The sequence below is a fragment of the Cajanus cajan genome, chromosome 8, assembly GCF_000230855.2.
Source record: "Cajanus cajan strain Asha chromosome 8, NIPB_CcT2T_4, whole genome shotgun sequence".
Taxonomy (NCBI): domain Eukaryota; kingdom Viridiplantae; phylum Streptophyta; class Magnoliopsida; order Fabales; family Fabaceae; genus Cajanus; species Cajanus cajan.
Genome location: NC_138524.1, coordinates 2,324,973 through 2,397,061, shown reverse-complemented (window position 1 = coordinate 2,397,061; position 72,089 = coordinate 2,324,973). Strand labels below are relative to the sequence as shown.

The following is a 72,089-nucleotide window of genomic DNA, read 5'->3' as shown; positions in this document are numbered from 1 at the left end:
AATGATAGATATGAGATTTATATATACATAAAGTTTTTATAGGTAAAAAAAGTTTTTTGTGAGATGAACAAAAGTAAAATTATGATAGTTTAAATCCAAAGTGGATATTATCATATAAATGTAGAGATATATGTGTATGAGTCATGGGTGACAGTATCAGCATCGATTGTAATCGGTTAGACGAGTATGATAATTGACAAATGGATCTAATTATGGTAACATGTGGGGGTTAAGAGATGTGTTACGTTACTGTAAGTTAATGATGAAGCGATGGTGCAAATACTTATTGGAGTACAAACAAAGTCTCACATCATTAGATAATGAGAAGAAAGGAAGGTTTACAAAGCATACATAATCTCTATTAGTATGAGACTTTTTTGGAAATGACCAAAAGTAAAATCATGAGGGTTTAGTGCTAAAATAAATAATATTATACTATTGTAGAGACATGTGTGTGTGAACCTTGAGTATCCAACAGTGGTATCAAAGTTCATGGTTTATGCAGTCTGGTGACCTGATTGAAAATGATTGTGATAAGCATTTGTGCATGAATCAAATCTCTAAGATACTCTTTAGATTTTGAAAAATATTGATTCTTTTAAGATATTATTTAGAATTGAAATATATTATATTTATTTTAAAGATTTGTTTTCTTTTTAAGATTAGAATGTTAGATTAATAAATAAAAGCTTTTGAAATGAGGAATTACCCGACATATGAAAGGGGTCACTGTCTTAAACAAGAGAAGTCATATAAAAAGGTTTTCCAAATTTCGCTAAAATTATGAAAATTTAGATTCAAAGTGAATAATATTATGTAAATGTGGAGACATATATTTATATGAATTTTGGATGACCAATAATATCAATATAATTTTGTTAGTATAAATGAATAATATTTATACTAAAATAAATTTTTTTTTATATTATTAAGACGGTAAAAAAATATTAGTGGAAGCGAATTCAACATCGATCTAATCATTAATACAACATATATATTTTTTCTAATACATGATTAAATTAATAAATTATTAAAGAAATAAAATTTAGTCATAATTTCTCAAGTATAGTTCCTTAAATTATTAAGTTGTATTTTTTTAACGTGTGTAAGAAAGAATCTTTTGGGAGTTGTGATTGACAAATCACAATTAACTAGTGATAAAATGGGCACGGTCTATTTGATTAACCCATTTAACTCAAGTTGTAATAGAGTAAGGTGAGCCAACCTATCATGTTAAATTAAAAAATAGGTAAGAATTTTTTTTTCGATAAATGAAGTATCTCCAGAACACTTGAAAAAAGAATCTCTTAAACAAAGCTAAAGACAAATTATTTGAGATACTAAGATTTTTATTTAAAGGAATAGTTTTTTTTTGGCTAAAGGTTCTTTATTTTTTTTTAATAAGCAAAAGAGATTTAGGGGGTGTATTGGTTTAGGATTTCGTAGGATTTTAAAAGACTTTTTTTGAGTAAAAAAATCTATTGGTATTCAATCAGGATTTTATGTCACTTAAAAATAATCCAGTGGTATTCAATCAGGATTTTCAAGATTTTTTAAAGAGTCCATTAAAATCCATTGGTATTCATTTGAGATTTTTTACAACTTAAAAACAATCCATTGGTATTCAAGAATATAAGGATTTTAAAGGATTGTTGTGTGAGAGGGATTTTGAAGAACTTTCTAGTGTTATCTATAAATACCAAATTCATAAAACAATCCCATCCAAACCCATCGGATTTCGAAGGATTGTTTGAAGTGACTTTTCAAGTGAGTTTTTTATTTTTTTTTCTATGCTCCTGTCTTCTCCATTTTTTCTTTGCTAATAATATTGTAATATATAATATTGTAATATTGTTCTCATCTCATTCTCCTATTTTGTGAAACTCTAATATATAAATGATAGTGTCATTGATTTGTTCTATTTTTCTGTTCGTTCTCTTTAATTGACTTGCTTTATTTTATTCTATGTAGTTGAATTTGTTCCTTTATATAACACAAAAAAATGCTTAAAATTTTAACTTTTAAGTGGTAATTTTTTTTATAACACACATCAAGAAAAGAAAAAAGTGAAAGATGAAATTGATATTATAATCTCTACAATATATATATATATATATATATATATATATATAAAAGATGAATTTGTTAGGGTTTCTGTGAGTAAAATGAGATGAAAATTGATCTTAATTGGGGGAAGAACCCTCTTAGCATAAAAATTGCGATTTATCTTCTTCCCTTAAGTTTGTTACTCTTATTCTCCTCCTTTTATGACTCAACAATTATTTTATTTTTTTTACTATGAATTTTTCTTTTTCTTTTTATATTGTGAAATTAGGACTTTTTTATATTTTAAAAGAGAAAATTAACATAAAACGTTGCAGTATCTAATTTTTTAGGGTTTAGAATTTATGTCTTCATTAGCTTATTTTTTAAAAGAGGAAATATTGTTAAAATATTTGTTAGAATAATTTATATTTATAAATATCGTTAAAAATTATCATATAATATATAACTAAAATAATATATATATATATATATATATATATTCCTTATATCTAAATGCTTATTCTTTAAATAATAATAATAATAATAATTATTATTATTATTATTATACTAATATTATATATATTGCATATGTAATTAGGTAACTATTTTTTTTGTGGATTGTGGATTTCCTAATCGACGCCAATTTTTAGCTCCATTTCGAGGTGTAAGGTATCATCTACAAGATTTTGCAGGTCAGGGTAATCACCCTGAAAATGAGAAAGAATTGTTCAATCTTTGTCAAGCGTCTTTAAGGAATGTGATCGAGAAAATATTTGGTATTTTTAAATCAAGGTTCACAATTTTTAAGTCAGCATCTCCATTTTTATTTAAGACACGAGTAGAACTTGTGTTAGTATGTGTAACACTACATAATTTTCTACGTAAAGAATGTCGTTCTGATGAATTTCCAATTGAAGCGGTGGATGAACCTTCATCTTCAACGTTACCAATTAATGAAGATCATACTTTTGAACCTATTATTCAAATTCAGGAACAAGAGCGAAAATACGCTAATGCTTGGAGGACTAGTATAGATATGGATATGTGAGTGAATGCTATTTAAGAGGACAAGATATTATGGAGAATTATTATTATTATTATTATTATTATTATTAATTCTCTAGACATTATTTTTTTTTTATTATTTTTGTCTTTGACTCTTTAAATTTGAATGTATGAAATTTTTTTTGAAATCTTATCAAATGTCAAAAATCCATGAAAATTCTACAAAATCCCACAGAATCCATTAAAATCCTGATTTAAAAGTCTTGTAGAATCCATTAAAATCCTGATTTTAAGTCTTGTAGAATCCTGCAAAATCTTAAAAGTCATGAAAATCCTGCAAAATCTTTTAAAATCCGTAGGATTTTTTTTAACTAAAAAAGTCCTTTAAAATCCTAATCCAATACACCCCCCTTAAATTAAAGGGAGTACAAAGGGTACTCCAACCTGTTACAAGAGACACAGAGACATAATTAGAATCAAAGCTAGAATAGAAACTATGAGAAATACAAACGCGAGTTATAATACTAACTTGTGTAACTAAAAGAACAACCAGAGACATAACTACTAATTCACTTCCATGAACGCAATTTAATATTGTCCAACACTTCCTTGCAATCTGTAGTACCTTGCTGAAAGATAATAATATTTCGATCGAGCCATAGTGACCAGATAACAAAAACCCAGACCACCCGTAAAAAGTGAAAATATTTTTTATATATACCAAAATTCGTCTAATATAAAAAAAGAAAAATTAAAGAATTAAGAAAGACTACTGCAACCTCCAACCAATTAGCATCAGCAAAAGGTTCTTCTATACACACATAGAAGTGATTAAATCCTTGATCATACTTATAAAAAAAAACAATATTGTTTATCAACTATGTTATATCTTATTAATAAATTACGTTAAGGGTGAAAACGTACTAATATGGTATAGAGTTTTAGATTTTCAATTATTTCAATTTGGTATGAAAGTGATGTTGATCAAGCCGTATAGGTCCAATATTTTATGTTAAGAGATGATCGATAAACACTAATAAATTTTTTTAACTATTAAGGATTTATTTATTAGTAATATATACTATAAAGATTAGGATAATATAAAGAACAAGAGCATCATAAATCTTAATTATATCCAATAATTGATGTATATCATGACAACAAATTAAATAATATTATTATATTATGTTTTGTATTTAACATAAACTAATAGGATATGATATAAATTATATTTAAATAAAAATATATTTCATTAAAATTAAATATACATTTTTTTAAGAAATAAGCTTTAAATTATTTTTTAAAATTTAAATTAAAAAGATATAACTTGAACTATATTATATAAAATTATATTTTATTTACGTAGTTACTTTTCTTTCAATATAATATAATATATATCAATGTGTTATAAAACTAGCTTATAAATTGACCGAAAGTTTACAAGATAATTGAAAATTTTTAAGTTATAAATTAGAAGTTAAAAGGTTAAAAACTTATAAATAAACTGACTAAATTGAAAGTATATAGTAAAATTAATTGATCAAAGTAAAATAATATATTTATTTATATTTTTTGATAATAAGAGCGAGAGAATAACATGTAAGAAAATGATTTCTAAATTAAAAGGATAAATAATGATTTTTTTTTGAATAATTATGTTATTATATTAAGTATTTATCAATTTTATTGATAACTAATCTCTATTAAAAAAATCTGATTAATTATTTTTAGTGAAGTTTTTCTTTTCAAACATATTTTTTTTTCTTATACAAGACTTGAACTTGAAACCTTACAAAAATAAAAAATAAGTAAAAAAATTAAGAATTTATAAGTTATAAATTAACTATTTCACTTAAATTATGAAAATAAGTCATAAGTTCCTAAAATAAGTTATTATACTAAACAAACTTATTCTAGTCAAAGTAACTTATTAATTAGTCAAAAACTCGTAAATTTAACAAATATATTGTCAAACACACTGCAAATTTCACTCGATATAAAGAAATTCAATTTCTTTTTCTTCAAGCCACAATCCTGTATCACATTAAAAAGCTTTAAAATTTATTAACTTTTTACTAAATTTACAATTTTATTTTTCATTTTTAATTTTTATTAAATTTGTGTAAAATTGTGAATTTTAAAAATTCATTTTTATCCCAATTTCATCGAAAAACTGTCTAAATATTTAAAAGGAAAATATCAATATAAGAATATAAATTAAAATAGTATTAAATTTACTTAATTTAAAAAAAAAACTTAATTAATTATAGGAATATTTAATTTGAAAATAAAATCACGCAGAATTCAAGCTAAACAAACCAGAGTTTTATACTACGTACGCCATCATCCAGGTATAAGTTCCTTTGTTTATAAAGAGAATTTAAAAAGGAAAAAGTTATAATTTGACAAGATAAAACAGATGAATGACATAGTGAATCCATAAGAAAAAACTGGATTCTGGGAATCCATTTTTGGAATTGATTGGCAGGAAATTTCCTTCCCATTACGAATTTAATTTAGTTGGTGGTGGTATATATGGGTATGGTATAAAAATTAAAATGGAGTAGCAAGCACATTGAAAGCACGTGTATTTGGATTTCCGTTGTAATTTCTCAGGAGCAGATACATTCAGTATAGTAGCGTAACAGTGTCTGTCACTGTGTTGTTTTCTTTATTAGTTACAATTCAATCTGCATGCATGTGACAAATCTTAATTTTATCTTTTTGGCAAAACAAGAAAAAGTAGCACAGAGTCGAGAAAATTCGAGGAAAGAGCATAGGAAGTTGCTTTTGATATGTTACGTACAAATTACAAAACAACAATTTTGTTAGACTTTGATTCGGTAATAGGTACTACTACTAGAAGAAATTAGAAAGTGTTTGGTACCATTGAGTTACGAGGCTCATCATCATTTACTTGAGTTCGAAAGACCCCATCGAGTCTTTGCAGAAGACTTCCAAGTCAAAGCCAAAATCATTTCCTTTTTTTTTTTAATAAATTTTTTAAGCTTTCAAGAGAGAGAAAGTGTGTGTGATTTCAAACGAATATAGTGGAAAAGAATACATGAAAATAATGTTGCAAACGCGCAAATGCTTTTGAATTGACAATCATATCTTTGGAAAATCAAATAAAATAAGTACTTTGTATTCTTTGCCATGTAATCACTCCAGAAGACTTCGGCCATATAAAAAAATTGACTTCACAAACAAATTAACATGCTACCTTTCTTTTTTCCATAAAAATCTTAACAATAAAAAAAGTAAAGTGTCTTTCCTAAAGTTCAATTACTTATCATGGGTGTGGTTTTCGTTATTTGTTTTTATGTTTATTTTTCTATTATGACGAAATCGCATCCATTAGTTGCGACAACCTGCATATAATTATGATTGAAACTAATTTGTCTCTTGCTTCGAATTATACTTTAGATGCTTTAATGTAAATTACCTAACTCTCTATTATTAGGTAGAGCGTACTTCTTCCATATATATATAATTACTGTATTAAGTCGCTCCACGTGATATATACATGTACAAATGTGAATGTATCTCCCAAAATTTTAAATCTGGTTTATATAATATTTTCCTTCTATGTGCATACACAATTGTAATCGATAATTCAATCCATAGGTTTCCATTAAAAACAATCCCAAATTAGTATTTTCTGGTTTTTTATAAATATTTTTGTACATAACCTCTATACAAGCTTATTGTTATTTCTGATTATTGTGTAACGGGTCTTGTAATTGGTCTTTTAAATTTCAAGGTTTTGAGTTCAAATATTAGATTTAATGAAGAAAAATAACACTAGAAATAGGAATAACAAGTAAATTTGTAATTATGGTAATACTCAAATTCATTCCGATCTTAATGGGAAATATCTAATTTGACTGGATATAAATATTATAATATTTAATTTATTAAATCGAGTACGAGGACGGGATGTATATGTATTTACCCATCTTGTACGTACCCATACTCACTTTAAATTTATAGTAACTTAATTTGTTTTTTTTTTAATATTTGATATTTATGTAATTTTTACTCTATTATAAATTTATGTCAAACTTAATTAATGTAATTTTATAATTACTACTCTATGTTGAAATTCTTTTTCATAAGTATATTTTTGCAAAAAAAAAATTATAGGTAATTACATGACAAATACGAGTATATCCAATATCTGACAGAGACAAGGATAAGATATCAATTTCATACACCTATGGAGATGAGATGGTTATAAGGTATAGGAATGGAGACGTGGATAGAGATAATAAAACTCATTCCTACCTCATCCAGTTGTCATCCCTAACTAGGAGGGATAGTTTTAATGTCCTAAAAGGGTGATCATTGTATCGGATCAATCCAACGAACATAGTAATCTTAACCGAACCAATTAAATTAAATAATTTTTTATTTTGGATCTAACCTTGAATCAAATCAATTAAACCTAATATTAAAATCAACTCAATCAATATTTGATGGGTTTAATTTGGGTTAAATAAAAAAATTTATGAAATTAAAATCAATCTAAATCAGTTAAATTTAATTGGTTTAGACTTTTTTTTTTTAAACATGAACCAATCGAACCCATGAACACCATTACCTCAAGATTTTGAAAAAAAAACTAGGCTCCGACAAAATCAAAGAATACTCTCACCAATACTATTGATAAATAAAAAAAAGCTTTATAATTTATTTGAGTTTGTTTTTGGATACAATGTGAAATGGATTTATGTTTTCCATTTAATTAATTCATGGTGATGTATGAAATGCCACGCTTTGTCAATTTCAGTTAGAAAAATATTTCTCGAGAATGGAATTGGGACAGTAGACGGTTGTCCTTTAATTTTGTGGTATATAGAAAATATTTAGATGGGTTAATGTAAAAAAGAGAAAATATAATTTTTCATGTTATTATTCAATCATATTTTATCATGTATAATTAGTTCGTTAATTTTAATAATTATTTTTTAAAAATTATATTTTAAGTTCCTTATAATTCTAATGTTCTAATCAATAGTTTTGTTCCTGTTTAGAATAAAGTATTATATAAAAGTCAACATGTCACGTAATTATCATTAATGGATAAGACTAAAAACATATAATTAAAAAAAATTAAAATATTATCAATTAAAAATTATAAAAAAATTAAGTGCAAAATTTAAACTAAAAAATTATATATGGTATCACGTTGGATAAATAAGATTACAATAATTATAAACACTAAGGGGATTTAGTAATAAGAGTTAGAGTTATATGCATAAAGTCTTAAATTTCTAATTATATATTCTCTTTATAATTTAAGCGGATAAAAAATTATAAATTATCTATAATATTCTTTTTAAAAGAATTATTTAAAAAAACAGATTCTCAACAAATTCAACAATTAACTATTGTTTAATCTAATTAAATATATAAATTATTAAATATTAGGGATCGAGTCAAGACATTTCATATCTTTAATAATTATACAGAAATAAATATTAAATATTATAAAAGATATAAAAGAATTTTTTTTATTCAAAGGGTATAAAAGTCTACTAAAAAATAGAAATCAAAAGAGTAATTATTAAAATATATCTTAGGTATAAAAGATTAGGTATAAAAGATTAGAGAGATTGAGACACTTAGACTCTAATAATTACATACAAATAAATATTAAAAGTTAATATAAGAATTTTTTTTTCTTTTACATTTAAAGGTATAAAGATCTACTAAAAAATAAAAACTAAAAGATGATTACTGAAATATATAGATATAGATTACATTTACCTGTTGAAACACCAAAAAGGAAGAAAAAAAATTAACAAATCGAAAAAATGACTTTCATAAAAGAAAAAATAACAATAGACTTTTGACTTGGTCTCTGCGATATATTCTTTCCTCCAGCTGGCAGCACAGATTATGGGTTATTGCCTATGGTTCTGGGTTTTCTATATTTGGTAAAATTAAATGTGGATTGAGACCGATGATTAAAAACAACTTTAGAGATATTTTAATCTTTAATATTATAAAATAGTGAAATTATATACATTAAGGGCAGTTTATTTAAGTTTTTAAAAAAGTTATTTTAAATTATATATATCAATTAAGTCGATAGATATATCACATTTACTAATTAAGGATAAGAAATAAGCCTTGACATATACAAACTGTGTACTCATATTTTTCTTTTATTTTGATAATTAAGAAAATATTGTATATCATTAGATAGGTTATTATTTCTGATAACAAGATATCAACTCTAATATACTAAAAAGAAACGATCGATTTTTGGAAAAATATTTTCAGAAATTATTATTTGACAACAGTATTTGTATAAATTTTTTAAACCTTTATCTAATTCATTTTTTTTATTTATCATATTTATTTATGAATTAAATTTTAATATTTTAAAAATAAAATATAATAATTAATTTTTTTATATCACTATAAATTTTGTTTATCTTGAATCTAAAATATCATTTATATACTTAAAGATATTTATTAATACATATTCTAAGTATAATTTATATATTTAAACATAACATTTATTTGTTTATATTTTATTATTTTATTTTAGTTATATATATATAGTCTATGTAATATATATGTTAAAATATTTTTTTTATTTAAATTAGAACAAAACATGACTTCATGTAAAACAAAAATCCATCACTAATTTCTTTAAAAATTTTCGGTAGAGTAACAAATTGTCCACTTCATCCCTAATATAAATCCATATTAAAGGATGTAAAATACAAGTAAAATTGAATTCAATTTGATAACCAGATATTATTAGATAATAATATTGGATGTGATCAATCATCGATAATTAATATCCAATATGATTAAATTTATCTTAAAGTTTATTTTTTTCCTGAATGCAAAGTAATTTTTTTATTTGATTTTCTTAATTTTTATGAAATTTAATTTTATTATTGGTTATATTTGATTCTTATTGAAATTTTCAATTATTTTTCTTTACATAATATTTTTCATATTTTATTTTTCTCTCTCAAATATTAAATATTTAAACACGGACTTTTTATTTTGAATTTAAAACTAAACTAATTATTTTTTATTTATTTGCTGGAATTAATTATTCAAATTTTTTTAGTTTTAAATATTGTTCTTGTTTTTAATGATTTATTTGAACTAATTTCATGTTCTTTATTAACTTTAAGTATGTTTTATTTTCATTTTAGTTTTAAAACATTTCCTCAACTAAAAAAAAGGTTGTCTATTTAGTACACTAAATATTATATATTCTTTTAATTTCTTATTCAATTTAAAATTTTATTTATGATATTTATTTATGAATTAATCATGTGACACATCAACCTTATCACCATTTTCAGATATTTTTCTTCAATAAAAATATTTTTAAGAATTATTTTAATTTTTTATCTAATTCAATTTTTATTTATTATATTTATTTATAAATTAATTTTTCAATAATTAAAAATAATCTTGTGCTACATCAATTTCTATCTTGTGTGAGAATGTTTTTAAAAACTTCTTTCACATAAGTGTTTTTAGAGTTTTTTTAACTCTAAAATTTAGACAATATGAAGGTATGAAAAAAATATATATATATATATATATATATATATATATATATATATATATTCTTAAAAATAAAATATTAAATAGATTTCTGTATTTTGATGATAAAATTTGGAATCTTTTATTGTGCCTTGAGCATATACTGTGTCAATGTATTAAATAATTCAAATATACTAAAAAAAAACTTTTATGTATTTGAATACAATAATTTTCTTTTAAAATAAAATATCACATTTTGAACTTTTTTTTATTGAAACACAATATTTTGACCTGTTAGCATATTATATTTTTTTTTTTCTTTTTTACTTCTTATCATCTATACATGTAAAACTAATTTCATTAATAAGAGAGATGTCTAAACAAGGAATAATTTGCTATTTCATTATTCAAGTAGGTCCAGCAGATATTTAAACTAAAGCAGAAAGCTTTATAGGACGTGACGTTTAATAAAAAAGAAAACATCATTACACGTCATACCTTGTGCTTTTCTTTTTCTTTTTATATAATTACGACAACACTAATAAAGCCTAAACTTATAATTATTTATATATTATTTCAATCTCTCATTACTAACTCAATCTTAATAATTTACGTGTCATTTCTTTTAATATTAATATTTTGTTATATATAATAAATATTTTAAAAAATAATGAAAATTGAACATTTCTCCTTCTCAATTATTAAACTAGTTCTAGTTATTCAAACATGAGACATTAACTTATACATCGGCAATATAAATTTATTAATGTATAAATATGTATTTAGAGATATAATTTTTATTATAATTTATAATAAATAATTTAAATGGTGATCTTTTTTATTTAATGATATATTAAAAGATATTATAATTTAAATTACAATTAGAGATAAAAATAAAGTAGTTTGGATGGTGATATTTAAAAATCTAAAGAATTTAAAATTCTTATATTTTAAATTATTTTCATTTTAATTTTTTTTGGATAAATTATTTTAAAATTTTGAAATTTTAAATTATTAATTTGGATAAAATATTTTAATTTAAACTATAAAAAATTGATTTTAAATAAATAAATAAATATATATATATATATATATATATATTAACATTTAAAATTAAAATTTATAAAATAAACAATGGATAATTTTAAATATTTAATAATTTTAAGAAATATTAAAAAATTCTTAATAATTTAAAAATTGAATATTTAATAATTTAAAAATGATTGATATTTTTATATCAACATTGAAAGAGATGAGAGAGAGAGAGAATTAGCATTTTTGTTTTTAAATTATAAAAATGACACGTGAACTATAAATAAAATATAATAAAAATATGGTTTAAATATATTCTTAATTTCACAAATTTAAAAATTTAAGATAAATTTATTTTTGGCCATTCAACTTTAAAATTATTATTTTTAATCATGTAAGTTTCAAAAATCTCGTTTTAACTCTTTAAGTTACTAATAATATGGTTGAAAGTGACAAATTGACACAATGATATGATATTAGTTGAATTTAATGTGATGTTTTTATTAACAAAAACATTAGTATGTAAATTTTATATAATAATATTTTATAGTTTTCTTAACAAAATTTGAATATAATAATTAAAACAAGAGTTTTTGAAATTACACGATTAAAAAATTACTTTTAAATTTAGAAAATTAAAAATAAATTTAAAGTTTAAATATATTTTTAGTCCTTCATATTTAAGGTAAATTTGTTTTTAATTTCTTAAATTTAAATTTATTATTTTTAATCCTTGTAATTTTTAAAAATCTCATTTTAATCTCTCATGTCACTGATAAAATATTTAAAACTAAAAATTGAAACAGTTATACAAAAATACTAATAAATAGTTTTCATACAATAATATTTTACAGATTTTTTAACAAAATTTAAATATAAAAATTAAAATAAAGTTTTTTAAAATTACAAAAACTAAAAAAAGTAATTTTTAATTTAAAAGATTAAAAATAAATTTATCTTAAACTTAAGTGTTAAGCTTGAAAATATTTAATTAAAAAATGTACTGTTGACCTTGATCGTGAATGTCGTCCATATTTTAAGAGAAATTGGCAAATGCAGTCTCCTTATATTTCTTTTAATTACTACTTCGCAGGCAAATCAAACTGAAAGAAGAGAGTCGTTATTCTTCCCTCCAAATTTGGAATCTAGGCCTGGACTTCGTTTCATCTTTCAACCCATCCAAAGATAACTTGAATTTTGAATCGCACCAAAGAATCAAAATTTTGACATCATTTCCAAATATTGAACTCCTTTGAATATTTGAGATTATTACACAGTATTTTCCCAAGTGCGTAATTTGACAGAAGTTATGAGTCAAATTATGTAATCACCATTAACTTTAATTTACCCATATTATTGGTACGTTTATTAGCTTTCTTCATCACCAAATTTTTGTCCATTATTTTTACTGAAATCTTTTTTCTCAATTATATATTTTTTCTATCTATAATACTTGAATTCAAAACTTATTTAAAAAAAATCAAATCAATTCTACTCGATTTGTTAACGTTAACGATTTGTTTTGAGTTTACATAAATATTGGCATCCTTAAAATAATAAATAAGACTCTAATTCTTTTATAAAATATATTTATAGCTTTTCTTTTGTCTATGATTAATAGTGACAATACAATTTAAACTTGAAATAATACTTCGTATAAATTTTTTATAAGGAAGTTTAATTATTTCTCACCAGATCTTTCTGTATAAAAGTAAAGTAGTACCTCATAATCATAATTTTCCTAATATTTCCTAGTTGTGACTATTCGTCTTGAACATTTGAAAGTATTACTTTATCCATAAAGAATTGATCCAATGGAAAGAAGTCTTTATAAAAAATGACTTAGTAGATCTTAAAAAATATTTATATTTACAATTATATTTTGAGTAATATTTTGATCATTATTAAAACAAGCTCTTCCAGAGATAAGAGTGGCTTAGACCCTTCCTTCTAAGAGCAATGTTTCGACTATAAATTGGCTAACATCAATAAGAAATACCACATTTAAAGTATTATCCATTTTGATATTCGTTGGACTGTTACAGTTCTATTCTTTAAAAGATATTTTATAAAATAAAGAGAGAAAATATTTATAAATTATTTTTAATCTCAATTATAAAGTAATGTGAGACTTTTAAGTTTATCGGAACAAATAATACTAAAGGAAGATAATTGTACGAAAATATTTATTCACTAAAAGGCTTCATTAAATTATGGCTGCAGTATTGTTTGATTAGGAATTCATTCAAGATCAAAATAAGAGTACGTATATTCAGATGAGTGAAACTTTGAAGAGGTTGGAGTTGAGTTTGCTCATTGTGTTCTTTTCCTTAGTTTGGAAGTTGTTGGCATGCTGCTACGTTATTTGGTGTGGAGTTGAAAAATAAACACGTAGAAAATGAATTTCTTTTGTACTAAAGTCATCTTACAAATAATACAAATGTTTCTTGGCTACAACTTACTTAGTACAGACAACAAAATTAATAACCATAATGTGTGGGATCAAATCTCGCTTCTGAGTTCTTAGGGGAATGGAAACTTCATCTCAATCTTGGGAACTCCCCTTAAAAGCCTGACATTAATAAAAACAATTTTATGGTAAGGTAATTTTAATTTGTATGGTGTTATTTTGAGAGGCTGATATTGAAATTGAAGAACAGGAAGAATGGAGGAATTTCCGGGTAAAAGTCCAAAATGGTAAGAAAAATAGGTCAAGGAATATAACATTAAGATGTACATGTGACATGTCCCACCCAGTGTTGTCCCTATGCCACACAGTTTAGTCTCGGCGGACTTTTGTCAAGCCGCGTGGGTCCAACCTCTCATGGTCCTACTTCACAAATCTCATAATAATAAGTAGAGTCGTAATTACAAGTCCATTTTCTTTCAAGATTTTTTGCAGAGACTTTTGTGCCCCTTTGCCTCCACGACCAAGTCATAACCCAATTAATAAAAATTAAAGGCATAATTAGCACAGTAAAGGCACGAATTTCGAAACCTGCCATTCCTTATAAATACCCTCTCCCTTCACATATAGCAACCAACTTTGTGTTTCCTCAGCAGAGAAGAGAAAAATTAAAACATCGCTTAAAAGTGGGTAAAGTGCGGTAGCTAGCACTATTGAGCTAAACACTAACTAGTCATAACCAAGCAAGCATATTGATGATATGGCATCCATGGAAGACATGAACATGAGTGGGGAAGTTACACTTCCAGGGTTCCGATTCCACCCCACAGAAGAAGAACTCCTCGATTTCTATCTTAAGAACATGGTCGTTGGCAAGAAACTTCGTTATGATGTCATTGGTTTTCTCAACATCTATCATCATGATCCATGGGACTTGCCTGGTAATCATATTATCTCTGTCTCACTTATATAATTGGTACCACATGTTATATATGTTGATAGATATTTAACAATGTTATATATATATATATAGGTTTGGCAAAGGTTGGGGAAAGAGAATGGTACTTCTTTGTGCCAAGGGACAAAAAGCATGGGAGCGGGGGAAGGCCTAACCGCACCACTGAAAAAGGGTTCTGGAAAGCAACCGGTTCAGACCGGAAAATAGTTACCTTGTCTGATCCGAAACGCATCATCGGTTTAAGGAAGACCCTGGTTTTCTACGAGGGAAGAGCTCCTAAGGGATGCAAGACCGATTGGGTCATGAATGAGTACCGTTTACCTGACAATTGCAAATTACCTAAGGTAGATACATACTATTTTTATTTATCTCTTTTTTTAGGCACCTATCGTATGCAATATTTTAGATTCCTTTCCTTTGCCCATTAATTAATTTCTTATTCAAATTATACAAGTATTATTTCCTTTATTTATTGCTTTATTTCTTTAGTCATCAAAATCAAATTAAAAAAAGAAGTAAAAAAACAAAGAAGGGAAATTTCCATGAAGTTAGAGCGACAGTGATAGCTACTTTGTGTACGGCAAGGATGGGAATCCATGTAGTGTGGTCCCTTTTCGTCTTTTATGAACCCCTTTCATTCACAAGAAAGTACACATTACATTATAAATTAATGTAGCTACAACTAGAACTAATTACTAATATATGTTTAGAGAAACATTAAGAATTGTGGTATTTGGAACAGGAAATCGTGTTGTGCAAGATATATCGAAAGGCAACTTCTTTGAAGGTGCTGGAGCAAAGGGCAGCCCTAGAGGAAGAGAGAGAGATGAAGCAAATGGTTGGTTCCCCTGCGTCCCCTCCTTCCTCCACGGACACCATGTCCTTCAGCAGTCCTCAAGAAGAGCAAAACGTGCCCCTAATTCCTTTGTTGCAACATGTTCTTAAGAAAGAATCTGAAATTGAAGAAATGGTGTCACTGCCAAAACAAGAAAAAACTACAACCAACCAATTGGGCTTAAAAGACAACAAAGGCCCATGTGGAACTTCCGTACAATTGCCCTTCGGGAAGGACAAGCTCCCGGACCTGCAGCTACCCATGCTCACGGACTGGACCCAAGACACATTTTGGGCCCAATTGAATAGCCCATGGCTACAAAACTTTACTCCAACCAACATCTTAAACTTCTACTGACTCCACGCAACGCAATGCATTGTTACTCAACTGCAACTTAATTACTTATTATAGCCTATTTGTTTTGGAATGTATATGCACTGAATTAATTAATTATTAATAATGTGTTTTTATATTAGGTGAATTAACTAGACAGATTTTCGTGCACATATCGTGTTTTGCTCAAATTCTGCCTAGCTACAACTTGTTATCAACCCAATTCCCCCCTCCCTTCATCATGTTATTTCATTACTCTGTCAATGAATGTTCAACAAGTAAATTTCATCAGCAAATTTCAATTGCTATTCACTTTTTGTTTTTGGAGATTTGTTTTAATGACCATTCCATACTCACATAATTCACAATTCCCTCTAGTTCATAATTCATAACATTAAGGAAGAAACTATTATTTTGATAGCTGAAAGTGTATTGTAGTATTACGTTGATCTCTTTATAATTAAGAAAATTGTAAATAAAGTTTCTTAAATTTTATACGTTTTGTTTCTAAATTTAATTATATTTAATTGTTTATTACTTGGAAAAGACTCGATAGTTCATTTTAAGAGACAACTATATTTAAGAAAGATTTTTCAACAACTAGACCCTCAAAACACCACAATACCATATTGTTGAGCACCGGGGGGTGACCACACATATACACATGTCTCCACATTGGTGAGATATTATCCGCTTTTGATCCAAGCCCTCACAGATTTGCTTTTGGACATCACTCAAAAGGCCTATCAACCAATAAAGATAACTGTGTATATAATTCCATGTCCATCATCATGTTTGAACGATTGTTTGTATCCCAACACATATCTATAATAATATATAAAGAGGATACTACTTTCAATAACTACTTTTGGTTTCCATTTTTACATGAACCATTTTATCCTTTATTTATTTTTCAATAACTACATTTTTTTATGAGTAACTTCTCATTCTTTTTCATAATTTTTTTTAATATAATGCAGACACAGAGTGCCTTTTTCCTGCTAGTCTTCATAATGGAATATTAATCTTTTAAAATAACACATTTTCTCTAATGTTAAGTCAATCAATACAACACAATTATATGCATCAAGCATTCACAACATAACTTTATTCAACAATATACAACTTAACATCATACAACTCTCATACTAATCAACTTATAACTTAAGCAACTTAAACATAATTATACATCATCCTAGACCAATGCATAATGAACTATAATCATATCACAACATAAATCATGTGAGTAATTCAATCCACTTAAAATATGTTAGTCAAATAAACAACAAATTTTCATTGAGTAACTCATGCTCGTCATCATTCTCTCAATGCTCGATGTTGTTGAGACAAAGAGCCTTTGATTAGCCCATGCCTAACATCAATTCACTTGTGTTTGACGTGGATGAGATAGTGAACCCTTGTGTCAATTAAGTCTGGTGTAACTAGACCTACACTTGACTTCATCTAGGCAAAAAGCCTCTACCTTATCCATGCCTGATGCCACAAAACATGCATTTGGTGTCGTCCAGGCAAAAAACTATTAACTTGATCATACTCGATGCCACTTATCTTGAGCCTAGCGTCACTAAGTTAGAAATCTCCATGGACAATCATGCTCGACGCCCCTCAATCAACGTCTAATGTATTCAAGTCAAAGAGTTATCTTTTAACTTACACTTAGCGATACCAATATTGCGCTCGATTTTAGTGAAGTCGAAAGCTTCTAACCTGCATCATGCTTTATACTATGAAGTTGTGCTTGACATGATGGTGATTTCTGCACTTGACAAAATCACCATTTGATACTAAAACCTTAAAATCTCACAATCAATCCAACATGCAACTCAACAAATAACATATAATCAAGTAGAACAACTTAATCACCATTTTGAACAACATGCAACAAGAAACAACAAAAATTTCTAACTTTCAAAACCCAAAAACAAGAAGCCACTTCTCAAATTAACAACCCAATATATTTCTTGATGGATTCAAACAAAGATCAATACATATAACAAAACAATTAACAACCTATAAGATTTCCTTACCTCAATTTCTAGAAGAGAAAAAAAAAGGGAAAGATAAATTGACTATAACAAATAATAAAGAATAAATTGTTCCAATGATTGTGTATTTTTCATATTGAAACAAAATTAAGGACTAAAATTTTATTTGGTTACATTTATGGGAAGAAAAAGAAAACTTATTTGATAAAGGTTTCTTTTAAGTAAAAAAATACTATGTAACTTATTAATTTCTCCAAAAGGTTTTGTGAATAAATCATTTTATTATCCGTAAACTCGTCTATGCAAAGAAGGTTTTATCATCCACAAAACAGAGGTGAGAGAGTTTATAACTATCTTTGGATAACTGAATCAGTTTCATAACTGCATATATAACTTTTTAATGAAGGATCACCAATAGCTGCATCTGCGAGGAGGACATGCATTTCACAATAACATGAAAGTCTCATCAATGAATTTTCATTTAAGCCTATAATTGTCTCTTTTAAAATCATTTTAAATGGTCAAAAATCCCATTTTGTCTCTCATGGAATGAATAGCTTGGACAATAGTAATAAATAATGAATTACATATAATACCAATATGTTGTATAATTAAATATTTAATAAACATATAAGATAAAAATATATAGCAAGTTACTAGATTGTGACTGCAATAGCCTTTATTTGCTTTTCAATTTAAGGGAATTTGGTACCCACAAGATATGATGGGATTGAAGCAATTGATTGGCGTAGACTTCTTCAAAGAGCATAAATTTCAATGCGAAAATGACTTTTATGTGTTACTGAATAAAATGACACCTTAATGGTACGTAGAAAAGGATATAAATTTTATTGATTAAAAAGTCATGGTGATTGAATATAAAATTAATGATATTAAGAAAATTTATATTCCTCCTATTATTAACGTCATACTATATTATATTATATTATATTATATTATATAACATGAGTAGACAAAAATAAGAATGACAATAAAATGAACTAGATATAATACCTCTTGTCAAGTTGACTCGAAATTAGTTTCGTACTTGCATAAGTATTCAAATGTCCACAAAATTTATAAATATTTCCAAATTTTTAATTAAATATATTTTAAAAAAAATTATAGAAAATAAATAAAATTAAAAATTAATTATATATGTTTGCTCAAAATAAATTAAGTAAGTTACTTCATACATAATTAAATGAATAATTTTAAATTACATGTATTTACAAGCACAATTACATTACTACATGGGAGAAGAGAAAAAAAATGTTTATTTTATCCAAAAGTATTGGCATTTTTTTTGGTACAACAAACATATTTTTTCTTCATTATACAAATTTAGTTTTTATTTTTTCGTCCATAAACAAAGTTTACATAATATTTCTAAATTGACAACAAAAGGCTATACAAGTTTGTTTAAATGAGTAGAATTATTATTAAGAACAATTTCTTTTTATAGTTTTTAATGCAATTGCATAAATAAAATTCAAATTTGAAATTTTTTAAACAGAAATTCAAACTTAATAATAGTGATTAAGTTGAAACAAAAAGTTGATTCATGCATTTTCGATAGTACCTATTAAACTATCCATTTTAAATTTCTAACGATTTGATACATATCAATGAGTGTAGGTTTTGATTTATGTTTTGTTTTACCATCGCATGTTAAACAATCTTTTACAAATTACAACTATAATCAAAGTTTTATTGATAAAAAAATCTTTTCTTCTTTTTCTCGAAAATAAATAATAAAAATACTTTTGAAATAATTTTTCAAAACAAATAATAAAAACACAACTAAATATTTTTCGTAATGTTAAGGTGCAAAACAGTATAAACATAACGTTATGGTTGAACTAACCAATTATGTCAACTTCAATAATAAAATTAATATTTTTTTTCGTAATGTTGATGTGCAAATTAATTAATGGTGTTAATTTCAAAGATTAAATTGATATTTTTCTCCTTCTTAAACATAAATTGGGTTTGTTTTGTGCAAAACACTAGTAATAATTGTAACATAATGAAAAACATTAGTTGTAATTGTATTGGAAGGATTTACAAAATCAATTTCGTTTACAATTACATCCATTACTCTGAAGCACAGTGTAATTTTCCTTTGTTTTCTATTATGCCTTATGCTGTTTACATATTACAGTTATTTTTGGTGATTGATTATTGTCAAAGTCTGGCCTCATAGTATTTTGGTTTCACACGTATTTTGATTCACATATACGGAGTTTCTGGAAAAAATTCGACCAAAAACTTGGTTTAATTTTGGTATTCTACCTAAAGAGAAAAATTAGGCAATTTGCCATTCTGGCTCATTAAACTTTATGATTATTTGTAATTATGAATTCTGATCGAATAACAGTTTTTAAAATCTTTAATTTTCTGTAATTTATTCAACATTTTTTTAATATAATTTTCTGAGAATTTTCAAAATAATAAAAAATAGTATTTAAAAACAATCCGAAAATGCTATTGATTTTGAGGATGGGCCTATGGTATGTTAGCGTCATGAATTGTATCATTATAAAAAATTTCAACCATGAAGTATAAAAATAATAACATTATTATTTACGATTTCTTGTCACTTTTAGTGTCCAGCTAATTGTAACATTTGCAAAATTTCAAACTTGTGTATGCAGATCGTTGAATTGAAGATTGGCCTCATAAAAGGAAGCACGACTTGGTCGCTTCATTCAAGATCAAAATATTGAATTGTTCTAAGTAAGGTTTCTATTTCCAGTTTGTTTGATCGAAAGAAAAGGAAAATAAATGAAAAAAAAAAGTAAAGATAACAAAAGTTAAAATGTATCTTTATTTTTATTTTCTCTTCAATATAAAAAAAATGGAAAAGGAGAAAAGTGATTTTATAGTTTTAAACTAGGCATGGCAATCTAACCCGCTCCGGTGGGTACCCGCCCGAACCCGCCTCGATCTGGATGGGAAAAACCCGTATTTATCGGGTTCGCGTTTGGGTTCGTGTTTTCCCCGATTGATAAAATCGGGGAAGGAGGCGGGGGCAGGGATGTTAATACCCACCCTGCCCCCGCCCCGCTTAATAATATAATTAAAAAATTATTTGTATATATATATGAACCAAAATTATAAATATTTATATGTAAAAATTTATATTTTACTTTTCTTTTATTTTTTTAAATTGTTCATATTTATTTAAAAGAAAAAAAGAAGAAAAAAATAGGAGCGGGGGCGGGGAAACCTGAATCCCGCACCTCACTAGGAGCGGGGATGGGGACCCAGATTTTATCTTCGACAGATATCGAGAGCGGGGCGGGACGATTTAAATTTGCAGGGGCAGGGACAGAGAACGTAAAACCCACCCCACCCCGCCCCATTGCCCTGCATATTTTAAACTATATAAGTTAGATGGCTTCAATATTCTATATCCTCTAATAATTAGTTATGATGATGTAACAAAATATTTATCTTTTAATTGTAAATTAAATAACATTGCCCTTTCATTTTCTTTCTCTTCTTAAATTTGGAAATTTCTTTTTCTCTTTCTTCACGTCTCCTTTATTAAAAATTTAACTTTCTTTTTTGAATTAAATAGAGATATTGTACCCAAATAAAATAAATAAAAAATACATTTTAGGAATTTTTTTTAGTAAAATCTTTTCTGTAAAGTGTGGTTGATTAATTAATATACAAATACCAACATCTGATTTTTATAATCAAAATTTGGTACTAATATAAATGCATGAAAATTAATGTTAAATGTCAACACTTAAATATTAGACAACTTAACTTAAAAAGATACGATAAAATTATTAGATATTATAATTATGTTTATTATTATTTCTGTCGACATTATAACTACTATTATTGTCATTATTATTATTATTAAAATTAATTAAAAAAGTATTGGTAATAATTTACATGATTATATTTTCAAAATTTAAACTAAATACAACTATTTAGAGTGAATTTTATAATTATTTCAAATAACTTATCACTTATTTTACTAATTTCTAAACTTGTTGAACTAAAATAAAAATGTTTAATTAATAACCAAGTTTATCCTAATAGCATATAAAGTTTTTTAAAAACCTGGAGAAGTATTTTAATTTATGGTTTATTATATATTTTTCATTTTACTCTCATTATTTCAATAAAATTCGTTATTTACTATCTCTCCTTTAATAAATTGATATATAAAAGCATGTCTTTTATGTAATTTTATATGCATTGTCTAGTTTAGTAATTAGTTTACTGATTAATTTTATTAAATACTTCTGATTCTATTAGTTTTTTTTTTTTTTTGCTCCGATGATATCTCTCGACAAAGACTTTTTTGTGTTTGGAACCGAATGTTTAACAACATATCTAAGAAACTAAACTATCAACAAACTGTATTAATCTTTTTGGGTCTTGAAAAATTAATTTAGAAAAGTCCAGCTTAAAAATGACAATATTCGGTGGTAATTAAAGCTAGGACGAGGCTAATGTGAAAAGGGCGAAACAGATGGTGGAATTGGAGGGAGGTTTGTCCTTTTTATGAGACTCATTAGCTGAAATGGACAAAATGGCTGCTGCAATGTGGAGTAACAAATTTGATGCTGTTAGCAGGTTTTGTGAAATTGATCATTAAGTCAATTGAGACTGATGCTTTCATTTGGCTCTACTCCAATGTCATCAAGAAATCAGTTCCTTTTGTAAAAGGGAATAACACTGCGTAAATTATACTGCAATTTGACAAATTTAATTGACACCTATGTTTTTAGTCAAGCAAGAAACTGCATAATTAGAATTCAAATTCTGCTTAGCAACGTTGCTTCCTGGCTTGCACTGCTGTTGAACAAATCAACCATAACTTTTTTTTTTCCCAATAAAAAGATATAACTCATTTGTATCATGTTGGTTCTATAAGAATAAAGTAGTATTTTGAAACATGACTCTATATCTAAATTAGGAGTCAAATCTAATCTTTGATTAAAGATTAAGTGGCTAACAATGTAAATCAATGACATTTGATAAACACAGTTGGTTGAAGTCGATTTCTTTTTTATTATGATATTGATATGAGTATTATCTAGTTTTATTAGAAACTAATTTCTCTTAAGATTTTGATTGTATTAAGGCTGTCTCTTATAACGTTATTTTTTTATTATCATTCGTAGCGAGGAGATTAATCACGGTAGTGGATACTTAGAACGAAAAATAAAAAAATTAAGACTTGAATTTGAGATCTTGACCAACTAACTGTAATACCGATAAGAAAAAAATTGTTTAATCAAACTTAGATAAAAGAATAAAAATAATCTTTGGGATTTTTCTCTGTGTCACTATTGTGAGGTCCAGCAGTAGAAGCCCAATCGCCTATTTTGTTTGAGTCTTTGTTAGTATGTTGTTTGTTTTTTATTTTTTGATTGTGACTTGTGAGAGTCATTTTCTTGCCCCGCTGTGCTATAGTTTTGGGCTATTTGAGAAGTTAAAAATCATATATTGGGCCTAGAATAAGGTTGTCTTATTCTTTGGATTGGATCCAGCTAAGGTTAAAAAAATGGAATTTCCTTTCCTCTTTTACAAAATGGAGTCGAACACGAACGAGTTCATATTTCCTTTTAGTAATGAGATATCGATGATTACCATTTTTTTTTTAATAAAATAATGATATGTAGAACCGTAGAAGATAAATTGTCTTTTGTAAGAACTGAATGCAAACAGAAAAAAGTGATCACCTTACAGCTCAGTTCATTAAGTAGTGGTCTTGAAATTTTTATTTTTATTTTCAAATGTAATTTTTAAAAACAAAAATATATTTGACTAAAATGATTCTTATTTTAATTTCAAAACATTTTCATGTTAGTAACAAAAGTTGATCTAATTAATATGGAATAAACTTATATTTAAAAAAAATATGAGTTCAATTCTCACCGTCAATATGAAAATCTTGTTAGGAGATAATTTGTAATTGTAAATAGATTTTAAAGCACTCCTAAGGTTTTGAAACTCATCCCGACTGTAATGAACTTTTAGGATACAACTCACTTAAATTTTTAGCTAACATAAAAAAAATACTTTCATATATATATATATATATATATATATATATATTCAGAACCAAAAAAAACTGTCATCCTCCTGATATTATCATTATTACTATATCTAATAATAATGTTATTATCATTATCGACACATCATTAATATTGCTATTATCACTTCTGCTATCACACTACGATCAATATCAACATCACTAGTATTCAAATACATTCTTAAACTATTTTTAATAATATAAAAACATTCAATTTAAATTCATTTTGAAACTAAAACTTAACAATAATTTTTTCAAACGTACGACTTAAATCCATTCAAACGGGCTCCTGGTGTGTATATATCCGTTGATCGTGATGCAAATCTAATTCATGATCATCCTTCCTCTTATGTTTTTGCTCTAGAATGTGATTCATGTCCATTCAACGTAAATAGAAAGTGTTTCCAAATCCAACATTAATCACGTTTTCTTAAATAATATTATAATTTATTTATTATCAATGCCTTTAATTTTGTTTTTCCCATAATTATCTTCAGAAACAATAGGTTTTTTTATTAATAGAAAACATTACAACAATGATAATAAAAATGCAACTTAAGTCATATCACATATGGATCAACCTACATTTCTAACCACTAAAAAGACCAAACTTGAGATATGATGAAACACTAAATATGAATATTTTTTTCGATAAAAGTTAATATTTTTGTTCTTACCGGAATTTGTCGGAGGGACGATCTTCCAAGTAAGATTGGTGAGCCTCTTTCACTGGTACACTGATGCTCCAAGATGGGGGTGGTACCTGCAAAAGAGACTCCGATGCTAAAGTTAGGGTTTGTATGAGTAATAGTCTCGTATAAGTAATGCATGTACCTTGGAGTGAATTAGGGTTGCCTTGGGCTCTGGGCCTGTGACAAGATATGATAGCGGATTTCGTCTGGGGCGAGATCTTCGGTAATCAGTGATTAGATAATGGATCTCGTATGGGCGAGATTCTCGGGAATCAGTTGTGATTCACTTGAATGCCGAACTGACGTCGTATGACGCGTGCCCGAGATCATCTGGCACTGTGATGCCGAGCTGACGTCGTATGACGCGTGCCCGAGATCATCTGGTACTGTGATGCCGAGCTTAGAGCTCGGCTTCGCGGTACGGTCAATACACTAGCCCCCGAGCTCCGAAGACCGTAGGTCGAGGAGTTAAGACCGAGCTCGCCAGGGGGAAGTGACCCTTCGCGTATGTCCGCCTGTCAAGATGCCACGCGTGCAAAAGTCGTTTCGTATTTCAAAACGCGCTTAATGGTCATGACGGTTATGCAATGATGGCTTCCTCTGTCATAAGGGGTCTCATTTAATGCGTGGTCAGGCGTGTCCCTTGGGTGACACGTGTCGTGACCGTTTTGAAATTCTGGGAGAGAGTTTTTTCTTTTCTTTCACCTGCGCCTCTTGGCCTTTTTCACTTTGCTCTTTTCCATTCTTGTGGCTTCTTGTGCACACCGTTGCTCTCGCTTTTCTGCTTGTCTTCTCTCTCCGTCTTCTCCGTTTCCGTCGCCATTTCTGGTAACCCCTTCGTTGTTAGGGTTAATTTCTGAGGGAGAGTACCAGGTGTTTCCTTTCTACAGTCTTCTTTTTCCTTCTTCCCCGACCTTCTTCGAGTCTTTCTCGTCTTTTCCATGGCTGGGGGAAGTGGTGCCGGTCATTCTGCACCTTCTCGGGGCAAGGCGCGTGGTAAGGCGGTGGCTACCGGGAAGGCCGCCGCCGAAAAGAGGGCGGACCCGCCTCCGTCTGAGGACCTGGAGCTAGGCATTCCTGGGTACGCCTGGGTTAAGCGTGAGATGGCTAAGGTCGGGAGTGTGTTCAAATCGATTTTAGAGGTCAACGCGGTTTGGAGAACACACAGAATTTGTGACCCCTCTATTTCTCGGAAGATTCGGTTGGAGCCTTGTCCGGCTGGTGAGGGCGTGTACATGGGGAGCCCTACCGACCCTCCTCATTTCTACGTTTACCAGTGTTTTTTCAGGGACTTGGGTGTCCGTCTTCCTTTTACTCAGTTTGAGTGTGATTTTCTGAATTACGTCAACATGGCTCCTAACCAGCTGCATCCCAACAGTTGGGGTTTCTTAAGGGCGTTTCAAGTCTTGTGTGTGGTTCTAGGGATAGAGGTGTCCCTTCGGGTCTTTCTCCATTTTTATCAGTTGAAGGCGGGTGCTCCGCCTTATGGCGTTCTTTCCTTGAACGGGGGTAGAGATGGGGGCTTATTCACCTTGTATTCCCAATCTTACAAGAATTACAGGCAGGGATTCTTCTGGGTTGCCCTTGTCGGCGTCGACCCTCTGGAGGATGAGGTGCTCCACTTCGGCGGTTTGCCAAGATTTCCTTTTTATTGGTGCCGCGACCCGTCCGGGTTTCACGGGGTGGACCCTTCGCAGCTGACGGCTCTGGAGGTAGCCGCCATTGAGGGTCTTAAGGCACTTCCCCGGCCGTTGGACTGTAAACTCATCCTGTCGCTCGAGAATTCGGCGCATAGGGAAAGGGGCTTGGAGAGTGAGTGTTTTACATCTTGGTACTTTGTTGAGGTTCGTGAAGTCTTTCTTTGCTGACGTGCCTTATTTTCTGTCTGTAGGCCTTATAGGAAAAGACTTGTGGCTCAAGCTGAAGCCCAGCTTCGACGTGACCGAGCTCGGGGTTTCCGAGCCTCTAGAGGAGGAAGTTTCCCCTCTGAAAGTCAACCAAAAGCGGAAGAGGGGTGGGGGAGAGATCGGGGGGACCTCGGCCCCTCATGAGACAGGGGAGGTTGCTTCCCAGGTTGTAGAAGCTGGGGTGGTGGACCTTGCTGGGAGTCCGCGGTCGGAGGGGGCCAATTGTGTGGCTGCTGAAAAGGTGGCGCCGGCTGTTGAGCCAGTCGTTCAACCCGGCGAGGTGCCGGCTCGGGCTGTTGGGCGAGTTGCCGCGGTGAGTATTTTTCTTTTCTTAGGCTTGTTTCTGTTTTCGTCATTTTTGACTTGAGGTTGTTGTCCATAGGCGGGGGATGTCGCCGGGGAAGTGGTCCGGGGTGCAATACCTGTTGCTCTTGTTGGCGAGGTAGGCCGTTAGTCCTTCTGTGGTATGTGGCGTTCTACCCTTCTGTATACTTTTGTTCTTAGAAGAGTGCTCTTGCTTTTCGCAGGCGAGGAGTGGCACTGGGGTATCTGCGCCTTCTTCTGCCAAGGTTCGTAGGGGGGGATCGAACCCCGGGTTCCCTACCCCTGGTCCGGTCCCCAGGCCGAAGCGGCCGTACCTTGCGTATCGCTATGCGCAAGAGGGCGCGCCCATGCGGCTGGCGCACTTGAGTGCGTCGGAGGAGGTCGACTCTCTATGGAGCGCCGCGGTGACTCCGGAAAAGTTCTTTCCGAGGGGGTCGTTGAGCACGGCCGATCAGGCGATGATCGAGTCGGCCGGGCCAGTGGGAAGTTTTGATGTTGCCCAAATCTTCCTTCAGCGAGGAACGACCATTGTGGATTACTGGAAACACAAGTGGTCGAGGCAGCAGGAGGACATGGCAAAGCTGAAAAACCTTGTTCAGTCTCTGAAGGATGAGAATAAAGTCCTGAAGGGGGAGAAGAGGGTTCTGACTGCTGCTCTCGGTGAAGCGAAGATGCAGGGAACCGAGCTGCAGAAGCTGGTTACCTCGTCCCGGGACGAGATAATGTCTTCTCGGGAGCAGGTTCGCTCTCTAGAAGATGAGGTCGCATTTTTGAAGGGCGAGCTGGTGTCGGTAACCGAGGAGTGTCTCTGCGACGAGGTTATTATTGGCAGCAAAGAGCAGGAGATTGCTGCCTAGAGAGTAGACCTGTCGTCGCTGGAGGCCGCGAAGGCGACATTGCAGAGGAGACTTGAGGAGGTCGAGCGCTCCATCATGGTGGAGCATAAGAAGGGCTTCCTCAAGGCTGCTCGCCAGGCCAGGCTCCTTGCACCAGGATTCGACTTCTTCGGCATGCATGTGGAGAAGGTAGTTCGTTTCGGGAAGCTGGTCCAGGAGGACGACATTGAGGATAGTTCCAGCGATAATGCCTCTGTGTAGGCTAATTTTGTAATCGTAATTTATTTCAGCTTTGAACTCAAGTGTTGAATCCTGGGAATTTTGCTTGTATACATATATATATTTGTTACGTAAAGGTTTACATTTTACTGTAATGAGGCCGAGGTTCGGACTCGACCTTAGATTTTTGTGAAGGTTCAAACTTGACCTTAATAAACCGAGGTTCGGACTCGACCTTAGATTTTCGTGAAAATTCACATCTGACCTTAATAAACCGAGGTTCAGACTTGACCTTAGATTGTCGTGAAGGTTCAAACTTGACCTTAATAAACCGAGGTTCGGACTCGACCTTAGATTTTCGTGAAGGTTCAAACTTGACCTTAATAAACCGAGGTTCAGACTTGACCTTAGATTGTCGTGAAGGTTCAAACTTGACCTTAATAAACCGAGGTTCGCACTCGACCTTAGATTTTCGTGAAGGTTCAAACTTGACCTTAATAAACCGAGGTTCGGACTCGACCTTCATTTGAGGTTAGGCGTAAAATGATGCGAGAAAGATGTAAGTTGAATGGAATGAGTCATTTTATTGATTATGTAAATGTGCCTCGTTAAAAACCCTCTCAGCCAAAACCCATCTTTCTATTTTTTGGGACAAAAGATTGAGGTGGGAAAAGAGTGCACATCTCATTTATACAGAGTTCAACTATAATAAAACTTGAGATGCGTAGCATTCCAAGTTCGCGGTATAGGTTTTCCGCTGAGCTCCTCTAGTCGGTAGGGCCCATTCTCCAGGTCTTCTGTAACTCGGAACGGGCCGCCCCAAGTGGGTGCGAGCTTCCCATCTGTCGTGTCTTTTCGTGCTTCGTCTAGCAACCGCCACACCAAGTCGCCTGCTCGGAAAGATCGAGGTTTTACTCGGGTGTTATATCGGGATGTGCGGAGCTTGCAGGCTTCCTCGTGGATTCGAGCTTCGTCTCTGAGCTCGTCCACTAGATCGAGGTTAGCAGCCAGTTCTTAGGCATTTTGTTCGCCGTTGAAGACTTGGCGTATGTGGGATGCTTCGCCGACTTCTACCGGGATCATTGCGTCGGCTCCGTAGGTCAGCCGGTAGGGCGTCTCTTGCGTGGTTGACTGAGAGGTGCAATGATACGCCCAGAGGATGCTGGGGAGTTCCTCGGGCCACTGCCCTTTGGCGTTTCCCAGTCGCTTTTTAAGCTCCCGGAAGATGATTTTGTTGGCAGCTTCAGCCTGACCACCGTTGGTCTGGGGGTGTTCCACCGAGGTCGCAAGGTGTTTGATCCCGAGTTCGCGGAGGAAGTCCTCGAAATCCTATGCAATGAACTGTCTGCCATTGTCAGTGACGAGGGCGTCAGGAATTCCGAACCTACAAATGATATTTTTCCAGGTGAACTTCCGCATGTTCTCGATGGTGATCTTGGCGAGTGGGCATGCCTCGATCCATTTGGTGAAGTAATCAATCGCTACCAGGAGGAACTTTAGTTAGCCCTTCGCGGGGGGGAATGGCCCGAGGATGTCCATTCCCCACTGGGAGAAAGGTCATGCCGACATCATGTGGTGGAGAGTTTCAGGCGGCTGCCGGTGTGCGTTGCCGAATTGCTGGCATTCCTTGCATTTTTGGACGTGGGCTTGGCAGTCCGACTTCAGGGTGGGCCAGTAGTACCCAGCTCGGAGTACTCTGGTCGCCATTGAGCGCGCGCCGGAGTGCATGCCGCATATCCCCTGGTGAACTTCCCTGATGACATAGGCTGCCTGAGACGCCGTCAAGCATTTGAGCAGTGGGGAGGAAATGCCACGCTTGAATAACTCATCCCCAATAATGATGAACTTGGCTGATCTCATCCTTATCTTCCGAGCTTTGTCTTTATCCTCGGGCAGGACTCCTTCTTTCAAGTGATTCCAGATGCCTGCCATCCATCCCAGGTCTTCATTGTCGTTGACGCCGACGATTTTGTCGTCCAGGCTGGGCGAGTGCAAGGTTTCCTGGATGATGGTCTGGTGCTGCCCGAGTCTTTTGGTGTTGGCGAGCTTTGATAGGAGGTCTGCGCGGGCGTTCTGCTCTCGCGACACGTGTTTTATGGTGAATTCGTCGAAGGATGAGATCTAGCAGGACGCAGTGTGAAAGTACCGCTGCAGCATAGTATCATTTGCCTGGTACGTCCCACTAAGCTGCTCCACCATGAGTTTTGAGTCGCTGTTGCAACTCACTCTCCGAGTTCCGAGGTCGCGAGCTAGCCTCAAGCTTGCAAGAAGTGCCTCGTACTCCGCCTGGTTATTAGTCACCTTGAAGCCGAACTTGAGGGATTGCTCCAAGGCGACTTGGTTTGGCCCTTCTAGGATGATACCTGCACCACCACCTTTGGAGTTGGAGGACCCGTCAACATGCAAAGTCCATACCTGGGGTTCCTCGGCAGTAGTTGGCGTGAGCTCGGCTATGAAGTCGGCTAGGCATTGGGCCTTCAGGGGTCCGCGACTTTCATATTGGATGCCGAACTCAGATAGTTCTACTGACCAGGCGATCATGCATCCGGCGAGTTCGGGCTTTCGCAGGATTTGCTTGATGGGATAATCAGTTTTGACTACCACCTGGTGGCTCTAGAAGTAAGGTCGGAGCCGCCGGGCCGCGGTGACAAGCGCCAATGCCAGTTTTTCGATCATTTGGTATCTTCTTTCCGCGTCCTAGAGAACTCGGCTGATGAAGTAGATAGGTGTCTGTACCTTTTGGTGCTCTTGTACGATGACTGCGCTGATGGCGTTTTCGGCTACTGCCAGGTAGAGGAGGAGGTCGGTGTTGTGATCTGGCCTCTATAGGATCGGTGGGGTTGTGAGAAAAGATTTGAAGCTTTGGAAAGCCTCTTCGCACTGATCTGTCCACAGGAAACCCTTTGGTTTTTTTAACAGGGTGAAGATTGGTCCTGCCTTCTCCGCGAGTTTGGGGATGAATTGGGACACTGACACTAACCGTCCGGCTACGCGTTGGACCTCTTTCACCGTTTGCGGGCTCTGCATCTGGATGATGGCTTTACATTTCTCGGGGTTGGCCTCGATCCCTCTGCTCGTAATCATGAAGCCGAGGAACTTACCTCCTTGGACAACGAAGACGCACTTCTCCGGATTGAGGCGCATGTTATGCTTCCTGACCTGGGCGAATACTTCGGCGAGGTCGGTAGCGTGGTCTATTGTCGAGGTGGTTTTGACTACCATGTCGTCGACATAAACTTCCATATTTCTCCCGATCTGTTGATGGAAAACCTTATCCATCAGTCGCTGGTAGGTTGCCCCTACGTTTTTGAGGCCGAAAGGCATCACCCGGTAGCAGTAGTTGGCGTGGTCGGTGATGAAGGATGTATGTACTTCGTCAGGTGGGTACATCATTATCTGGTTGTAACCCGAGTAGGCGTCGAGGAAACTGAGGAGGGCGTGCCCGGAGGCTTCGTCGACTAACCTGTCAATGCTTGGCAAGGGGTATGAGTCCTTGGGGCATGCCTTGTTTAGGTCGGTATAGTCGACGCACATACGCCACTTCCCCGAGTTCTTCTTTACCAGGACCACGTTTGCCAGCCACGTGGTGTACCTGACTTCACGGATGAAGCCGGCGTTGAGTAGTTTCTGTGTTTCGGCGACGATGGCTTCTCGTCTTTCGCCGCCGACCTTCCTCTTCCTCTGGGCGACTGGTTTTGCCTCCTTGTGTATCGCTAGCCTGTGGCAGATAAAATCTGCGTCTATGCCTGGCATGTCAGCACTGGACCAGGCGAAGAGGTCGACGTTTTTGAGGATTTTGTTTCGAGCTGTTGCCGCAGCTCTGGAGTCAACTGTTTGCTGGTCTTCGTGGTTTGCCCGGGGAGTTTCCCGATCTGGAGGTCATCGAGCTCGTCAACGGGGCTGGGCCATTCGTCGTGAGCATCGGATCTCGGATCAAGGTCGGAGACTTCTTCGTGGCTGGTGTGAGCCGCAGTGGTGGTGTTGCTCTTGCATTGTTCACCGAGTGGGGCAACTTTTAGGCTTTCAGTATAGCATTGTTGTGCCACCTTTTGGTTTGCTTTGACGGAGATAATCTTCCCATCATGTCCTGGGAACTTCATGGTGAGGTGCGGGGTAGACACCACCGCTCCGAGCTGATTCAAGGTTGGCCTGCCGATGATGATGTTATAGGAGGTGTCGGCTTCCACGAGGAGGTACCGAACCATGACCCGCCTTGAATCCGGAGGTGCTCCGAAAGTGGTTAGTAAGTCCACGTATCCCCGGGTGTGAACGCTCCTTCTTGCAAAACCGACTAGGGGTTCTGTGTGAGGTTGTATGAGAGAGTGGGGAATGTCTAACCTGAGGAACGTTGGCCAATATAGGATGTCGGCCGAGCTCCCTTGGTCGACCAGGGTCTTGTGAACCTCCCAATTAGCTAACGCCACGGCTATAACCATGGGGTCATCCTGGTTGGGGTTGACCCCGGCATAGTCGTCGTCGGTGAAAGTGATCGTCGGTGAGCTCTGATGTGAAGCAGAGGTAGTGAAGTGTACGCGATTGACGTTGCGCAGGTGTTTTTTTCCGAGTCGAGCTGCTGACGCCCCCTCCTGCGAAACCTCCTGCGATTGTACTGGCTTCTCCCCGCAGGGGAGTTGATTCTGCTTCCTGGTTTACCTCGCCTCGCATTGCTCCGCCGGGGTTGAGCTGAGAGCCGGAGGGGTGATCAGAGTGTTGTCGCTGGGGTTGAGCGCAAACCCTCTTGTTTTCCGCGCGCAGAGCCGCTAGGTCAACTTCGTTAGTGGTTCGTATTGCGGCCAGGTCGGCTTCGTGCTTGGCACGCATGTTGCGCAGGTCAATGTCATGTTGCTGGCGCATCTGTTTGACTTGGTCGATGAGCCTTCTCAAGGTTGCAGCGTCGCCGTCCATGGTGACTGAGTGTTCAGCGTCCTTTGTTGCACGGCTGTTGTGGCTTCTGGTGAATACCATACGGGTGGCCGATAAGAGCTGTCTCGATCGGCCCCACGGTGGGCGCCAAATGTTCTTACCGGAATTTGTCGTAGGGACGATCTTCCAAGTAAGATTGGTGAGCCTCCTTCATTGGTACGCTGATGCTCCAAGATGGGGGTGGTACCTGCAAAAGAGACTCCGATGCTAAAGTTAGGGTTTGTATGAGTAATAGTCTCGTATAAGTAATGCATGTACCTTGGAGTGAATTAAGGTTGCCTTGGGCTCTAGGCCTGTGACAAGATATGGTAGCGGATTTCGTTTGGGGCGAGATCTTTGGTAATCAGTGATTAGATAATGGATCTCGTATGGACGAGATTCTCGGAAATCAGTTGTGATTCACTTGAATGTCGAACTGACATCGTATGACGCGTGCCCGAGATCATCTGGTACTGTGATACCGAGCTTGGAGCTCGGCTTCGCGGTACGGTCAGTACAATTTTAATTCACCACGACACCAGCATTAACACTTATGACAAGACCCAACTCCAGTAGTTACTAATATTACTAATGCTCCCTGAAGTTTTATATATTATTATTACATGTATGTTTATACTAATTTTGTAATTGTGGAGAAAATATTACACTGACATCCTACTCTTTGGTCTATTATTTTAGCAAATTCCTCCTCATTTTTGTTATCTAAAATAAGTAAGAAATGATTAAACAAGATTGTACGATAGAAAATTCATTAAAGATGAGAAGACATAAGAAAAGAGTTGGGTCCACATGAAAATTGAGAAGTGAACTCTGTGTGGAGTGATGAGGAATTTGACTAGTAGAAATATTAAATTTCCTTTGTGTTTAGGCAGTAGTAGAGTCTGTTGTGTTTCCCCATCCTTTGATTTTGGTGCACCCAATTTGTCCACGGAACCAGGGACGTGAAGGAGACGTCATTCCTTCTGAATTGATTCATTCATTCTACTTACCACTACGCTATCATTGTTTATTGAACCTGAACCAAGCACCACTGCACTGGTCACAAACGTGTTTGGTATCCCACAACATATATCATCATTATTATTATGATACAGTCCCCATTCGCGAATCCCCATGACCCATATCCATATCCATATCCCATCTAATAGGAGCTGAGTCTGAATCAATAAAACAATTAATAAAAATAAAAAAATGAAACTGATAGCAGTGGTTGCAATGATAGGGGGAGATGCTTTGCTCCCTCACCCAAATTCAAATATCAATCAATGAGAGGGTTGCCAAGCGGAGGCAATCAAGAGAGAGAGATCCTTCCAACCAAGCTTGAGGGACCCATTCTCCTCAACAAGAGTGTAACCTCTCCAAGGGAACATGCCAAGCAACAAACTAGCCTGAGCGGCCGGGTTGCCCCGGAGAGAAACGGCCCGGAACCCGGCCCGTTTGAGCTCATCAGCCCACCTCTCCACCTGAACCTCACCAGTCCGCTTGGGGCCGCCCACGGCCACGATGTTTCTGATCTCGCACCCCAACAGCTGCTGCTCCACCGTGTGCCTCTCCAGGCTCTCCGCACCCAATCCGTCCCCGAGGGCGTCGAACAATGCGCTGTAGTAATGCAAAGCCTCCACGAACCGCGAAAGGAAGCTGCCGGCGTGGCTCAGATCCTGCTCCACGGTGGTTATGAGCTTCGGGTGAAGCTGAGTCAGCAATCTCAGCGTCGCTAAGTCGCTCCCTGTTATGTCATACAAGCAGTGCTGCATCCAGTGCACCACGATTGCCTCGTTAGGTTGAACACCGAGTTGACTCACCTCCGTCACGCTCCCGATTTTCCCTTCCACCGGATGGAACTCGAACGGAAGCCCTAGCGAGCTGGCGAAATCCGCCAGTCGCCGCCCGGTCGACTCCAGAAGCTCCGAGGAGGATCCGAATCCGGTGATTCTCATGGACCGGATTTTCTTCGACCGAGAGGCCAGGATGTGGAACAGTCCCGGCCATTGGAGTCCCTGCATGATGTCCAGGTCGATGATGTGGACGCGATCCTCGCCGTCCAGCGCCTGGAAGATCGCCTGGTTCGCGGTGAAGTGCGAGAACTTCACCAGCGGCGACACCGAGTTGTACGATTGGAACGCGTTGAAGATTCGCTGCGACTGAGTTAGGGTTACCGATTTCGCAGTCAGCGGCAAGTACGAGCTCAGGCAGGAACTCACCACGCGCGCCTGCAGCGCCTGCGCGAAGTACGCGCCGACTCGCTCCGGCGAGGAGCCGAACGGCGACGAGAGCTCCGCGATCTCCGGGAGGAGGTCGTTGGCGAAGTCGAGCTTATCCATGGCGACGCACTCCGCGCATTGGAGGAGGAGGCCGAGGAGTTTGAGGCCGGTGGACTCGCCGCCGTGTGGTTCGGGGTCGAACGCCTGCTCCTCCTCGGGGTCCGGCTCAACCTCGGCGGCGCGCTTGAAGGGAGGCTGGTGAGCGGGGGAATCGGCGTCGGCGCGCTTTGTCTTCATGGCGTTAGGGTTGGGAGTGCCGGGGACCAAGCTTTGAAGCATGATCAAGAGAGAATCGAAAGGTTTGGAGGAAACTTTTGAGGGAAAAGTGACAAAACTGAGAGGGAAAGTTTTAGCAGATGGGTCGACGGGTGTCAGAAAATGAGTGTTTGGTTTGGTGGTGAAATGTGTTAACTGCGTTGGAAGGAAATCAAATTTTTATTCTAGAGAGGTAAATAAAGGAGACAGAAAGGGTGATCACTTTGTAGTTTGTAGCCCACAAAAGTTAGTTTGGGTCTTATGTTATGAGCTTATCCTCTTTGGTTCCTCCGTTTTGTTTTCCATCTGTCCTTTTATATGTCTCATTATTATAATCATAACACCCTTCCCCATTAATTACTTTCCTAATCGCTTTGGATCTTCCAAAAACCCTTTTATTTACTCATCCCAATTTTGTCCCTTGTCCTACGAGTAGGACACCCGAAAATGATATCTCTCGTTTTTATTGACTTCCCTGTATTATAATACTCCCAAAACTCACATCACCATTTACTTCTTAATTATTACTTCATTACTTTTATCATACTTTCTTTTTTTTCTCTTCCACTTGCATCCTATCTTTATTTTTTCCTAACTAAAATATGTTATATTAAAATTACATCGTATTTTATAAAATAATTAATACATATAATAATTTAGTTGACTCGCTACAAAAGAAAATGTTTCAAGGATTTTTTTTTAGTGGGTAGTTGCTGTTTTCTATATTATTGATGGTTTAATTTTAAATATCAATTATTAACCTTGAAATCCCTAGAGATATAAAAGAACGTTACGTAAGCCTCGAAATATATAATATGAGTGCTTACAATTCTTTTTATTTCTCGTTTTTAATTTTTAGTTAATATTAAGAACGTTTAAAATTAAATGTTGATAAATCTAATGACAAATAAAAACACATCCTTACAAAATAAAAATAAAAAACGATTGTTGACAGTTTTATTTATACTGAAATTATCCGAGAAAAAAAAAAGTTTTGAATAAAATTATCGTTGTTCCGAAAAAACATAATTATAGTTGAAACATTTCTCAAAGATAATAAAATGTAGTTATCTTTTTTACTTTCCTGGTCCAACGATGCTTAGAGCAATTCTAATGGAAGTTTCTTATTATTAGAGGACTCAGACGTGGTAATATGAATTGTTGAAAAAGAGAGAGAGTTGCTTCCTCAAGCAACCATTCCTTACCAGATTTTAAACAGATCAACATATTTAGGAACGTTTCAGAAATAACAATAATAAAAATTAATTTCGTATAACGTTTATGTATTTACTGTTGTTTTATTTTATTTTTAATATTTATTTATTGTGTATTTTTTTTTGTAATTTATTTTTTTTCATTATAATGCAGTTATCCTTTTTAATAAAAATTTAAAATTAATTCATAAATGATTAGAAAAAAAAAAATCTAAAAATTAAATTTCTTAAAATTTCTTCTTACTATTAAAGTAAATTTATGTTTGAATTATTTAATACTGTCGTAACATATTAAGAATCATTAAGGAACTCAAATGAGTTATTGGAGATGGCCTTAGTATTATATGAAGCTGATTCAATCCTATCTATTTCTTACAGGTTGGCAGCAATAGCATGACCCCACGTACGAGTTAAAATTTGTGTTCTTTATCTTTTATATATAAGTAAACATTCTTAGAATAAAAACGTCCTCACTTTTATTTTACTTTTTATATATATAGAAATATCATCATTCTAATCTTCACATGGTAATAATTATTAAATAAATAAATTTTCAAATCGACGTTAAATTCACTCGAAGCCATCCAAAAGCAACTCTTTATTTTCTAAATTACATGACTCGTGCCAAGCAAATAGTAGCGAACTTTAGAGCTTTATGTTAGTTTTATTTACTGAAATATTTTTGATACTCACAAATTATAACACATGTTGTTTTACTTAAAAATAATTATACTTGTTAACCTTTGAACCAGATTTATGTTATGATGATTGTAATGATTAAATTAATAAATTTAACGTGATGGATCTTGTGCAACGCATAACAATAACAATAACAACTCCTCTTATTCAATGTTCAGCTAGAAACTTCTAACGATGTCCAGTCAATTCAGTCACGATTATGAAAATGATGCATATGTGATGGAGATAAAATACAAAGAATTTGAATTTATTTCAAAGTGAATGAGTTGTCATAGTGAGATAAATAAAATTATATCTATTAATAAGATAATTATTTCAAGCTTTATAACTTGTTATAGCATACATCTATATAATTAATAACAACGAAGATCGTCACGTCTAGTTTTTATTTTTTGTCTATTTTACGTTTAATAATTGCCCACGTTTCTTCTTAAAAAAATTGCACACATTTAAATATTTGTACATGATTAGAAGAAAAATAATTATGCACCATATATGAAATTGATTTCCTAATAGCACGTTCTTTTTTTTTTTCTTTTTTTTTTTGAACTCCACCATCTTTTTCTCTCTTTAATTTTATCTTAAATTTTAAAAAGGTTTAAATATGTATTTAGTCCCTATAAAATTTTTTTGGTCCCTAAAATTTAAAATTGTTGTTTTTAATCCCTATAATTTCAAAAAATCTTATTTTAGTTCTTATATTCAAATTTTGTTAAGAAATTTATCAAATATTATTGTATAAAATCTACATACTAATGTTATTATTTGTGAAAATATCACATTAAATTTAATTGATATTATTTAATCATCTTAATTTGTCATTTTCAGATATGTTATTAGTGACTTAAAGGACTAAAATAATATTTTTGAAAATTTCAAGGACTAAAAATAACAGTTTCAAATTTGAGGAACCAAAAATAAATTTGTGTTAAATTTGAGTGATTAAAAACATATTTAAACCTTTTAAAAAATATATAGAGATTCAAAATGTCTCTCTTTCCCCTATTAAATGTATATATTTATATAATTTGTTAAAATAATTATCAATTTTTATAAGATGAAAATAAAATATACTCATTATATGTATGTAATTAAAATTAGGGACGATTCAAATAGAAGTGAAAGATAACTATTTTTTTTAATCTACAATGAGAGATTTTAAAAATTTATTTATTTTTTTATAACTTTAAATTTAAAAACATAAATAAAGATAATTTATATATTATACAAAAATTATTTCAAAACTCTTCTCATCTTCTCCTAAAAATTAAACCATACAGTTTTTTTTTTATTTTTATGAAACTCTTCTCCCCTCAACCCAAACATTATATATTAAAGTCAAATATTGAAATAAATATATAAGTATTAAGAGGGAGAGAAGAGTAAATAGTTGTCCATTTATTGATGCACCAAGTTTCGTCTCTTATTAAGGTTGAAGATTAATTAATAAATCTAATATATCCAACAACAAAAAATTGACTATTTGTGGGATATTTAATATTAAAAACTTATTATTATTTCCATGATAATCAGATGCTATGTAATGAATTATATAGCTCTTTGTAATTATAATGAATTAATATACAATATATAATTGGAAGAATTATAATTTGTCCAAGTATAACGAAGCTTAATGCACAATCTTAACGTAAACAATCCAATATTTTGGCGGAATGAAGAATGTTTGAATGGTCTATGAGAGGAATAATACATGTACTTAGTACAAAAATATAGTTGTCAACAATTATTAATGAGCTCTAAGAAATCAAAGGAACCAATAATAGGGCATTCCTCATGTATTCACGCACACCACCTTATCATCAAAGAGATGATATAAGGCAAATAAATATGAACAGTATTAGCCTTCAGTGATGCGTGCATGATCAATATTAAAGCACATAAGATGTGACTTAATATTTTTTTAAAATGACTTTCTAAAGTGATCTCATAACATTAAATCTTGATCATCCATCATGGTTTAAATTTACTCCTTTCACTTTTATATAAAAAAAATTATTTTCTCAGTGATTAGGTTTTCTTTCTCCCTTCACTTTCTCCGATGTCTCAGTTTTTGGACCAACGTCATCTACAGTCATAACCCCTTTTTTTTCTTGTTTGTATGGCGGCAAGTTCATTAATTTGGAATTGCAATTTGATGGTTGAAATATAGAATTTGTTGATAAAATGGCTAAAAAAAATAGAGTTAAAGCTAATAGGATTAATAGAAGGAAAAAAAATTGTAATATATTTAGAGGGCATGAGATTTTTTTTTTCATATCTACTACTTATGTTCTCAGCAATTAATTATGAAATTGATTAAAATTTATCTAATTAATCATAAATATTATTAAGAATATTTATATATGTTTTCTAGAAGAAAAAATATTTTTTAATCGATAGAAAGTATTATAATAAAAATAACAGAATTTAAACATAAAAATTCACGAAGTCAACCCTAATAATACAAGAAATAAAAATTCATAATTTTGTATCGCTTTTATAATAAAATTTTTCTTTCAGCCAATCTTTTACCGTTTGTTTTAGATCGATCAATTATTTTTTAAAATTGTTTTTTCCGTGAACAATGCATGTTAAAAAAATCATCTAATACATAAAAAATATAAAAAGCAAAACTTATCTAAAACATTATTAACCTCATCATATACACGATCTAAATTATAAACCATTATTTACATTAATCTTATTTTTCTTTAAAATTATGAATACATATTCATGTATAAATTCAACAATATAAGTAGAACAATAATATTCCTCTTACAAGTATAACTTAAACAATAAGAATGTGAAAGAAATATTAGAATAAATTAATTCAATAATCTTATAAATTTATACTTGAATGAGTTGGTAATCATTAAAATTATAATAGGACATAATGTAGATAATAAGATTGTGAGAAAAAAAATTATAGAATTTTCATTAGTATTTATTTATACAAATATAAGTAATAAGATAATTTCATTAAAAAAATCATGTGTACAATTTTAATTTAAATTGGATTAAATTGATTTTCAAATCGCAACCAAAATTAATTTCAATCTAATTAAAAAATAATTATTTATCTCAATCTTTGATTTATTGAATTTTGAACTTCAGTTTGACTTTTATTATTTATATTTTATTGAGCTAGCTTTATAAACACTCTTATTTATAGGAGAATGCAAATCCTACTCAACTAAAAAATATCGAATGGCTTCAAGTTGGATTTAGTTTTGTTATTCTCCAAAAAAAAAATCAGTCTCGTTAAGTAACAGGCTTACAGTCATCAAATTAGAAAGATGATGACCCAATAAGAATTGAGTTGGATTAAACTTGTTGAGAGTTGAAAAAACCCAACTCAACCGATGGGTTGCAAGTTGGGATGATCCATAATGATTTATAAAAAATAAAAAATAAAAAATAAAAAATATGCTATAAAAGGATGACTCATGTATTAACTCAATAAATAAATAAGTAATAGGAAAGAACATAAATCATCCAACCATAACAATAATATCCATTATTTAGTCAATCAAAACATTCAAATACTTTACTTGAAATATCAAATGTATCCACCAATGTCCTTAAAAGGCCAAAACTAAAAATATTAATATTTTAATTCATTAAGAATAATAAGTTCACTACCACAAATAAGTCTTCATAAGTTATAATATAAGAATATAAAATAACATAACAGATCCAACCCAATTCACCCTTAAACAAGATAAATTATAATGAGTTGTTTAATGAATCTTTCTATTCCATTTAACATGTAAAATGGGTGAAACCAATAGATTCAACCTATTTTGCCATCATAATGTTGGATAAGTTTGGGTTAGCTATTATTACACATGACAATTCATAATTGAGTCACATCAATACATTATAGTTAACTTCATTTAATTAATATTTCACGGTAAAATAAATATAAAAAAACAGCCCACAATCCACAAATTAATTCGAAGTATACCCCATAACTCAACTTCAAGATTGCTCCGGTAGTTTCATTTGTGGATTTGGAAGCAAATTGAAAGGATGTTCCGTTCTTGAAGCTTGCGTGGTGAAGAGATTTTAGAAATATTAGAGTTGGTTCAGATTCATGAATGCCATTAAACTCCTAACAACTCGATGTAATAGATTTTATTTGTAAAAGATCACTTGAAAGCACATTTCAAGAAAGTCAATCAAGTAGTTAACAAACTAACAAGGAGGTTTTAATTTTAGATAGACAATATCATATATTTGATTTTCTTCCAAATTTTGTAGTTAATGAGCGAAGAGTGGATATAGCTCATGTATCCTTCCCTATAAAATTCTAGTGTCTTTGTTTCCCGTTATACTTCACCGAAAAAGAAAAAATCTAAACACATTTCATTCAAAAAATAATTGCTAAATCGAAGCAAAAATATTATCAGAAATAGATTTCTACACCCTGAGAATTTTTTTTTCTTCAAATATTATACACAGTAAGGGACTAGAAAGTAAATGGTCTTAAATCTTTACACCATTGTTTAGCCATTTAGGTACAAAGTTTTCTAGCTGCCCCAAATCCTCCACTCCACAAAAATTTAAAAGAAAAATGTGCTCCATAGCAAAAAATAAATTAAAAAAATCTCGCACTCAAATTATTAAAAGTTCAAACTTGAAATATTAACCAACCCCCATTTGTTTTACACGCAGGCAAGGGATAGGAATGAAAACAAGTTCCCTGACCAACCTGAAGAAGACTTTTGAGCTTGAAAGCATGCAAAGAAAGCTTTCAGTATGACTTTTTAATCTTAATCAACGGCAAAGGAAAGAAAAGAAAAGGTGAAAAAACATGATGAATAACAAAACCAAAAGACATACACTGCTGATACTAGTAACGCTTCCCAAGAATTATGCCAAAGACAATGGACACAAGAGCTACTCCCAAGATGAACTTGAAATTTATGACAGGCGAATCCTGTCCTGTTCGAACATTTGTCTCGGACGAAGATGATGTTTGAGCACTTGTTCCTTCTGTCCTTTTCTTGCTCTTTCTTTTTGATGGAGTCGAGAGGCTTGATCCAATGTCCCTGGATTTTACTTCTACCCCATCTTTCTGTTCAACACCCTCATCACCCTGGAACATCATCAGAAAATACAAACATGTCATTTAGTTTGAAAATTCCTGGACCTACGTAGTATACAGAAGGGGTCATTTCATTTGTTATCTTGCACAAAACATTTTCAATTTTTCGATCATACTTTGACAAGGCATAATAGATAGTTTAACTAAGGGAAGACCAGAAGAGTTAAAATTTTAACATGCTACGATCCTAATTACTACTCCATTATTATTTATGAGACTCAACTTAAAAAATTGTTTATTTCTGTGTAAAACCCAATTCATATTATCTTATATATTAATTATTTTTAAACTAAAATACTCTTAATAAAAGTATGTTATCTTAATTTAGTTAGAAGATACATGAATATTAATTAGTAAAGAAAAGTAGTGTGAGAGTAGTTTTAAAATAAATTTATATATATGTATAAACAAACACGAATTAGAGTGCATACATGAATGGCATAAAAAAACACGAGATGTTGGGAACTTTTGGGAGGAGCATTACCTTAATTGTGGATTTATCACCAGCCACTTGCAATTTCTGCTCTAGATCTGTCACTTGTTTCTGTAGAAGAGAGATATCCTTTTTCTTAGTTTCAAGTTCTTCAAGAGAATTCTTCAGGGCTACCTCTAGTTCCAACTTCTGAGATTCTGCTCCTTTCTGTTTTTTTTTTTTTTTTTTTAATTAAATGAAAGCAATCAGTATGATACACATCACAGTTACAAGTTTTATATTTATCACATACGGGCAGAAGTAAGAACACAATGATGAGAGGATTAAGTACATCTATCTCCTTATTTAACTTTTTTCTTTCAGCAAATATTGCTACCATGAAAAAAGTAAAAGTGCATGGAATACCTGGTTAGCAACAGCGTCCCGTGCAAGTTGCAACTCTTTCTCAAGTTCTGCAACCTTTTCATTCAGCACATTTCTATCATTGATTTTTTGTGCATAGTCTTCCAATTTTGAACTTAATTCTGCTTCCCTTTGAGACGCAGCAGCTTGAACACTTCCAACCTGCAAAACATCAGATTAATCAGCAAAGCTAATTCAATATAACAGTATTTTAACAATTTAGTTCTGATAGGTACTATGTTTTTGAATCTGAACTTGGCACTTATTTACAAAAATCAGGAACTCTCAGCACTACCTCTTCGTTTAGTCTAGATTCAGCTTTTGTCAGTTGCCCTTCAATTTCCTCCAGCTTCCTTTGCAACGCAGATTTCTCAGCAATCTCAGTATTGAGAGTTTCAACCTCGGATCTCAGAGAGCCTTCAATATTCTGTTGTTCCTTCAACTTCACTTCAAGGTCAGATATCAGAGACTGAAGTTCCTTCTTTAAATCCTGATTAGTCTCATTCAGCAAGTTCTTCTCATCCAACATTGAAGATATCTGCAAGTTGATATCATTTCATTGAGAGATCAATTCTCTATTTATCATGGTTTTCATAAAATTATTATGTCAGAAAATTATATTACCGCCAACAGCAATAGAAAGAGGAAAAATAAAGGAATATCATTATGAATAGTCCGTATTTCATGTACCTGTGAATTTAATGTCTGCACTTCTGCACTATGCTTTGTCACTAATTCTTCGATGACATTCTTTGAGGCAAGTATCTCTTTAACTATTTCATCCTTCTCAACAAGTGCTGCAGACAGCTTTGACTGTAAATCACTTAATTTGGATTCATAGATAGCCATTTCCTGATTAAGCTTTGATTTTTCCTCATTTAGCTCTGCAGTTTCTTTTTCACGGTGGAGTGACTGGTTTTGCAGTTCCTCAATGACAGTTTCAAGATGCTTTAATTTTATGAGACTCTCCTCCAACTCAGCTTTATGAGTGTCAGAAGTTGCAACTGTTTCACGTGCCTGCTCTTCGAAAAGCTTTATTTGCCCCCCTAGTGTAATCAGTTTCTCATTCAATTCTTTGGCTTCTGATTCCTTCTGAGTATGCCTCTGCAATGCTTCTTGTAATTGTGATTCTACTTCTAGAATGCGAGCTTCATTTGCACGTTGAATTTCAGAGGATTTTGATTGTAAATCGTGCAGTTCAGCTATGCTGTTCTTATGAGACACAAGTTCTTGTGCAGCAGCTTCCTTCTCTGATAGAACTCGGTTCAATGATTCCTCAAGTTCATCAATTTTGGTTTTTAGTTGAATGTTTGTTCCAACCAATAATTCATTTTCAGTAAAAGACTGAGAACTCTTGCTCTCTGCCTCTAAAATTTGCCGTTTCAAATCTTCATTTTCACTTTCCAAAGAAGCCAGTTTGCTCAAACTCTCTTCAAACTCATTCTTCAAGGATGTAGACTGTTCCCCAGCCCCTACCACCTGTTCTTCCAAAATCTTAATTTTCTCAAGCAGAGACTGAACCTCAGAGTCCTTGTTGTTGAATTTATCTATAGCTTCTTGGAGTTTCTGTTCTGAATCTTTCTTCAGAGACTCATGCAACAATTGAAGTTCCGAGTGCCTTGCAGTAGTCTCTTCTATATCTCTTCCCCTTATGACATGACTTTCTTCAGAAGCTTTTAGTTTCTCGATTAGATCACTCTCTCTCAATTCAGCCGCCCTGAGATCACTTTCAGTGCTTTGCAATTTAACTTGTGTGATATTTAAATCATCCCTCAAAATTTCCAATAGGTTTTCTTTCTCAGCAAGCTGCTCATTCAAACTGCTAGAAGCATCTTCTAGCCTTTTCTTTTCATCTGTCACTGCATTCAAAGAATCTTCTAACTCCTTTCTTCTTACATTAGCTTCTTGCAGTGTAACTTCGAGGATTGAGGTTTGTGCTTGAAAGGCCTCAAGTTCTGATGTCAGATTAGACAAATCATCAAGGTATTTATTGGCTTGTGCTTCTGAAACACTACATTTCTCTACTAACGTGCTTATTTGATGTTCAAGTTCCTGAATTCTGTATTTCTCTGCTTCAAGTAACAACTCCAACTCACTCACCTTTTTATCAGACTCTTCAAACTTGGAGTGAGAGCTCTGGAATAAATCTTCCAGTTCTCGGCTACGCTGATGGTTCATACTGGCTCGGTCCTCATGCTCAGAACATTTGTCATTGACTATCTTCAGCTCCTCCTCTAATTGTGAACTCCGTAGAGATGATTGATTTAAGTCTGATTCAAGTTGAACTACCTTTTCCATGTATTCCTGCAATTGGCGGTTAAGAATATTCTTCTCTTCCTCGGCCTCTTCCAATTTAGAGTTGAGATTAGATATTTTCTCAGAGAATTCAGTCACTTCTCTCTCAGCATCACTGGTTTTCAATTGTACCAAGTTTAATTGTTGCTCAAGCTCCACGTTCCTCTGCTCTGCTGCTATGAGACGTATTTCCAGCTCCCTCAATTGTGCTTTTGCCTCTTCTGCAGCTGCAACTGATGTCTGAATATGTCCCTCAAGTTCAAGACTTCTTTGTGTGGCAGTAGCTGCAGCAACTCCAGATTCATTATGAAGATCTTCCAAATACTTCACCTTCTCCTCAAGCTCTGCATTGGTTGAAAGTGCTTGAGATAAAAGAGAATCGGTTTTAAGAAAATTTTCATCAGAGAGCTTTAGCTTTTCCTCTAAATCAGTGCTCAACTCCTCAAACTTCTTCAAATTACTGGTTAGATCTTCCACGGTTGCTTCAAGAGTTTCTTTTGCCTTTTTAAGTTTAGTGAGTTCCTCTTGTGCAGTGAGAAACTGTGCTTCCTGACTCTTGAATGCAGCTTCAACTGATTCCCTCAATTTTTCCTCCTCCTGCAACTTGGAGCTTGCAGTTTCCAACTCAGAATTTTTTTCTCGCAATTCTTCCTTCGTAGAGGCAAATAGATTTTGAAGTGCTGACAAGTCTTCTTTTAGCTGTGTTTCTGAAGTCTTGATCAGGTTTAATTCCTGTGTCAACTCATCCACCAAAGAGTCCCTTGAAGACAGTCTTTTCTCAACTTCCAATAGCTGGGATTTCGAGAGTGTCAACTCCTCTTGAATGGTAGAGAGTTCCGTTGAAGTTGCTTTAAGTGCTTCTTCAACCTTTTGATTTTCAGCAATCTTCTCGTAAACTCCCTTCAATTCTTCCTTAAGGGAAGCCATCTCATCTTCCATTCCTTTTGCACTCAATTTGGCTTCTTCAAGTAGTCTCTCAAATTCTAAAGCCTTCTTTCCCTCAGATTCAGCATGTGAACCACTTTCCTTATGTAGCTCCTCAAATTTCCGGGCCTCGTCTGCTGAAAGTTGCAGATCAAGCTGCAATTCCTGCATCTTCTTTCTGGAGTTTTCAAGCTCAAGGTTCATATCATCAAATGCTTCCTTCACATGAAGAAGCTCTTTCTGCTTCACTTCATGATTTTGCTGTGCCTCTTCAAGAGTGCTGAGCTGCTGATTGTATTTATTCTCAGATTCAAGAATCTGCTCTTGCAATTTCTTGTGACTCAGTTCGAGCTCTTCATATTTCTTTTCACGTTCCTCAAATTTCTCTTTGGTAACTGAGATCTCTCCCTTCAGCTGATCATTTTCATGCTCAGAGGTCTTCAAAGATTCTGTTAGTCTTCGGAGTTCAACCTCAAGTTCTTGCATCTTCTCTTGAGCTTCCAGAAATTCTCTGCTTGGAGAATCTGAGCTTCTTTCAGTTTTATGGGACTTATCATCTATGGCATTCTCTTCTTTCTCAACTTTAATGAATTCGCCATCAAGCGCATTCTCTTCCTCCTCTTTCTTTACTTCACTCTGCAACTCTCCGTTTGTCTCCTGCAATAAATGATTAAAACAATTGCACATTAAACATTATATAATGTGCTAAAAGCTTGCTACTATAATACTATCAAGAATCAACAGATGAGTGAACAATGCAACATCTAGACATTTTTAGAACTTCTTTAATGAAAATAAAAAATATTTTTTAATAAAAAAACTATTAAAAACGTTTATAAACTTGTATTAAAACAGACTTTAAGAGTTACAAGCTCCAATATCAATCTTAGTTAACAGATTAAGTGTCGAATAAGTGCTCAAATTGTTGTTCTGATACTATATAGAAACAAAAGCAGCTCATCAAAGCTGCCAGTGATCAACTAGAGAATAATATTTAATGAATTGTTTATATTTATTACTATCTCTGAATCCAATTATAAGGACAAACCATCAAGATCAAGAGAAATAATTAAATTAATTATTTTTAATTAGTTATGTCATAAATTTAAATTTTATTTCAAAGATGTATTTTATTCATAATCTAATAAACACGAAATGAATAAATGTATATGAAATAGAGTTAATAATAAATTAAGAGTATAAAAGAAATTTATCTTTAAGTAACTTTAAAAATTGTTAATTGTTGCTTATAATTAAAATTAGAGAAAAGTTCAATTTGTTACAAATAATTAAAATCAGTAGTAATATAATAATAGGACTGGATTGCCTAATCAGAAAAGTGAAATATAAATTCTAAGCAATGCTTATTGAGCCTTGAAATTTATACGCTTTCAATTGATAATCAATTGCTAAGAAATCTTATAACTTTTCGATTTATCTCGATACAGCTATATTTTTAAAATTTATAAATTATAAATTTTCAAACAAGTATACAGAAAAAAAAAAAGAAAAAAAAAAAAAAAAAACTAGCACGATGACATATCTATTTTTTTCTCTATCATCTAATTCACTCCTCATTTCCATCCTCGAAATTCAATACCATTTCGCAAACACACAATTAGTTGAGTCTAAATGGAAATAATTGTCCATAAAAATATCCAATTGGTACTAGGAAACCCAGTGATCAGTGCAAGAATGGTAGCAATGAAAAATGTGGTAAAAAATGAAGAATGGTACCTTAATGCTGTCCTTCTTATGAACTTCCTCCTCAACAACCTTTGTCACCGAAACTTCTGATATCACTTTTGTCTCTTCTTCCATCTTCGCTTCCTTATGTTGACTGTTTTTCAAGCAAAGAAGAAAAAATTGTAGTTAGTGCGCTAACTTGGTTATTGCCCTACGCTACTTAATTCACAATCCCTTCTACGTAATAAGTGAATATGGAAAACAATCGTAACAATTATTTTCGTTACGCTACCGTTATTATACTATTTTTATACATACAAGTAAGAAACATTAATATGTATTCCTAAAAGTATCAAACTTAATGACTAAAATTTGTTTTTGAAAAGTTGAGCGGTTGGTTATTCAGAATATATATTTTGAGAATATTGAGTAGGAGAAAGAGGACAAATATTTTAATTTTAAATTAAAAACATTATATTGTTTATAAAAATAAACAAAAGGTACCATCAATGCATAATAAGACATGCACCGTCAAATAATAAATTAATAAATCTTGAAAATCAATAGTGAAATGAAGTTAATAATATTTTTTTTTTGTATGAGATAATAATAAGAAAATATAGATACCTATCTATCTCATTTGGGGAAAGACAAAAAATAAAACTAGAGATAGCTACCAAATCTTATACATTGAAACGTGCACATGAGGATGACACCTCATGGAATGGGAAAAAGAGAACAATAACAACAAATGATACTCAGATGCATCTCTATGAATATAAATGAATAATTCGATTTTGAACAAGGAAAAATCTAGAAACTCAGAAATGAATACATTGAATTGAATAATTAGATAAATTTCTATGTCATCATTTAATATGATCATGCGGCATACCTTTTGCATTACAAGATCATTTAAACCTTTATAATTATCGATGATCTTATTCTTACTAAACTTTATAAATAGAAAAATAATAATATAATATAATATAAAAAGATTTACTGAACTTCCCATATGCATTTTAGAAAAGGCATTTTGAATATTAATTTCTTAAGCCTTGATTAATTAGACATGCAAAAGATTTGATCAAGAATTGAAGATGTCACGTGGAAGACCCAGGTGTCTGTGGGTCCCTAATGCTGTGTTGTGTTACAGCTTGATATCACACATAAGACATTTCCCTGTCCACCACCGATTCCATGCCCAATACACTCTTTTCCTTTTCTTAGTTTTGGGCCTATTCGATAAACAATTTTCTTTCTTTTTCCTACTTTCTACAAAAATCAAATCCACCGTATAATTTTCAATTGAGGAAGAAGATTGCATCTGGAACGTTGGTTGCACATAAACATCATGGGACCCAAAGATCTAACATTCAAAAGATAAAAGATAATCAACACGGAATTTGCTTACTACCTGTATAGGCCCACTTTTCAATGTTTTCATAGTTAGCTGCTGAGCCCCCACCTTAACCTTTTCTTTTTTCTATAATGCCTTTTAAATTTTAAATAAATATTATATCAAGTAAAGTAATATCGTGTTAATTTCACCTTTTTCATTGGTAAATCATAATCAACTGCGCTCTTCACGATCATACTTTCTAGAATTCATTTTAAGTTTTTTGAAAATTCAATTTAATTGGTATTATATGATTAAAAAATTAATTAATTTTATACACTGTCAGTATAAAAAAAAATACTATGAATCAATCATAATTCTCTGCAAATGTCATATTTAAAGTAATAATTATTATGAAATTAAATAAACTTAATATCCATAATAACCTGAGATTGGTCGACTGTAAATACATTCTATTTAAAATTCTGACTAAAAATATATTTATAATTATAATAATTAGTTATTTAAGAATAAATGAATGAAATTTAAAACAGAATCCACCTTAGTTATCTAGTTGCAAAAAGACAAACCTAGTAAAAGTGAAGGTCAGAGTGGTGTTTTGTAATAAATAAAAAAAAAAAAGTAGGGGTAGTTGTGAAATTTAAGAATCAAAAATTGAACAAAAGCGAGGCTGGCAGAGGCCGAGATTCCTGAGAAAACCTTTTAAAACACAAAAACACAGTGGCAGTGAGAAAAAACAACAGTTTCTTTTCTTTTATTTTTGAATTACATATTTCTTTTTATCATCTACCCTTGCTCTGCTTTGTTAAGCAGCATTAAAAAGTACATCAAATTACATTAGAATCTCTTTATACATACAGTATAAATTATATAGAATACACATCATCAAATTCAATAAAATAAGATCTAAACAGATATCAAAATCAAATTATATATAATAATCACCACCTAACGGCTGAAAGCTGCTAAAGAGGAATCAATTAAAGGAAAAGTTTCTTAGTTGGGTAGCCGTTTCTCATTTCTAATTTCATAGAAACATACTTCTCAACAGAAACGGCTATAGAGATTGATCTCCAGATCGATCAAGGATCACAATCAAAACCATTTCTCAATGAAATCGGGGCAAAATAATGTGATATACATATCATAGACAAGAAAAACTCAAATTAGTTTTTAAAAAATAATAAGAACAAAAATCAGATGAAAATTGAAGATTAAACAAAGTCCAGGACGATCAAACCCAACAAGAGAATCATGATCGGAGTGAAATTAAAACATTAATTATTTCTGATCAAAGAAGTGAAACACTCTCGAAAGTTGCATAAAACAATTGACAAGCATGAATCATATGAGGAAAATATAGAGAGAGCACATATTCTGATCCCAGAGAATAAGGATCAAGTCTGATCAAAAGATGAAAGAAGACATGTTAAGAAGAATCAAGAGAGCACACATGCAAGGTTTGGATATTGAGTATTCAGAAAAAAGAAAATCAAAGGGTATCTGAAAACACAAGTCTAAAGCAGCTAGCTATGCTGGTTGGTCAATTCATTGGACATGATAAACCGACACACAGACGAAACTATATATGAATAAGAAAAAGGAAAAGAGGGAAAGAAAATTCTTGCCTGGAAAAAGTTTGGATGCTTTGGTTGCAGAAAATGTTTAGTGTTGTTTGAATCTGAAAATAAAAAAAATAATTAGGAAAAAGAGTGATGAAGGTAATGTGTGATGATGGAAATTGAGAAAATGGAAGATGAGAGAGAGAGTCAGGGATGATATATAAGTTAAGGGGGTAGGAGTAGGAGGAGATGAGAATTGAAGGAAAAATACCATATTTTCATTTTGATTTTCATTTTGAGACAATGGTGGTGGGGCCCTGTAACAGTCAATCCGACTCATAAGTGGGTCGGGACGCCCCTAGTATTAGATATTGCCACCCTTTTTTCATCTATTTACCAAAATTTTCTCTCATAAATCATAAACATTTTTTTTAAAATATTACAATGCTCTTATGATTCTTTATTATAAATATATATATAAAAAATATAATTCTTTATTATAAATAAAAAAAATATTTTTTATTTTGCTGAGTTGGAGGAATTTAAATATTAAAAAATATTTTATCAATGAATAAAAAGTAAATCATATAACTGAATTTAATATCATAACATAATTTAAAATCTTAAGACATTAAAAAATTAGTCTTTCTCAATTGTAATTGATATAGAACTTCATTTTATATTTAAACTTCAACATTCGTCTCAAGTTTGAATCTCTTTCATATGGTCATGTTCTCCTTTAAATAAAAGTTTTTTTTCATTTACAAGTATTTAATAATGGTCTATTTGTACTGATTTATTTTTTTAAGCAATTTCATCGTTCGAGATTCCACTGTTAGAAATAGTAACTAAATTCTAAATCAAAAAATAAAATACTCAACACACAAACAATACAACCAAATTATAAAACAGAGAATAAAGCACTCAACACACAAATAACAGTTTAAAGAGGTGTGACAATGTGTCTACCTCCTAAAAAACAAAACGTGTGTTTTCTATTATTATTTATTAAAAATAGGGTTATATCAAATATATAAATTATGAGAGCATAGTCCTACACCCCAATCCAAATCCAATTAGTTTGCAACATATTGATGATCTAAGTTTAATTTACTTTCCTCCAATATTTGCTTGTTCATTATGAATATGAGTCATGTAACAGCACAACCATGCACACCTATGTACAACTTTATCTATATTAAATTTCATTAATAACATAATATTTTTTTTTATAAATATTAAAAAAATATAGATAAAAAATTGTGCATTAATGAAAAAATATTTTTAGAAAAATATCAGAAGAAAAGGATAATTAACATTCATTTATATTTAAAACTTAAATTTAAGATTTTATTTATAAAAAAAAAAAAAAAACTTAATTTTACACTTAAATATAATTAATAAAATTTGAAATGATTAATATTTTTTAGGCTAAAACCCTATTTTAGTCCCTTATATTAATTGTTTGTTTCAATTTAGTCCCACTTTTATTTTTGGTTTCAATTTGGTCCTAAACTAATTAATTGATTTCAATTTAGTCCCAAATTAATTAATTGGTTTCAATGTGGGACTTCCGCCCAAATTATTTAAACGGAGTTAATTTTTGGCCACGTGGATGCCACGTAGATGCATACGTGGATGCCACGTAGATGTATACGTGACATCCACGTAGATGCATACGTGGATGCCACGTGGAAGACAATTTTTGGCTAAAAACCTATTTTGGTCCCTTATAATAATTGTTTGTTTCAATTTAGTCCCAATTTTATTTTTGGTTTCAATTTGGTCCTAAATTAATTAATTGGTTTCAATTTGGTCCCAAATATATTAATTGGTTTCAATTTGGGACTTCCGTCCAAATTATTTAAACGGAGTTAACTTTTGGCCACGTGGATGCAGTTTTAATCCCTCAAGAATTACAATTGTGCAGTTTTGATCCCCAAGATTTTAATTGAGTAATTTTAGTCCTTAAAGAATTGCAATTGCGCGATTTTGGTCCTTCAATTTTTACTTGAACAATTTTAGTCTATCGAATATCATAATAGTACGATTTTAGTTTCTCCCATTAAAAATTAATAATTTTAATTATATATATATATATATATAATATTTTAAAATTAAACAATTATTTATCTATTCAAATTAACGTATATTATAATTTTCGATATTATATCAATAATATTATTAATATATTTATAGATAAACTAATAATTTGATAAATATAACTTGTTATATATTAATATACTTTTACAAAAATATAAGTATATTAATTAGAAATATATATTTGATCTTATATATTTATATTTTTGTAAAAGTATATTAATATATATTATAAAATATTATGATATTAATTTATGATATTATTGATATTAATTTATGATATATATTTTTATAATATATATTAATATATTTTTACAAAAATATAAATATATAAGATCAGATATATATTTCTAATTAATATACTTATATTTTTGTAAAAGTATATTAATATATAACAAGTTATATTTATCAAATTATTAGTTTATCTATAAATATATTAACAATATTATTGATATAATATCAAAAATTATAATATACGTTAATTTTAATAGATAAATAATTGTTTAATTTTAAAATATTATATATATATTAAAATTATTAATTTTTAATGGGAGAAACTAAAATCGTACTATTATGATATTTGAGAGACTAAAATTGTTCAATTAAAAATTGAAGGATCAAAATCGCGCAATTATAATTCTTTAAGGACTAAAATTACCCAATTAAAATCTTGGGGATCAAAACTGCACAATTGTAATACTTGAGAGATCAAAACTGCATCCACGTGGCCAAAAGTTAACTCCGTTTAAATAATTTGGACGGAAGTCCCAAATTGAAACCAATTAATATATTTGGGACCAAATTGAAACCAATTAATTAATTTGGGACCAAATTGAAACCAAAAATAAAATTGAGACTAAATTGAAACAAACAATTATTATAAGGGACCAAAATAGGTTTTTAGCCAAAAATTGTCATCCATGTGACATCCACGTATGCATTTACGTGGCATCCACGTGGCCAAAAGTTAACTTCGTTTAAATAATTTGAACGGAAGTGACACATTGAAACCAATTAATTAATTTGTGACTAAATTGAAACCAATTAATTAATTTGGGACTAAATTGAAACAAAAAATAAAAGTGAAACTAAATTGAAACAAACAATTAATATAAGGGACCAAAATAAGGTTTTAGCCTATTTTTTAATATATGTGTCATTCAAAGTTTTTACAAATAAACAAATGAATCGACATTAAATTTTTTTTATTAAATATAAATATATTAAATTAGATTATTAATTAATGATTAAATTTCTATTTTAATCTAAAAATAAGTCAAAAAGAGAAATATTAAATAAAAAGATTATTAATTTATTTAAAGTAGTCAATGAAATGATTTTTAATAAATAACTAACATATTGAAATAAATAATATTTTTAAATATTAAACATAAATAATATAAATATAGTTTGAAACAAATTATTTAAAAATTCAATTATTGTCTTCTAGAAATATAGTACTATTTTGAAATTTAAGACATATATATAAGTGTAGGGCTATTTATTAGTCATTGGTGATACAAAAATCAAATTAGAAAAAGAAAAGTGACGCCTTTTTGGTCTCAAAGTGGTGGTCACACACAACCGACCAAACCGCCCTCTGTATGTGCAAAACATGAAGACGGCTGTCTTTTCTTTGAAAGAATCAATACCAAACACAAATTGTCATCAGTCTTGCTACTGTTAAAGGAATATTCAACACTTTAATTTTAATAAATTGAAAAGAAAATCATAATCGGTATCTCAAATTAAAAATTAGAATAAAACTTTTCATTTATGACTATCAATATAATTATATAATTTTATATATATTTATTAATTATTTTAAAATTTAGAATTCAGCAGATAAATTTTAAAGTTTATAATTTAAATAAGGAGAAGAACAAACAATTAAAATGGATTAAAAATTCAAATTATGAAGAGGGAGTAAACTAAACATTCTTTATATATTTTATCTCTAAATATGTAAAAACATCTAATTAAATTAACTCATGTTTACATTATAGTTATATTCAATTAAATTTTTCACACTTTATGTTAATTTCTTTATTCTCTTAAAATTAATTTTATTGTTGTAAATTAAAGTCTAAATTTCTTTTTATGATTTTGAAATTATAGGTTTATCTCTTAATTCATTTTGAAGTTCTTAAAATAATATTAGATATTGATCAACTAATAAAAATAAAATAAAATAAAATAAAGAAACAAGAGTTGCGCAAAAATTATATAAATTAATTCAATACTTTTGACTTAGCATTAAAAGTATTAAGAAAGTATTCCAGAAAAAAAAATTATATTACTATTTCTTATTACATCACACAATCTTAGCCCTATATATTATTGGTATAGTTTGAAAATTTGGATTGATAAATTTGAATAAAAAATTATCTCCGTCTAAATAATTTAAAATTTTTATGGAGTTAAAATTTAACCAAATTGATCAAATTCTATGATATATATATATATATATATATATATATATATATGTAAAAATACACGTTAAAATGAATTGAAATGATTTATTTTATAAAATGGATTTAATGGTAATATATTATTTGTGTAATTTTTTTCTATACTTTTAATTGAATAAAAATTATTATTGATGTGACAGTTTATAATTGAATGAATGTGTAAAAATTTTTACACTGTCTATGTATAACTCTTTTTCTATTATTATTATTATTTTTTTTAATTTATTTCTAATACACTTTTAAGTAAATAAAATCTCATTTTTTTTACATAAAATGGTAGACGGAGAATTAAGATGTCACTCTCATAACTATAATTCAAATAGTTAATGACATGTTAAAAATTCAAAAATCTTCATTTAAAGTTAAGACATTACTTATTAAACTAAGAGTCAGTAAACACTAAAAAAAAGTATTTTTTAACACTAAAAAATGTCTAATTTATATTAAAGAACACAAATCTGAACTAAATTATGTATTATTTATATCAATTCATAATTATATATATAATATCATTTATTTATTATGAATTTTAAATCTAATAAAATATGTCAAGATTCTTCTATATTAACTTAAATTGTTTTACCTAACATTAAAGATGGCTAAATACTCATAATTTGACATTTTTATCTCAAACAAGTTTGTGAGATCAAATCTCCTTGTACCTTAAATATAGAGCTACAATATTTAAGAACACTTTATCTTTTAGAGGACATTAAATATATAATTAATTATTTTTTTTATGTTTAGGAACCATGAATTTTAAGAATTATAAATTTTTTTTTAATTAATCGTAAATGTTTACAAATATTACTTGAGAATTAAAGACTTTTATTTTTATAGCATAAAAACTTTATTTTTACTTCAAAAAAAAAATTAATTTTTCACCTCTATTCATGAAAATAATATCATCAAAAGCTCGTGAAATACCATTTCCCAAAAATAATGTCTCATAAAAATGTCATTCTTTAAATATCAAATCAAATACAAAAAAAACACTAATATTTTCGATATCATATTTTAAAAAAATCATATAACAAACACTCCCTTTAAATTAATATAAAGTACGAAGATATTAGCTAGTTCAATACAACTAGATCCCATGATTATACATCCAAAAAATAAAATAAAATAAACTAATATTTTCGATATCATATTTTCAACAAAAAAAATCATATAACAAACACTCCCTTTAAATTAACATAGAGTGTGAAGGTATTAGTTAGGTCCATACAACTAGATCCCACATGATTATATATCCAAAAAAAAAAAAAATCACCCAATTTATGTATTTTACCATTTTATATCAACTATTATTTAACTTTTAAAATTAATCGGTAATAGTGAATTATAATTTGTCCAGAGTTAGTCAATTAACATAAACGAACAATTTTTGGCTGCTAAATTTCCTGTCCAATTTTAAAATCTTAAAAATATTATACATTACTGTTTTTTCTAAGAAACAAATGATAAAAATATATATATATATATATATATATATATATATTAGAATAACTTATTTTTTTATATAATAAATAAATTTTGTCAACAAGTAATAGCAAGTTGCCGGTTGAATCACAGGTGATTGATTAACAGCATCGAAGGCAATATAACTTGACACTGTAAAAGGGGAACTGTAGATAGAGTCGAAGGATATCTTATCTTATCATCATCATGGTATTCTCTTTATTGGCAATCACATAAACAAAACAAAAGTAATGACCCTTTTACTTTGAGAAAGAGAAATAGAAAGCAGACATGGAAGGGTTACAAATAGCTCTGCCTATTGTTGGGGTCGTTGTGGCTGCTGCTGCCACCTTCTATGCAGTGAGCTTTGCTGAGCTTAGAGAGGTAAGCAACATCAACTATGCTTTTATTTTTTATTTTTTCTATCCAAGAGTATTTTCCATTTATTATTAGATAAGACCCACCCTTTTTCACAAACTATGCTTTATTTAACTATGTTAAATTCTAAGTTTTAGTATGCAATATTAATTAATTGGCACAGAAATCATTTAGAGATTTGGAAGAATCTGAGTATGAAGATGGGGTTTATAGGCCATCCCCTAGCTCCCGTGAGAGGCGTGCCAGAAGACAAGCCAACAAAAATAATAACAAAAGATGACTCCATTCAATCATCTCTCTCTGCTTTAGTTTTTAAGGAATCAATGAAGTTTCCAAATCAGGTGCACTTACTTGTCTATTTAGTTTGGTTTCCTTTCATTTTCTTCCCAACTTGGGTTTGTGATTCAATGAGGCATCATTATGTGTGTGGTGATAATGATTTAAAAAAAACAATTTTTGATATTGCAAACTTAGTTTGAGTTGGATTAAGATGTAGTTGTTAATCGTATGGGTGCAGAATAATAAATGGCATTTCACGTGTTTTATGGACCAAAATTAGATTTAACGAAGAAAGTTAAATTGATAGCGCCAACCAAAGACAGGCTATTCTTTTTCCTCAGGGATCGAGACTCCAGAAAGAGCAACTACATAATTACTTTTATGAATAATTAAAAAAATATATTAAGTAATTTTTTAGACTTACAAAATTAGTAAAATTAATAACAACATTTGCATCATTTATGTATAGATAATTAAAAATAAACAACATGTTTTTTTTCACAATTTACTGTAAAATAAAAATTAGAATATTTCACATGCCCCTGTTTCACGCATCCTCAATTTATTAAATTTCCCTCCACCTACCAAAATTTAAATTATTAAATTCGAAGTCGTTAAGTTTGATTTTAACTTTTGATTAAAATATTTTTTAATCTCTATAATTTTATTTATTCTACATTTTAGTCTTCATAATTTATTAATTGTGAATTTTGTAAATTCAATCGTTAGATTGAAAGTTCTTTATTCTTAAATCATATATATATATAGTCACAACTAACATAATTATCCCTACTTTTTATAAATAGAAGAATTAAAAAAAAAAAATCATGTTCTTTTGTGTTTCGTTAATTAATTCGTATGTATTTAGCTGTTATAATAAACCCCATGTTAGCTTTAAGATTCAATGAGGTGTTCAGCCGATGAATAGCGTTATTATGCCATCATGTGTGGTGATAATAATTTTTTATTTTTTTAATACAATTCTTTATAATGCAAATTTAGCCGAAGTCGGATTATGATGTACTCGTTAATCATAACGGGTGCTGAACAATAAATTGTGTTTTATTTTTTTATGAATTAAGTAGCGTATATATGAACCAAAATCGCGATTAAATTATATATAATGTAGAAGCTTAAATTGATAGCTTCACTATCACGCTGAGCCAAAAACAGGCCAAGTTTATGTCACACGATTGAAACTATTATAAAATCACTGAAATCCACCCATCATAATCGATCATCATTTTAAAATACACGTTGTATTTGAGGATAATACTTTAATTGCAAAGGTTGGATTTGTATATCATTTGTAGAGTCAACTTCCTCTTTGCTCATCTATTGACCTACAACACTCTAATTGTCTTTTCATTTTTTCCCCCCAAGGGATAGGGCAAGAGATGGTATAAGGACTAAAAAAAACACTTTCTTTTTTTATAAATAATTAGAAAAATATTACCTTGTTACGGCAATTACCTAAATTTTTTAGACTTGTAAAATTAGTGAAAATAATAATATTTGCATCATTTTTGTATGAATATTTTAAAATAAATAAGATGAATTTGTTTAATTTGTTGTAAATAAAAAATTACAAACAACCGTTTCACGCATCCTCAGTGTTTATCATTTAGTCAGAAGTCCTTAAGACCAATTTTGACTCCATTTATTTGTATTTATTTAACTTAAAATATCGATATATTAACGATGAATGTAAGCGTCAACGGAATATGCAAGCACTTAAAAGGTGCATGAGTAGTCAATCCAACAAAGCCCACATGGTTGAGTCAAGCCATTGGTAAAGTTTCATACCTCCGTAGAATTCACGACCATCAAAATATCCAACAATTCATGTTTCATGATACAGAATCTTGAATGCACTCATATTCAAGTAGTGTTCTGCATGCTGTTTTTTCATACGAATTTTTCCCCCGAGATGTTAATATCACAAATTTGTGTAAAGGTATATAGGAACATAAATATGGTTGAGTGATAATTGCACAAACACCTTATTCACAAATAACTCGCGCTTTTCTACGAGCCATTAGATACTCTAGATCACTACAAGTCTATAACTTAATTTTAACGGCCAATGCACACATTTCTCCATTGTGCACAATTTCCATCGCCTTATTACAGCTTGGCTTACTGAAAGCTGCCACGTCATTGATAAAAGGCTATGTGCAATATGGAGACGTGTAACGAGCTTTATTCTAAGCATATATATATATAACTACAATATAAATTAGGAAGCAATTAGGCAATTAATTTACGGACATATACAGTAACGAAAACGTTGGAACAAAGTATTATCCAGTTATTACAATGAATAATTCATTTTTCACCCGAAGGCAGCAGAGTTTATTATGCCATCATTGAGATCGACCTCTACTTGCGCTGAGACTTGAGCTCCTGTACCCTCTTTTCCGTGTCTTTTAAGGCTTTCCCATATTTGCTGATTAGCTGGAAAAAGAAATGCATATACTAAACTTCTAACAAATTTTCAATTTAAAGTAATAACATCATTATAGTATCGGATGACACAAATTGCAAATTGCCTATTGAATAACAAAAAAAAAAGAGGGTAAAAAAAATTAACAGTCCCAAACTACATAAGTACATAATGTTTATTTGTCAAAGATATATACAACTTATCACTTATGTTTAATCCGAGAGGACCAGAGGAAGCACAACTAACTAATATACATTGGACTGGTCTTATTAGTCGCACAAAATCGTTCCATAGAACCTTAAGTTATTATTATACTAATTAATCAAGCAATTTGGGTAATTGCATGCAATTTATTTTTTGTATACAATGTTCCCCTTGGTGAATGAACAGAGATGGAACTACTTGTATGTTTTGGGGTGTAGCCAATTTTTTTTTTCCATGTATGCATTATATATAATTTGAAAGCAAGCCCCATCTGATAAATTTAATCTGATGACGTCCCTAGCAATGAGGTCTCCAAAAAAATCCCAGGGTTATTGAATAAAAGAAGTGTGATTCTCCACAATCATACTCATTATTACTCCAGTAAGGTGAGGATTTTTTTGTGTCCAAAGGCCAAATTTAATGAAAATGGATGAATTTCTCTTTAATTTTGATGAACGGCAAAAATAGATGGAAGGTTATTTGTAAAGTTACCTCATCAACTTCCCCTGGAGATATAATATATGGTGGAGACATCAAGATGTTATCGCCCGATACACGAACTAACATCCCATGCTTCTCACATTGTGCTCCAAAATAGGCACCTATTCCTGTAGTATATATACATCACACTATCACAATCACAAAATATACCCACATCCACATAAATAAAAACATCATGCTTGTTTAATTCACATGTAACTATACCACTGTTAATAATTTACAAAAAATAAATAAACAAAGCAACCATCATATTATATAATAACATTTACCTTGCACCTTTTATAGATTTTAAACATGAAAAGAATGCAACCCACGTAATGTCAGAATGTTTTATGCAGATTGCTAAAGTGTATTAAAGGATAGCCATTTTATTAGAATATGTATGCTGCTTAAATTCCAGTTAAGAATACTAGACAAGATAGAATAGCCATGTTGAGACAACTATGTTTGACAAAGGCATAGATGAAAAATTGAGTATTGAACTTGCCCCATTCAGGAGGAAACGGATCATTAGGTGACTTGTTGTCTGTGAACTCAGTGCCCAAAATCAAGCCAGTTCCCCGTATCTGCAGATCCCGTAATGTTATGTTTGTCATGCATTTATATCAACCACACTTAAAATTACCCAGCAAATAATATTCACCTCTCCAATGATGGGACTGTCAGAATAAGCTTTTACACCATCTTGGAACCTTGGGGCGATTTTGTTCACTTGATCAACAATATTTCTTTCCCTGCAAAGAAGAGGTATAATTACACTCCATAGCCCAAAGTTTAACAGTTACTAGTGTATAGAATAAGCTTCACAATAGTTTTTAAAATCAAGAAACAAAAAGACACACTTATAGATCTTGAGTGTTTCAAGTGCAACAGCACAGGATGTGGGGTGTCCAGAATAAGTAAACCCATGAGAAAATATACCTAAATAAGCAAACATGTGTCAGAATACTTGGCTCAAAGATACAGTGATAATTCTGATGAATGAATGAATGAATGAAGCACCATACCAAGTTTGTTGCTTTGTGCGTGTATAACTTCTGAAACTTCTGGACTAACCAGGACAGCTCCAATTGGCAAATAAGAAGAAGACAGTGCCTAGAAGTCAAACAGAAAAATGAGGAACATTTTACAAACTTCTGAATATGGGAAGGACTATATGTACTTGGCTGCTTCATGTTTACCTTTGCCAGGGATACAAGGTCTGGATTAATGTTGTATTTGTCACATCCAAACATTGTCCCCAGCCTTCCAAAGGCACAGATTACCTTAAAAAGAGACATATAACATAGCAATTAGAATGAAAAACATCACAATAGAATACCTTAAATATAAATAATTATGGAAGTACCTCATCTGCAATAAAAAGAATGTCATACTTCTTGACAACGGCTTGGACCTGCATAAGAACTAAATGCTATGAGAAAAAAGGTTGCTTTTTTCCTTTCTTCATATTCTTGAGGTTTTTGGCTGATAGGCAAGAGCGAAAATGACATCATTTTGCCACATGCTAAAAGAAAAACACCCATCAAACAAATTATGCGTGGGTGTAAGTTAGGAAAAATGGATTTTTTTCCAAGTGCAATAATGTCCATTGATTTACATATTTTATTGCGATATAAATTTTATAAAAACCAGCAAAAATGTAAACAAAAAAAATTGAAAAAATTATTCAAGCAAATATACACAATAGTGTCTATGAAAGAGGATGCTGTGGAATATTTTAAAAGTATAACTAGAACATCAAGAGTTTTCAGAAAAATCACAATGGAATTAATGATAACAAAGAATTCCAGTTAACAAAAAAAGAATATTAACTATATGATGGATTAATGATGCACACTTAGTTTGATGAGTAAACCACTTTATTTTAACTAAAAATGGAAAGAAAACTTTTCTTAATTCCATCACAAAATATCCAAATAATTGTATGGTGATTTTATTTCATATCACCTGTCAGTATATATTTTAGAGTTTAGAAAAGGAAAATGATTAAAAGAAAGTGGATATTAAATTGACAGACCATTACGCAAAAATATAACTAGTTAATAACCAAATGCAACTATTTATACTATATTATTTAGCCTAATACTAATAATTCAAGCCCAAGCCCAAAACTAAATAAAATAGCAGTACCAAAAGTAGAAGTTTTCTACGAAGAATTCCTTTTAGTAATTTTCTCATTTTTAGCACGGCAATCATTAGATTATAATAAGTGCTTCATGATAACGGTGCACCTCAGCTGGTAGTTTTGAAACCAATGGAGCTGATATTATTCTCCCATAAATTATTAGGATGATAGGACTCATAGGAGCATACTTAATTCTACGAACTACAACATATGAGCTCCTATTGGGACCAGGAATACAAATGAAATGCATTGTTACAGCAAAGCATATAAAAAGACTCACTGGGCATCCATCTTGAAAATGTAGAACACATGTGAATTAGGAAGCAATGATAACAACAATATACCTTCTCAAAATAAGTTGCTGGTGGAAGCATTACACCTCCTGCACCCATTACAGGTTCAGCAATGAATGCAGCAATCTGTAATAATAATAGCAAAAAAAGAAGTCAGTGACAAACAATGTTCCAGCAGTAGAAATCACTTTGCAAGCATAAGAATGTATTACAGTCTCTGGTCCCTCTTTCAGAATCAGCTGCTCCAAATTGTTGGCCAATCTAGTTGAAAATTCTTCCTCTGTCTCACCTGAAATGTTCATAAGCATGCATGATATTTATGCCTTAGAATAAATATCTAAAATATTACTAGAAAATGTACATCCAAATAAATAACCTGGAAGATGATACCGCCAGTAATGTGGACAGTCGGTGTGCAATACAAAAGGAGCTGGCAAATCAAATTTTTGATGCAGAGCCGGAAGGCTGAAATACAAATTGTTTGGTAAATTGAAGAAAGAATTTTTATGAATAACATAAAACTGTTCTACATAAGAACTAATTTACTGAATAACAAAAAGTTTTTTGAGTTCCTTATACCCAGAAAGACTGGCAGCTATCAATGTTGAACCATGATACCTGACAAAAGCGAAAATGCATCAGATATTATGCATATTTTTCAGGTATACTAGAGAAAACAACATTGGTTGAGATATCATTTATACGATTTAGCACGAGCTATGAATTTCTTCTTATTTGGTCTTCCAAGTGCATTGTTATAATACCATACAAGTTTCACCTGAAATAAAATATGCAAAGGTGAAATATGTATAAGAATATATACTGCATAAACTATGTACACTTCAACAATTTGTTGACATGACATATATTCATCTCCATTTGCTCTTAAACCCTGATAAAAACCGATCTACATTTATTTAAAGAACAATATTAGGCATTGAGAATATATTTGATTTTGTCATCTAATATTTTAGGTGCTTGATTGTTCGTAGATTTCCCCTCTTGGTGGTTCCTATTGCATGCGTTATATCATATATGTAGTCTGTGGTAATGATTATAAAATTTTGTTTTGCACAAGAAAGTTAACACATTCTAAACATCTACTTTTACAATCAAATAAAATTTCCAAAGAAAATGAGACTGTAACAAGGGAATATTAATCCACCAAACCTGAGTGTCATTGGCTTCTGATCCACTATTAACAAAAAAAGCTTTCGCCATTTTTCTGGCCGTGAACATTTCTAGGAGTTCCTTGGCTAGATCCTGTATGTAAAAAATATATATCAAGTACAAATCAAATGTAAAATTAACTAAGACAATATCAACTGTGTACATTACAAGCAAGGTAGGTACTTAATTTATTTATTCGCATGAAAAGGTACCTAAGAAGGTAATGCTTGTATGTATGAGTTGGATAAAGATATGTTAAAACAACACAATTCCAGGTATAAGAGAATTAAATGAATACCAAAGAAGGTTTTGTGGTTCGATTCCAAAAGGAATGGTAAAATGGCAACTTCTTCAATTGTGCAATGGCAGCATCAACAAGACGTGGCTCACTTCCCCCTGCAAAATAAAATACATTTGATTTCAGATTAAATTACTTTCATGCACAAAAAATATTAACAAAACATTTACATTATTTATAACTTCCATATGTGAAATTGTGAATATATCCCCCACAATTATGTGAGAATCTGTATGCTTAATATTTTAATCATGATGACATTTCTTTGCAGTTCATCACAAATCAGATTTCCTGACAAAATCAGCTCTCAGTAAAAATGGTGGGTCCAGTTAGTCAAACACTCGAACAGAGACCACAAAGGTGTCGGACCAAAGATGGTAGCAGCCGCAGAGAGGAAAAACACACCAGAAAAGTTAATATAACCTATTCGCTGGAAAAATGTATATGGAAGCTACAGTAGGAGAGAAAACTAAGATTCCAGTGACCAGAATCGGGGTATACTGTAGAGCCAGTGGGATGGGAAACTGGTCATGAGGCAAATCTTGAGGACTAGGAGAATTGGCAGCAAAACAATAACAGGTCACTATGGATGGATCATGATTAATGTAAAAAACAAAGAATATTTTGGTAAAATTGTGTGTGTAGGCTTGCACATTGTTTAAACTATAGGTTGGATACAAACAACTAAGGAGATAATCACATCATAATTTTCAGCAACCAAACAATACAGTTAACAATATGAACATAAATGCAACCATTCTACAATTACCTAACAGAAACATGACTAAATGTATCTTTCTTTTATTACTTACTATAATTTAAGAAAACCATAAACTCTTTTCACTTCCATCTTCAAAAACCCAATCATTTTACAATTCTACCTCCCTCACTAAATATAAAACTCTTTTAACTAACTCACCCATTAAAAAAGTTGGTTAATTTAGTTAGTAACATTAAATTTGTTAAAGATGGATTGATAACATGCAAAAATAACAATAGAGTTAGATTTATAGCCACCCATGCTTCCAAGATGGATTGATAACTTGAACCAAAAGACTTATATCATTCATAAAAGATACGAAAATATTTGCAAAGTAGATATTATACATACCTAAAGAAGTGGCCCATAGACCAGCTAGTGCATCAAGATATTTCTTCCCATTAATGTCATATACATAACTTCCCTGGATCCATTAATCAGGTAATAACACAATTGAAAAAACAGTTATCATTAAATATTTAAAAAAAAAAACAAAGGGAACTAGGATTTCCGAAATATATTACATTACAGTAATTAAAAAAAAAATTAAAATCAAAGAAACATAGCAACAAATTTCACCTCTGACTTTTCTATAACCAGAGGATGCAAATCAGTAGTCTGCCACCCAGCTGTGAAAGGAGCAAGCATACCATGGCCCTTGAAACTGAGAAAATTGAAGCTTTTCAACAATTTTACTCACAGTAATCATATAAGGCTGGCAAATTTCTAACTTGAAACTGATTTTTCAATGTTTTGTTTAAAAAAAAAAAAAAAAAAAAGGAGTTCATACATGAACTCTCCAAACAAATATATTTTCAACTTATAGTTATTATAACAGCCAATGAACTCAAAACAGGATTGTATCAAAATCATAAATACTGACACCAGAGGGATGTTCCAGTCACTTACTTCTCCCTCTGTATAATAAAAGGGTATTCCACACCTCTGCTTTAATACAATTAGCTTGAAATCTCAAAAAAAAAAAAAGGAAAGAAAAAAAAAAAGGAGTGACAATATTGGGCACCATATTTTATTAGAAAGCAATTACTGACATTTGTCATTTTGCGTTCAAAGGCACTATACCAGTTAAGATACACGTAAGACAGAGCTAGAGCCAACACACTAAAGCACGCATAAGAAAGTGGCAAACGGTTGACATAGAAGAACCTATACCTTTCACCATTTTTCACATCATTATCCTTTGCCAAGGAAGGCTCCGTACTATTTGATCTAGACCATGGAGGAACCTGAAGGAGATTTTCCTGAACACTTCTGGAACCCGCAGCATATGCTAAAGATGAAGCAGTCTGTAAATAGAAAACGAAACAAGCATCATAAAACGAAAGAGTTATAAGTAAAAAATAAGAGTATTTTTGAACCATCCATTTACATAAAATGAAATCAACAAATTAGCATACAAGGTATGTAGATCACCATCAAGAACACAGCAACACAAGCAGGCAGACGTCATTTCGAAATTCTGGATAACAACCTTCAGAAAATTCCGAAATTGCTTCTTATTCAGATGTTACAGATGCTAGAGTCCTTGAATTTACCGAGAATAACACAACCATAATTTTATGATTTTTAAACACATTTCACGAGGGGATAAAGTATATACTAGTCTTTCTCGAGATAATTTTTCTCAGAAATATAGGTTCACGAATATTCGATACTAGCAACGTACGGCTAATTCTTGGAATCCCGGATGCGTTAAAAAGTATAAAATGAAAACGCCGTTATAAATCTAATCAATAAGATGTTCTAAACAACGCGAAGGAAACATAGCTTAAACCGTGCTGATATTCTAAAATAGAAACAGCAAAAGGTGATGAAATTTTACAACTAGTTAAATAGAGAAAAGTTAGCAAAAGGTGAAGTGCACGATGACTAGTCACTTATAATATTCACACAAAAAAAGTCATTCGAGTTTGTAAAACAGAAGTTCCACTTCCATATCGATATAATTGATATATTTTCATTTTCATAAGCTTGAATCTAGTCCAATTTCACAAAACTCCGTCGTCGCTGTAAACGGCGTTAGTCGCAACAGCATGTCGAAAATCCAATTACATACAACAAGTTAACAATAGCAATGGAAGATTAACTGGATATGTTCCATCAATCATCAATCTAATCCATAAGCGCAAGTCGGTTTCGCAAAATCGGAAGCAGCAAAACATGAGCAGATTCAACTAACAAGAAAAAATAAAAATAAAAATAAAAAATAGAATTACGCGTGCCTTGGTCCTGAGAGTGGATCGGAGGAGCGTGTTCATGGTGAGGTTGTGTACTATCAGCACCGAAACTCTGGTGAATGCGGAAAACGCAGAAAGTTTGGAAGCGAGACAGTGAGAGTGGGAAACGAGAAGAAATAGTGATCCAAGTTTTGTGGCACGCGTAACGTAGAACGCTCTGTCGTATATATCTCACGCGCGAGCGAAACGTCTTATTCCGTGGCTCCCACTGAACCCAAATAAGAACGATGTTTTTTAATTTTTTTAGACATGCGAATAAGTGAATTTACTTATTTTATTTTTTGTCTGATTAGTGTTGGTGGTAATCGTCATCCGTAAGCAATAAAGTAGTATTTGATTGGGGGGATCTCTTAATTAATTGCTAAACGAGGACACTGATGAAGTGGAAATGTCCACGTGTGGGACCTACCTTTTTAACCTTATGCTGACACTGCCGGACCCATTCTACCTAATTGCAATGCAAATAGCAAAGAAATGCTGAAAATAAATAAGAAATAACATAGATTCCTTTGGTTAATCTGATTTGTATTAGATAAGATATTTATAGAGGTAGATTTTATGTTTGTAAAATTTTTTCTCAATTTAGTGGAAATTTTCAAGAGATAAGTTTTTTTACTCTTTTATCTTTATATATTCTTCTCTGTTACACTTTTATTTAAATGGATTTATAATTATGGAGTGTTTTATTCAAATGGGGATGTATTGTTGATTATTGTATTTGAATGTATGAGACTTGTATTAAAAGAAGTATGACATTTTAATGTCACATGTTTTATTCAAGTGTCATATATTTTATTTGTATACGTGTTATTTGAATAAATTCGTGCTAAGTAGGTTTATTCGAATGTCATATTCTATAATATTCTTTATTTGAATACATGCATATTATTTAAATATTTGAATTAAAAATGAAATTAATTGGAGAAAAAAAACTTCTAAATACTTCATAACTTAAAAGGATAAAATTGTAATTTTTTTTAATCATAATTTATTTATTTTATCCATTTTAAACCAAATAATTTTATAATATCATTTCTCTTTTATTTTTACTTATTTTTATCAAATCAAACAACCTCGTTTTTATCTCGTTTTTTTCTCTCTCTTCTATTTATTTTCACTATATTTCTTACATATTTATCTACTTACAACCAAATACAATCTAAAGTTATAGTATAATATTTGTAGGATTTGTTTTATTTTATAAAATGGGATGGGATGAGATATATGACATAAGATAAGATAAGGTTATGTCACATTGTTAGTTACATGAAATAATTGAAACAACCTAACATTGCATTAACAATAAACAACATTCAAATTCAAATAAATAAATAGTTTTAAGCATTCATTTTATGAATTACAAAATTAATCTCAAAGATAATTTAATTAAAATGTTATTTATGGGTACATCTAGAAAGTTTGTTTAGTTGCATTTTAATATTCTTTAGAATATTTTAAAATTTAAAATTATCTAAATAAGAAAGAAGGAAGTTACAAGTCTGTTAAAAAGTAATTTTTTACATTTTCATGAAAATATTATTACAAAACCATCATCTCACTTTTAGTGTTCTCTATTTTCAAAAATTCATAATAAAAATATATATATATTTCAATACAAATATTTGAAAGAAAAAAAAAATGTAACAAACTCATAATTAAAAATGAAAAATAAATAAAATAAAATCTCAAAATGAAGAGCCATACATCTTTTCAATCTTTCTTTAGGAATCTTTTGTTAATTATAGGTAGTGTTAAAAACATATCTAGGTGAATGTTTAAAGCCTTGTTTTTCAATTATCACAATTTTATAAAAATAAAATATTTTAAAATTTATATTTTTAAATTATAATGATATTTAATATAAATTTTATTAATTTAAGAATAAGTAATTTTTAACCAAAAAAAAGTAAGTTTTATTTAAAGTAATCAATAACATTATTTTTGTGTAACACTTTTATTTTGACACGAACTTAAATGAGCTATTGATATGATGATACTTATATCATATGTATAAAAAAGAAGTGATAATATTTATGCATAAAATAGAATTTAGTTGTGATTACTTTTAACAATTTGTTATATCTGTTTTAATATGTGTTAGTTTTATTTTATGATGTAATTGCATAAAAAAAATGCAGATGAAAAGAAACAGGAAGATTGATATAAAATTTTATTTAGTTGAAAATAATTTTAGAAAATACTTTTCTTCCTTTTAAATTTTAATTTTTTTTATCGTATTTCCGTTCTCTTTCCTCTTCACCAATAATTTGATGATAATGTAATAAAAAAAAATATAATTATTTAGTGACCACTGTGGCGACTAATGTGTCCGATCGTAGACATTGTTGACTTGTCAGTTGTCACGGTGACGATATGGGTTTGGTCGAACAAGATATTCATGAAATCAATTGAAAACGGATCCCTTCATTCCTTTGAGATTATATATTAACTGCATCCGGGGCAGTTCTTATCTAATGATGTCATTTTATTTTAATAATGATGTTGTCCTTCTCAATTATATGTTTCTTTATTACTTTATGATAACAGTTATTTAGTGCGACTTTTTAATGCACTAAAAATACGAATTTAAATGTGTTAAGCTGGAAAAAAAGAAACAGAAATTAAAGGTGGGAAAAATGTAAAAGCCAATTATAAATAATAACGTGCAATTAAATATATACCCACGGTTGTACGAATTTGCATTCCTACTAAGCAGTGATTTGAGTATTTTGTTATCAATAAATAAATGTTGGAATTCCTATACAATTGTGGAGGAATTTTGTTAAGGATAAATGTAAATGTGGCCATTTAACCGTAGATTGAGGTGTAAAGAAAAGAGAGAGAGAGAAAGGGAACAAAATTATAAAAATGATGTTATAATTTTTTTAAAGAAAATGAAGTGAAAATAAAATTAAAAAACATGTGTATGTGGTTATAAGAATTATAAAAAAAAATAACTTGTAAGAAATACATCTTCATTATATTTAGAGGATTCAATTTCTCTAACTTATATAAAGACATTAACCTTATGGTAACTTTGGAAGGAAAAAAAAACTTGACCTAACCACTAAATTGTTAAAATAAACTAAATTGTGACATGGATAACTTAAAATAAAAACTACATTTTGATATTCGTAACAAAGAAACTTTATGTTTAATATTAAATGAGAACAAATGCATGAAATGTCAATTTGTGAAGAATATCACAATTATGGATAATGATGTAAATGTTACATGTAAGAAGATTCGAGAGTTGTGCTTAAAAGCAAAAAAATATGAATAGTCACAACAATGATAGAATGATGTTATTAAGTATTCAAAGGGATTCAAACATAAATCTAGTTTAAAGACACATAAGTCACTAAAAAATTGGATTGAGCTTTGATTTAAAAGAAGAAAAAAAAACTCCTAAAAATTTATCTATGATATATACATTGATGTATATTTTGATTTATAATGAAAAATTTTACATTCTTCGACTGAATTGTTTGAAACGTATTCCAAATGTTTAAAAATTTAATTTAAATTATAAAATATTAAATTAAATAATTATTTAATAATAAATTTATTAAAAAATATTAATATTTTAAAATTTCAAACTATACTTCGTTCCGCTTTTGAGGATATAGCATATGATCAATCTCTTCAAACATTTGATAATCATTTTAGTTTTACTGAGTTTTTGTAAAGATGGTAACTATTTCTTTTATTATTATGCAAGCACCTGTTGATGGTATAAGTACTCCATCATTAAATGACATGTCTTCAAACCTTATTCAACATTCAAGGGATTAAAACTAATCAAAGGCATTATAATTATTTAGAGTTGTATTTTTTGTGTATTAGTTATGAAACAATTGGGGTCACTAACAAACAGTTCACCTTTTGAGCACTGTTTGCATAATTATTGTGTATTTGTTGTTGTATTATTGAAGGAAGTTTATTTTATTAGTAGTAAGACAAATGAAAATTTATTGATCATCTAATTGCACAATATAAGCCAACAAGATAAGTTTTGTTG

The 72,089-nt window shown here is 31.2% G+C and overlaps 6 protein-coding genes across 7 annotated transcripts; 2 read left to right on the top strand and 4 right to left on the bottom strand.

Moving 5' to 3' along the window:
* The first annotated feature begins 14,642 nt into the window (after positions 1–14,642).
* Positions 14,643–16,439, top strand: NAC036 (NAC domain containing protein 36). The gene is made up of 3 exons (XM_020359119.3): positions 14,643–14,958; positions 15,051–15,319; positions 15,718–16,439. Exons 1-3 carry the CDS (start codon positions 14,778–14,780, stop codon positions 16,165–16,167), a joined length of 900 nt encoding a protein of 299 aa, XP_020214708.1. The 5' UTR covers positions 14,643–14,777; the 3' UTR covers positions 16,168–16,439.
* Positions 16,440–29,751: 13,312 nt separating this feature from the next.
* On the bottom strand, positions 29,752–30,735 carry LOC145950745 (uncharacterized). Its single transcript, XM_083062439.1, has 2 exons — positions 30,610–30,735; positions 29,752–30,315 (listed from the first exon to the last, which is right to left on the bottom strand). The coding sequence occupies exons 1-2, from the start codon at positions 30,733–30,735 to the stop codon at positions 29,752–29,754; spliced, it is 690 nt and encodes a 229-aa protein (XP_082918565.1).
* A 3,540-nt stretch (positions 30,736–34,275) lies between these two features.
* On the bottom strand, positions 34,276–35,996 carry LOC109798500 (GRAS family transcription factor). The gene has a single exon (XM_020358816.3). The coding sequence runs from the start codon at positions 35,655–35,657 to the stop codon at positions 34,380–34,382; it is 1,278 nt and encodes a 425-aa protein (XP_020214405.1). The 5' UTR covers positions 35,658–35,996; the 3' UTR covers positions 34,276–34,379.
* Positions 35,997–42,018: 6,022 nt separating this feature from the next.
* Positions 42,019–51,571, bottom strand: LOC109798737 (early endosome antigen). Its single transcript, XM_020359116.3, has 7 exons — positions 51,385–51,571; positions 48,448–48,550; positions 44,182–47,367; positions 43,787–44,029; positions 43,495–43,653; positions 43,141–43,296; positions 42,019–42,647 (listed from the first exon to the last, which is right to left on the bottom strand). The coding sequence occupies exons 2-7, from the start codon at positions 48,529–48,531 to the stop codon at positions 42,402–42,404; spliced, it is 4,074 nt and encodes a 1,357-aa protein (XP_020214705.2). The 5' UTR covers positions 48,532–48,550; positions 51,385–51,571; the 3' UTR covers positions 42,019–42,401.
* A 5,859-nt stretch (positions 51,572–57,430) lies between these two features.
* On the top strand, positions 57,431–64,846 carry LOC109799110 (uncharacterized). 2 transcript variants are annotated; one of them, XR_014428389.1, is made up of 2 exons: positions 57,431–57,737; positions 57,906–64,846. XR_014428389.1 is itself a non-coding variant. In XM_020359624.3 (2 exons), the coding sequence occupies exons 1-2, from the start codon at positions 57,645–57,647 to the stop codon at positions 58,009–58,011; spliced, it is 210 nt and encodes a 69-aa protein (XP_020215213.1). In that variant the 5' UTR covers positions 57,502–57,644; the 3' UTR covers positions 58,012–64,846. The 2 variants fall into 2 exon arrangements, 1 of the variants encoding a protein (XP_020215213.1); XM_020359624.3 differs by having other exon boundaries at positions 57,502–57,737; positions 57,895–64,846.
* POP2 (Pyridoxal phosphate (PLP)-dependent transferases superfamily protein) lies at positions 60,250–68,219 on the bottom strand. The gene is made up of 19 exons (XM_020358763.3): positions 68,054–68,219; positions 66,984–67,117; positions 66,390–66,474; positions 66,162–66,234; positions 65,051–65,148; positions 64,753–64,845; positions 64,287–64,360; positions 64,162–64,200; positions 63,959–64,047; positions 63,795–63,871; positions 63,634–63,708; positions 62,510–62,557; positions 62,343–62,426; positions 62,169–62,256; positions 62,004–62,082; positions 61,805–61,895; positions 61,649–61,727; positions 61,153–61,268; positions 60,250–60,467 (listed from the first exon to the last, which is right to left on the bottom strand). The coding sequence occupies exons 1-19, from the start codon at positions 68,087–68,089 to the stop codon at positions 60,393–60,395; spliced, it is 1,533 nt and encodes a 510-aa protein (XP_020214352.1). The 5' UTR covers positions 68,090–68,219; the 3' UTR covers positions 60,250–60,392.
* Between the last annotated feature and the right edge of the window lie 3,870 nt (positions 68,220–72,089).

Excerpts from the sequence above, each read along its gene's own strand:
- LOC109798737 (XM_020359116.3), bottom strand. The coding sequence starts at position 48,531 with ATGGAAGAAGAGACAAAAGTGATATCAGAAGTTTCGGTGACAAAGGTT. Across the intron at positions 43,297-43,494 it reads GGGACGCTGTTGCTAACCAG|AAAGGAGCAGAATCTCAGAA; the intron begins GTATTCCATGCA and ends AAAAAAAAACAG. Across the intron at positions 42,648-43,140 it reads GTGATAAATCCACAATTAAG|GGTGATGAGGGTGTTGAACA; the intron begins GTAATGCTCCTC and ends ATGATGTTCCAG.
- LOC145950745 (XM_083062439.1), bottom strand. The coding sequence starts at position 30,735 with ATGATCGCCTGGTCAGTAGAACTATCTGAGTTCGGCATCCAATATGAA. Across the intron at positions 30,316-30,609 it reads CTACTGCCGAGGAACCCCAG|ATCTCATCCTTCGACGAATT; the intron begins GTATGGACTTTG and ends GCGTCCTGCTAG.
- POP2 (XM_020358763.3), bottom strand. The coding sequence starts at position 68,089 with ATGAACACGCTCCTCCGATCCACTCTCAGGACCAAG. Across the intron at positions 64,361-64,752 it reads CAGAAGCCAATGACACTCAG|GTGAAACTTGTATGGTATTA; the intron begins GTTTGGTGGATT and ends ATTTTATTTCAG. Across the intron at positions 62,083-62,168 it reads CGCACAAAGCAACAAACTTG|GTATATTTTCTCATGGGTTT; the intron begins GTATGGTGCTTC and ends TTGCTTATTTAG.
- LOC109799110 (XM_020359624.3), top strand. The coding sequence starts at position 57,645 with ATGGAAGGGTTACAAATAGCTCTGCCTATTGTTGGGGTCGTTGTGGCT. Across the intron at positions 57,738-57,894 it reads GCTTTGCTGAGCTTAGAGAG|AAATCATTTAGAGATTTGGA; the intron begins GTAAGCAACATC and ends TAATTGGCACAG.
- LOC109798500 (XM_020358816.3), bottom strand. The coding sequence starts at position 35,657 with ATGCTTCAAAGCTTGGTCCCCGGCACTCCCAACCCTAACGCCATGAAG.
- NAC036 (XM_020359119.3), top strand. The coding sequence starts at position 14,778 with ATGGCATCCATGGAAGACATGAACATGAGTGGGGAAGTTACACTTCCA. Across the intron at positions 14,959-15,050 it reads TGATCCATGGGACTTGCCTG|GTTTGGCAAAGGTTGGGGAA; the intron begins GTAATCATATTA and ends ATATATATATAG. Across the intron at positions 15,320-15,717 it reads ACAATTGCAAATTACCTAAG|GAAATCGTGTTGTGCAAGAT; the intron begins GTAGATACATAC and ends TATTTGGAACAG.